This window comes from Protopterus annectens, chromosome 2.part1 (genome assembly GCF_019279795.1).
Source record: "Protopterus annectens isolate FY-2018-M chromosome 2.part1, PAN1.0, whole genome shotgun sequence".
In the NCBI taxonomy this organism is placed as follows: domain Eukaryota; kingdom Metazoa; phylum Chordata; order Ceratodontiformes; family Protopteridae; genus Protopterus; species Protopterus annectens.
The window spans coordinates 1,538,202,441-1,538,274,529 of record NC_056729.1 but is presented as its reverse complement, the minus strand read 5'-3'; positions in this window follow the sequence as shown (position 1 = coordinate 1,538,274,529).

The window sequence follows — 72,089 nt, the reverse complement described above, 5'->3', positions numbered from 1 at the left end:
AAACAAAAAAATCTTGCTTTTTTCCCAGTTTTCTGACATTTAAAAGTTCAGTTACAGGCTTGCTGTTCTTGAACTGTTTGTAAGTTTCTGTGAGGCCATTTTTGCTTGGGCTAAAGGGAAGTCTCTCTGTTGATCAGTGGCAGTGAAAACATTGAGCAGCCTGCCTGCCCCTGTGGGAGTGGTTACTGACTTGAAACTGTAGTTTTATTGGCCATTTTGGGTCAATTCCAAAACTCCTTCATCTTCCTCTCTTAAAACCTGGTTGCCTCATGGTTTTGGTCTTTTCAGGCTTGTTGGCTGTTGGTGAAGCACCCACCAAGAGGAGAAAATGCTGAGGGAAGAAAGGAGCCACTTTTGAGATTTTAAGTATTTTTCCTCTGTTTATTTGCTAAGTTTTTCTGCATAGCCACCTATTTTGAGCATTTTCTGGCTTGTTAAATTTGATTTCTGCATTAGTAACTGTATTTAGAGCACAACCTAGAGCTGTTTACTGAATTTCCGTTTGCACTTATTTTTAAAATCATTTTTCTCAAAACTTGCATTTTATCTGTCTTTGGCCTAGCACTCTTGTGTGGGGTCATTTACTGCACTGTTATAACTTGTTGATACTTGTGAACCTCTGCTATCTCTGAAAACAAAAAACAAAAAATCTTGCTTTTTTTCCCACTTTTCTGAGATTTAAAAAAGTTCAGTTACAGGCTTGCTGCTCTTGAACTGTTTGTAAGTTTCTGTGAGGCCATTTTTGCTTGGGCTAAAGGGAAGTCTCTGTTGATCAGTGGCAGTGAAAACATTGAGCAGCCTGCCTGCCCCTGTGGGAGTGGTTACTGACTTGAAACTGTAGTTTTATTGGCCATTTTGGGTCAATTCCAAAACTCCTTCATCTTCCTCTCTTAAAACCTGGTTGCCTCATGGTTTTGGCATCTTTTCAGGCTTGTTGGCTGTTGGTGAAGCACCCACCAAGAGGAGAAAACGCTGAGAGAAGAAAGGAGCCACTTTTGAGATTTTAAGTATTTTTCCTCTGTTTATTTGCTAAGTTTTTCTCCATAGCCTATTTTGAGCATTTTCTGGCTTGTTAAATTTGATTTCTGCATTAGTAACTGTATTTAGAGCACAACCTAGAGCTGTTTACTGAATTTCCTGTTTGCACTTATTTTTAAAATCATTTTTTCTCAAAACTTGCATTTTATCTGTCTTTGGCCTAGCACTCTTGTGTGGGGTCATTTACTGCACTGTTATAACTTGTTGATACTTGTGAACCTCTGCTATCTCTGAAAAACAAAAACAAAAAATCTTGCTTTTTCCCACTTTTCTGAGATTTAAAAAAGTTCAGTTACAGGCTTGCTGCTCTTGAACTGTTTGTAAGTTTCTGTGAGGCCATTTTTTGCTTGGGCTAAAGGGAAGTCTCTCTGTTGATCAGTGGCAGTGAAAAACATTGAGCAGCCTGCCTGCCCCTGTGGGAGTGGTTACTGACTTGAAACTGTAGTTTTATTGGCCATTTTGGGTCAATTCCAAAACTCCTTCATCTTCCTCTCTTAAAACCCTCTTTTGTGCGGTTTTGCGCGTTTTTGTGCATAGCGCAACAGCGGGCAGTGCTGCCTAATTGGGTTTAAACTATTGCTGTCTCCACAAAGTCTGCTCTTCACTGTTTCCCTTAGAACTGCTCTATCTCTCAATTTAAACACCATATTCTCATTATAAGGCCCTTCACTGGTCCAATTAAGTAATCCTACAAGTTAGCACTATTAAACCATAAGCACTACTTACTCTTATACTCTCTAAGATTACCCTGTCCTGTATTGGTCCATCTTAAATTCAGTTTCCCTATTACTCTAGCATGTCCAATGGTCAGTCAATGGTTTCCTCTCCAGTCCAGCTGGTGAATCTGGGAATTTTGAGGCAATGTTACAACTGTCTCATGTACACGGACAACCCTCTCCTCCTCCAAACAGGTTCAAATATATGTGAGAGATGCAACTATTTAGCCAAACTGGAGGCTGAGCTCTCTCATCTCAAAACTGGTGTAACCAATCAGGAGGAGAAGGTAACCTCACACAACACAATTCCAGTATCACATAGTCCCACCACATCAGCGAACCAAACACATAAATACACAAAAACATACTCGGAGGCTCTAAATAAAAATCTACCTAAGCAACAGAGACCTCCAAAGCAGACATCCAAGCAAACGCTACCTCAAAACAAAACACACACAACACATAACCCACAAAGTCAGTGTGCCAAGCAGCCACAGCCCTTAAGGCTGAATAACCCACCTGATACTCTTGTTATAGGTGACTCTATTGTCAGACACACTGATGTCCCGCTCACCAGGCTGAATAAAGAGAAGGTCACGGTGAGCTACCTGTCGGGTGCTGGGATCCGACACATAACGCAAGCACTCAGGTCACTCCAAAGCAAATACAAATATGACTCAGTCATTGTACATGCTGGTGTGAATGACCTGAGACGTACCTCCCTGGACTACATGAAAAGAGACATAGAGGAGCTCTCTGATCATGTAGCCCAGGCTGGTATGACCCTGACCTTGAGCAGCATCTTACCCTCACCTAGAATGATGCCACAGTACAAAGACAAAATGATCGATTTTAACAATTGGCTAAAATTTTGGTGTCATTCAAAGGGGATCCAGTGTCTGTCAGCCTGGGATGACATGCTCGACAAGCCACGTTGTTTCGCTAGGGACGGCTTGCACCTGTCACCACTGGGCTTTCGGATATTGGCAAAGGCTCTTGCCACCCCATAGTGCCTTTTTTAGGCAAGGCTCAAAAGTCAAACCCACCCCCATAGACAGCACAAGGAACAAGAAACTAAGGGTAATGCTGCTAAATGCCAGAAGTCTTAGCCTCAAGATGCATGCACTTGAAGCTCTCCTCAGTATGGAGAACATCGATATCTGTGCAGTGACAGAAACCTGGTTCAAGGCTCCAGAGAGCACCCCAGCACTACCAGGCTATACCTCATATCATGCTTTTTGGCCCCAAAACCCAGACCGAACCACAAAAGGAGGGGGAGTTTCCGTATTTATCAAGGATATCCACACCTCCAGGTTAGTGGCATTGCACGAAGTATCGGAGACCATCCATGTGCAACTAACACTGGGCAAGACTGCTTTTCAGTTTATAGCATCCTACAGACCACCCTCTCAAAGTCAGGAATCCCACTCGGCTTTCCTTAAAACATTGGAGAACATGAAGATCTCTCCGAACACCATTATATTGGGCGACTTCAACTACCCAAACATTGACTGGGAGCACTACTCAAGCCCCAGTACCTTAGCCCAAAGATTCCTGGAAATTATAAACTCAAATGCTATGGAACAACTAGTCACCACTCCCACAAGAGGGGACAACATACTAGACCTGATCATTACCAACATGGGGACTCTATGTTCCACACCAGAAGTATATCCCTCATTGGTAAGATCAGACCATAAATTAATTCCACTGGATGTCCACATCCCAACCCCACCCCCAGCCCAGAAAACCACAGTGAAAAACTTCTCAAAAGCGAAGTCTCACTTCTCAAAACCGAAGTGGAATCCTTCAAGGCCCCAGGGCCAGTGGAAACTACGGCCCAAACTGCAGAATCCTATATAAATGCATTCTACTGACATCTCCAGGAATGCATGGATCATGCTATCCCAAACAAAACCAAGACCCAATCATCCAAAGGCAAGCGTCCAGTCTGGTGGACCCCTGCCATAAATAAACTGTACAACAGAAGGAGGAAGCTACTACATGATAGAGCAAAATCCCTAATAGGGAAGGCATCTCTGATCAGTACTAGCAAAAAATTACGATCCATCATAAAATCCTCCAAGGCCAGCTTTGAGAGAAAAATTGCACAGGACACCAAAGACAATCATAAGGCTTTTTTCAGTTATGTTAGAAACCTGGGATGCAACTCCCAGACTTGTTCTGAGTTGATTCTATCTGACAAAAATACACTGAACCCACAGACATCGCCAATATCCTGGCAGACAGGTTCAGTGCAAACTTCTCCACCCCCCCCCAAAAGAGCAAGTATCTATCCCGGCAGAGGGCTGCCTCCCAAACATCTCAGATGCTCAGGTGAAGGCTGCCCTCTCCAAAGCAAAAACCACTGCTTCCATGGGACCAGATGGCGTCCCAGGTTGCGCCCTACATGAACTACAAGAGGAACTAATCCCTCAAATAAAACAGCTATACAATCTCAGCCTCACTACAGGATATGTGCCCACAGAATGGCGTACAGCAACAGTGGTCCCACTCCACAAAGGTGGAGCCCCTACGGACCCTGGAAACTATCGCCCCATAAGCCTGACTAGCTTAGTCTGCAAGGCTATGGAGAGGATCATCATGGAGCTCATAAACAAAGACATTGGGGACCTACAGACACTAGATCCTACCCAGTTCAGCTTTGTCAAGGGCAGATCCTGCCTTTTGAACCTGGTTGACTTCTTTGAAACAGTCACCAAAGCCATAGATGAAGGGAAGGTAGTCCACACAGCCTATCTGGACCTTGCAAAGGCATTTGACACAATACCCCACTTGGGCAACATAGATAAGCTATCCAGCTTAAATATAACCCCCTATGTCACAAGATGGGTCGCAAACTGGCTCAAAGACAGAACCCACAGAGTGAGAGTTGCTGGAACCATGTCAGACTCGAAACCGGTCAGAAGTGGCATCCCACAGGGTTCTGTCCTGGGACCACTCTTGTTCGGTATATACTTTTCTGAGGTACAGGCAAACGTGGGAGGACTATGGCTCACCAAATTCACAGATGACTGCAAACTGGGCGCCATAATCAACTCTCCAGCTGACACAAACATCCTTCAAAAAGGTCTCACAGAGACAGATAACTGGTGCCAGCGCCATGGTTTAAAGCTAAATGCCAAAAAATGTATAGTCATACCCTTTGTGCCCACAAATTACCACATAGGCGGAAACCCATTAAGTACAGAGAAAGTTATTAGGGACCTGGGGACCCAAGCTGATAGCAATCTCTCCTTTGAAAACCACATTGCCAAAGTGGTTAGAAAGACCTTCTACATAGCCCACCTCATCACGAAGGGTTTCACATCTAGATCAAGAGAGGTAATCGTGCCTTTATTCATCCCTCATCAGGCCCATCATAGAATACAATGCCCCTTTGGGATGTACCTTACCCGACACCTGCAGCAATTAGAAAGACCCCAAAAGTATCTCACCAAGAGGATCAAGGGTCTCAAACAGATGCCATATGCTGCTCGGTTAAAAAAACTCCAGCTCTACTCAGTTGCATACCGCCTACTTAGAGGCAATCTATGCCTGACATACAAAGCTATGTCAAATCCAGAATTAATGGACATGCTCCACCTCAGTAAATCTAAATCCCTTAGAGCCACACGAGGGACTTGAACCTCAGCACAGAAATAAATAGAACTTGCTGGAGGGACAGGTTCATAACCCAGAGGGTCCCTTCGCTCTGGAATAGAATTCCAGTTCATGTGAGGCAGAGCACCTCACTGAATCTCTTCAAGAAGAATCTCGATAAGTGAATGGGGGATCGTAGGTTTGTCTCAGGGATTACTCCCGTGTCTCTATTAGACAGAGGCACAGTAAACTAAACCTTAAAAAGGGCACAGTATACTCAAATCAAGGGTTGGCGTAAGCCATACAGAATCAGGCTAGGCTTATAATTGCCCCAGGGCAGATAGCCTAGTATGAACCTGTATACCTATGAACCTATGCGTTAGAAAAAAATCTCTGCGGGGGTGGGGATATTAAAAAAAAATTCTGCTTCGGGTATCAAATATGCTAATTACACCACTGCTAGTATGTTCTATTCCTTGGTAGTTTTTTGAAGCAATTGCTATTCCTGAACTAACATTGTAAATAATTTCCTTACTAATGCTATTGAATCAATACTAATACAGTCTGTTTCTGGTAAATTTAAGCTCCATCTTTTATTATTTTCCCTCCTGTGTTTCATGCAGAAATGTATGAATTTCTCTAGGTCATCAGTACTTGACACTGGTGGTCTGTACACTGCAACAATTGTTATATGTTCCAGGGTTGTCTTTATTGTTACAGTTGCACAATCTACAGCATTGTTATGATTGAACATGTAATAAACACAGGTCTCATAATAATCTTTAATCCCTGTCATAACTCATCCACCTAATTTTTAGTTAGAATGTCTGTAACAGTACAACATTTATACCTTGAGAGAACTGGTTTCCAGTCATTGTTCTTTAACCATGTCTCACAAACAATAACATAAATCTTATGGGATCGTAGTAAATTTTTCTATAAAAAAATACTTAATTACTCATGCACCTAGTATTAACAGCTACCACAGATACATGAAATGTTGCTATCTGTAAACTGTTAAATCTCTGACTTGGCAAAAATCCTGTCTTGTGTTTGTCAAATATTGCATTATCTGCTACAAAAGTTATTTTCCTTTGTCTTGACAAGTGCAAGCCATCCTGTCTAAATACTTGTATGTCCAAAATTAGGCTTGAGTATGCTATACATTTCCATTTTCTAAAATGGACCATTTTTTCTTATACATTTTACCTAAAAATAATTTTTTTCACACTGACCTGCCTCTCCCTTCTAGATGTGATTTGTGAAAAATATTTCCTAACACTTGTACAAGCTGTTCTATTTATGATGTCAGTTAGTTCCCTACTAACAGTCAAAGAGTCTTTGAAGATAAGATCACATGTACCAACATGAATACAAACAGATCCATACTTTGTTACATTATTTTTAAGGCCCTTCTCACATCTGTTTTTTTTTTTTTGCTACAGGCAAGCATACCACTATCCCGTGTTCTTTATTCCTTCTGCAAAGGTAAGTATCAGTTCCTTAATAACTGAACCCCTATTGTTAGTATATAATTTCTGACAAGATCTGAATAATTTCCCTCTTCAAATTCAATAATGCCAGTGTTAGAGAGGAGGATTTTCATTACAGTTAGTCTTACTTATCTCACTGGTTTCGTTACTTATTACATTTGCAAGCATACAGTACTTATCCAATTGTCTTTGTACTTCTATGTTGGCAATTTCGGTCTTTCTCTTCTTTTTTACAGAAATGCTCTTCAATGTTTCCAGGTTTGAGTTTGATTTCTTCCTTTTAACCTGCCCTTTGCCTCTTTTTTATGTCTTCTGTTTTGGAAAAAAATTATGCCATTTTCTGTAGAATGAATGTTTTCTGATTGAACAATGTTATAATTTCCTGTAATCTCTGTGTTACATAACAAATCAGTGTCATTTTTCATATAACAAACTTGTAAAAAAAAACTGCAAAAAATGCTGAAAAATGACCACAGGTGGCAAGACAAATCCAAGGAACAAAATATAATCCACAGAGACAAGTTTTAATTAATAAAAACAAGTAATGTAAGCGCTTTCGTCTTGCTTCTGTGAGCAAGACTTCATCAAACAGAACTAATGCAAAATGCAGCTATTTAAAGTGTCACATGCTGAACATCAATTAGCTTCTAAAAGCAAAAGTTACAGATATTTAAAAACATTTCAATATAAATGCAAATGCTAAATGAATAATCATGAATAAATAAGCAAGCATGAATAAAACTGAGCAAGAATGAAAATGCACACTGAGGATGACCTGATTTTAAAAATATTATAAAAAACTTTATTTAAAAACTGTACTAATTAATTGAAGTGCAAAATGAGCAATTCATTTAAAAGAAGCAATTCATTCAAAAGAAATACCCACTAGTAAAATCAACTATTACCCAGCCTGTCATAGTTCTCAGAGGCATGTGATTTTTTATACACGTCTTGTAGATGATCTGTTTTTGTTGTGGAGTGGCGATGATAACCAATTACAACATTTTTTTGGTGAAATTAATACGCTTACACATTATCTGAAATTTACTATGGAGAAGTCAGACTCCTGGATTGCATACTTGGATGTATATATGGAAAAGTTGGACAATGGGATGTTGTACTGGAGTTTTTAGAAAATCATGCCATAAGAACACCCTATTGCATAGGGAGAGTATGCATCCCAGATATGTATTCAAAAATGTTATCAGAGGACAAGCTATGAGAGCATCACGACTTAACCCCACCAATGAAGGGTTTGAGGGTGAGTTATTGAACCTGAAAGAAAGGTTGATAGCTAGATCTTATAAGATAGATGAAGTAATAGAGGGTTTTGAAGGAGTGGCCCTTATGAGGGGAGGTATTGTCTGCCTGTATTTTGCTGACAGAGGGATGGTTGACTGTGTGGGGACCAGTGGCCCTGAGAGTGTGCTTTTACGGAGAACAGATGTAAATGTAGCCTTGTACTACACACAGGACATAAACAATATCAGAGACATCATTTCTAAGAATTGGGGAGTCCTTAGAGTGGATCTCAACATCAGGGACATTGTAGGAGACCAACCACGGTTTCTTTTCAGGAATAGAATGAACTTACAAAGATTATTCTGTTATCCAAGGGATTTAGCCAATGTATCGAATGAATTATTACAATGTTGTACCTCACCATGTAACAGATGTAATTTCTGTGTGTACATGGATAGTAGTGCCACTTTCACTCACCCGATAACTAAGCAATGTTTTAAGTTCAAGGTTATGGCTGATTGTTTAACTGAACATGCTGTTTATTTGGCAAGTTGTACATCATGTTCTGCATTTTACATTGGTAAGATGAATAGGAGGTTGAGAGACAGGGTGAGAGAACATATGTTCCACATTCGCATTAAGTCCGTGTTAATGCCCTGTCGAAACATGTACTGGAGACCAATGAACAACATAGCTTCAGATTTTTGGTCATGCAAGCTAACACTCTTGGTATACGGGTGGGAGGGGGGAGATGTTAGGAACTATATTGAAAGGTGTGAGTTGAAGTGGATTATCAGGCTCAGAGCAGACAAAAAACTGGGCCTGAATGATAAGGTACCTTTAAGACCTGTGTTAAAGAATAGAAAATTGAAAGTTAAACATTGAAAGTTTTATATGCTTTATTTTTATATATAGTTTTTATATTTTGATATCATCTATTATGTATGTGATGTTTGAAATGCATTTTAACAAATGTGTATATTCCTTATTTTATTTTTATAGAGTGTTTAGAATGCAGGATATGATGTCATAACTTTAGTTAATTGATTAATTAATAGGTGTATGTATATATGTGCTTTACAAGGAGAGATGTTTTTGGTCTGAAGAAGCCCTGTTGGGTGAAAGTGCTTACCAGTTCTGTTTTTCAATAAATCGATTTGGATTTTTAACAACTACTGTTCCTGTGGATTTCATGAATTGGACTGGGTCACTTTGCTTATGTGGATCGTTTTTACAAGCCTTGGCTTGCTCCTGTGCTTATTTGTGTCTCGTTTTACTTGCTGGTCTTGGTGGAGGAGCATTTACTCCCTGGTAGTTACCATTTTCTCTTTTTTAGCATTTGTATTTATCTTAAAATGTTTTTAAATATCTGTAACTTTTGCTTTTAGAAGCTAATTGATGTTCAGCATATGACACTTTAAATAGCTGCATTTTGCATTAGTTCTGTTTGTCTGATGAAGTCTTGCTCACAGAATCAAGACGAAAGTGCTTACATTACTTGTTTTTATGAATTAAAACTTGTCTCTGTGGATTATATTTTGTTCCTTGGATTTGTCTTGCCACTTGTGGTCATTTTTCGTATCTCTCTCTCTCTCTCTCTATATATATATATATATATATATCTATATATAGATATATATATCTACACATACATATATTCTTTTGGTATTATAGATGGTAATCTGTTTATTTTTCTTGTTTGTTATTTGTTATGGACTTCTTAATTTATTTCTTTTTTTATCTTCTTCTCCATAGATTGTTGAATACTTGTATTCTGAATTCCAAAATTGTCATTGGTAATATGAATGTGTTCTATTTACACTTTGTCTAATATTATTTATCTCTTTAGCCCAATCATTAATTTATGTAACAATGGCTTTCTAAGCTTTGCCAATTGCACAAGTGCAATTATCATCAGTAAGTCTAGATTTACTACTAACAATAGTTTATATGTTCATACGTTCATAGGAGATTACTAGGCTAATGGCTTAAGGGCCTTTACAAGCCTAGGCAATATAACCCAATTTTATCCAGTATATGACCCCTAAGGGCAAAAAGATGGCATAGATTTGTGTCTGTGCATTGAGTATCTTACAGATTGCCATTGTCTAAAAGGGACATAGGCACTACCACAGGTGTGAATTTGCGATTCCCCATCCACTGATCCAAATAATATTTGAAGAGGGCCAGACAAGGGCTCTGCCTAATGTGAATAGGAAGCCTGTTCCAAAGAAAGGGCAATCTCTGAGACACAAATCTGTCTCTCCAGCATGTTTTGTTTGAGTCATTGACCATGTTTAGATCCCTAGATCGAGTGACCCTGCTGTTTGATTTGTGTAGCAGCTCCAAATCCTCCAACTTTTGACATGAGAAATACAGGTCACCGATGTTATCAGAGTTATCTGTATATATCTATATCTATATATATGTCTGTATATATATATATATATATATATATATATATATATATATATATATACGCACATATATAGCTATATATATCTATATCTATATATATATATATATACACACACACACACACACACACACACACACACACACACCCACACACACACGTATGTGTATATATATATATATATATATATATCTATACATAAATATATATATATATATATATATATATTTATATATATATATATATATATATATATATATATATATATATATATATATATATATTTAGATATGTATATATGGGTCCCCTACAGATGATCGAAATTCTAAAAGGCCGACTTTCATATGGCCAAGACCATATGATTGACTTTTGGAATTTCGACCATTCTGAATGGAGATCTCCATATAGTGTGGAATGGGAAGATTTCCCTTTTCTGCACTGTAGTGCAATCTTCCAGTTGATATATTTAAATAGCAGGGGGTGTGGGGGTACAGCCTCCCAGGAGAGCTGCAGGGCAGCTTGTCCCCTGCTAACAATGTGCTGGTAATTTTTTGTGTTGTGTTTCTGTTTGTAACAACAGGTGTTCGAAATTCCAAAAGTTGATCATATGGTCTCAGCCATATGAAAGTTGGCCTTTTGGAATTTCGATCATCTGTAGGGGACCCATACATCTATATATATATATATATATATATATATATATATATATATATATATATATATATATATATATTTACAATGTTTAGTACTTTGTGCAAGATATTTGTGCTTTAGTAAATCATTAATGACATACTAATTTAAGGAATCTATTTTTAGCTACAAACAGATAGAGTTCTGAAAGAAAACAATAATTAAAATCAGTTAATACAGAATTCAAAGAAAATAAAATAATTAGTAGTTTAAGTTAACTTATAGGAGGACACTGCACAAACCATATGCAATTAAATATCAAATTAAATATTAAATTGCTGACCTTGGACAAGGGGAAACAATTTATAAAGTCATTACATTGGCCTACAGTAACAGTTGTGCCAGTCACATTAAAATTCTGAATGTCCTTTACATTACTATCACTCACAATAGTGCCTCATTATAACAGTAAAAATTAGAGGGAAAATATAAAACAGAATAAATCTTCTCTTGCTAAGCAGTTGCAAAATAAGTCACAAACCAATACTGGATTGTTTCAGATAAGTTCTGGGTTGTCCTGAGTGTAGAATGTGTGAATTTATAGCTGACTAGGCCCTTGCGATAGCTAGAGTTTGCCTGTATGTAATCTATCCCTTTCTAACAGCAAACAGTGAAACTCAGAGATAAAACAACAAAATATAAATCAAAATAAATCTTCATGTCTACAAGTTATCCCTTTCTTCATACAGACAGTGAAAATCAGAGTCAGAAGAATAAAATATAAATCAGAATAAATCTTCTTTTACTAAGCAATTGCATAATAAAGTACAAACCAACACTGGATTGTTTCTGATAAGCTCTGGGTTCAAATACTATATCCAACTTTTGTTTTACCCTCAGAGGAGAAGTATAACATGTATGTAACTAATGGTTAATAATGTGATATGAATGATGCTGGAAATAGACTGGCATTTTAGAAGTGAAAGTGTGAATTAATTTACATACTGAGTAGTTTTGCATTGCTGGAACACAGGGGAACCTTTTGTGGAATTAAAATATATAAAATGGATGAGTATATTTAAACTGGATATTGATGGCAGAAAATGTATTAATATTTCTGGATATATTCTGTTATTACAACTGTCTGTTAATTAAAAATGCTCATTTTCTAGTAGAGCAGTTGTTCACGTGTGGAGAAATGGGTATCTCAATGCATTATCTTGGTTCTTAAATGGTTAAACATAACCGGTGTACATTAAAACTAAGCATTCTGCAGTGGAGTACATTTAATAATTTTCCAGTCTAAGTTGGTTCTGAGCTTCTCTCCTTTCCCATGTTTGCTAGCTCTACAATATCTACTGAGTAGAGAATTCTCATGTCACTAAGCCATTCACGTTGTTTTGATACTGTTATAATACTGAAATTTAGTTTTCTTACTAAAGTTGTTAAATTATTTTAAATTTGGAATTTTTATGCTGATTATATATGCATTAACTTTTTAGAAATGTGTTCTGCAAGATTTCGAGGATGTAGTATGTGGATCATCAAAAGAAAATGAAAGAAAAATAAGAACATGGTAACTGTGGGCACATTGACTATGACTGGTGTGAAAATCCAATCTTGCCAGTCTTTCTGCAAACAAATGGAATATCTTTTATTGTCAGAGATTTTACAATTGAGGGTAAAAATCAGCACACTTCTTTGTGTTTGTGTATGAAAAAGCAGTTTAATGAAGATACTTCTGAATACTACCAAACCACTGAAGACTCCCACAACTGATTACCTAATTACAAAATCATTTTAATCCTATACCTAGCGATATAGTGGAGAAATATTTATGTCAGTATTGCACTAGAAAATTTAATGACTCAGTGCCTTAGTATATGCCTGAGTTGAGATCATTAGGCTAAGAATATAGTCGTAGAAAGAAATTACAGCAGAAGCTCTGAGATAGGACTGCATTTCTAATACATTATAAACAAATACAATGATGTTTATTTTCAGATACTAACATGGGTATTTGAAGTTGTTCTAAATATTATTTTAGCTGTGAAAGATGCAAATAAATTGCCCAAGATATTGAAGTTAAATAGTTATCTTACAGGATATATTGCAAAAGTAAGGAATAGAGCAAACTATATCTTTTTTTTTTTTTTTTGCAGATGTTTTGGTAAACATCACATAAGTTTTTGTTGTATGCTTACTTAAGAAGAAGATCATATTTGTAATATGGCACATTCCAACAGCCTCTAATGTAAGAAAAAAAAGAAAAGAAAAGAAAACTTAGAACTAATTACCTACCAACTGTTGGAATAATGTCCCATTGTCTTATATTTATTTTTATTGCTTATTGATTGCATAATTATTTTTCATAGTGTTTAAATTTTAATACAGTATTTGCTTTGTCTTATAATATTTTTAATCTTTGAAGCTTTTCTCCCCAGACCTCTACTGAAAATATCAGTCCAATTGGATAATTCAATGAACAAAACATAAGCAAAATTTTACGTATTATTCACATATATCTTTCCCAACTATAATGTAACTAACTCAAAAAACTCTGCCAGAAACTCACTCTATTCTCACTGTGTCTTAGCATTGTGGAACTCCATCCCATTAGAGTTAAAGCTTACAGAAAAACAACAAATGCTTTAAAAGTCTACTAAAACAACATCTGCAAGACACCATCTTTATGCAAATATATTTTTGGTAGATACCGAGAAACAAGCGTCAGCAATTCAAAATATAATGTGTTTTTAAGGGATCATTAGAATTTTCTTTTCACAATAAACATGACTTATCCTCACCTTTTCTAGAGTCTATTCTTTGAGACCAGAGGAGTGTATGAGCATAAAACTTGGGTGTCACCAGCCTCTAGCTGTAGGCCTATTTTACTATCCACCCTCCCTAGCCCTGGCTGCCCCTAAGGTTTGTACATTTATACTTCTTTAACCCCTCCCTTTATGCTTCCATCACTCTTCCTTTCTCATCTCCAAGCCATCTCCATCTGATCTGATATATTACTATTTGAACTGCAGCATGGACCACTCTCGGACTTACATCCACCAGCAATCCTCCTTCCCAATTCCACTGCAGAACTGTTGCTAGTATCTTTCAACCTCTCAAGATATAACACTAATTACTGAAGCCTATGTAAATTTCACTATGCTGCAGTTCACTTTTACCCCTCATAACTTTTGCAAGTCATTTATATCCACATATGATGCTAAAAGCTGGAGATGACTGTGCTGCAAATCACTTTCACTAACACTTTCCACAACTCCAAGCCCTATAGCTCTATGCCAAAGAATCTCCATATAACCTGTTCCTTAATCTGGAAGACACTTCTTAATCTTTTTCCTACATAGAAAAATATAACCTATGGATTAGGTGAACATTTACATCCATCTTATTCAAATTAAAATGTTATTACTCTAGGAAACTCTATCTATGCTTGTGCAGAGCTCTATTCCTTTTTATTACAGCCATTAGTCGTAATGCAAGTGATATAAATCCAAACCAGGACAACTATCTCATCTTACTAATCATACTATATCCAATAAATCTATCCAAACCTTGCCCTCTAGCTACAGAGGAATTTGGTTCATAGGTTCATAGGTTCATAGGTTCATACTAGGCTATCTGCCCTAGGGCATTTATAAGCCTAGCCAGAGTGTGTTTGGCTTTCGCCACCCATTTTAAATGAATTTTGCTTTGCCCTTTTTCGAGGTTAGTATACTGTGCCTTTGTCTAACAGTGACACAGAAGTGATACCCGGGGTAAACCTACTAAATCCCATCCACTCATCAAGATTCCTCTTGAAGAGAGTCAATGAGGGACTCTGCCTAACCTGGACTGGGATTTTATTCCAGAGTGAAAGGAGCCTCTGGGTTATGAATCTGTCCCTCCAGCATGTCCTATTTATTTCAGTGCTGAGGTTCAAGTCTCTCGAGCGCGTAGCTCGATGGGATTTAGATTTTCTGAGGTGCAGCATGTCCATTAATTCCGGGTTGGACATGGCTTTATACGTCAGGCACAGATCGCCTCTGAGCAGGCGGTATGTCACTGAGTACAGCTGGAGTTTCTTTAACCGGGCAGCATATGGCATCTGTTTGAGCCTTTTGATCCTCTTGGTGAGGTACTTTTGGGGTCTTTCCAGGTGCTGCAGGTGTCTGGTAAGGTACCTCCCAAAAGGGGCATTGTACTCAATTATGGGCCTGAGGAGGGATGAGTAAAGAGGCACGATGACCTCCCCTGATCTAGATGTGAATCCCTTCATGATTAGGTGGGCTATATAAAATGTTTTTCTAACCACTTTGGCCACGTGGTTGTCAAATGAGAGATTGCTATCAACTTGGGTCCCCAGGTCCCTAATTACTTCTTCAGTACTTAATGGATTACCATCTATGTGGTAATTTGTGGGCACTTTGTTTTTGACAAAGGGGATGACTATACACTTTTTGGTGTTTAGCTTGAGGCCATGGCTCTGGCACCAGTTGTCTGTTTCTATGAGGCCCTTTTGTAGGATGCTTGTGTCAGCTGGAGAGTCTATTATGGCACCCAATTTGCAGTCATCTGCGAACTTGGTCAGCCACAGTCCTTCCATGTTAGCCTGTACCTCCGAGAAATATATACCGAACAAGAGAGGTCCCAGGACTGAGCCTTGTGGGACGCCACTTGTAACTGGTTTGGAGTCTGACATGGCTCCAGCAATTCTAACCATGTGGGTTCTGTCCTTGAGCCAGTTTGCAACCCATCTAGTGACATAGGGGTTTATATTTAAGCTGGTGAGCTTATCTATAATGCCCGAGTGGGGTATTGTATCAGAGGCTTTTGCAAGGTCCAGGTAGGCTGTGTGGACCACCTTCCAGTCGTCAATGGCCATGGTGACTGTTTCAAAGAAATCGACCAGGTTTAAGAGGTAGGATCTGCTCTTAACAAAGCCGAACTGGGTAGGATCCAGTGTCTGTAGGTCCCCAATATCTTTATTTATGAGGTCCATGATGATCCTTTCCATAGCTTTGCAGACCAAGCTAGTCAAGCTTATGGGGCGATAGTTTCCAGGATCCGCTGAGGCACCACCTTTGTGGAGAGGGACCACTGTTGCTGTACACCAATCTTTGGGTACATATCCTGTAGTAAGGCTGAGATTGAACAGTAGTTTTATGTTTGGGTTTAGTTCTTCTTGGAGTTCATGTAGGACGCAGCCCGGGACACCGTCTGGTCCCATTGATGCTGAGTTTTTTGCTTTGGAGAGAGCGGATCTTACCTGAGCATCTGAGATGTCAGGGGGGGCAGCACTCTGCTGGGATAGATATTTGCCCTTTTGGTGGGGAAGGGGGAGAGAAGTTTGCGCTGAACCTGTCAGCTAGGATGTTGGCAATGTCTGTGGGTTCGGTGTATTTTTTGTCATTTTGGACTAATTCTGAGCATATCTGGGAATTCCCACCCAGGTTCCTAACATAACTAAAGAAAGCCTTGTGATTATCCTTAGTGTCCTGTGCAATTTTTCTCTCGAAGCTGGCCTTAGACAATTTTATGAGCGCCCGTAGTTTTTTGCTAATACTGATCAGAGATGCCTTCCCTTTATGGGATTTTGCTCTATCATGTAGTAGTTTCCTCCTTCTATTGTGTAGTTTGTTTATGGTTGGGATCCACCAGACAGGATGCCTAACTTTGGAGGATTGGGTCTTGGTTTTATTTGGGATTGCATGATCTATGCATTCCTGAAGGTGTTCATAGAATGCGTTTATAAAGGATTCTGCGGTCTGGGCCGTATTTTCCACAGGCCCGGGGGCTTTGAAGGATTCCACCTTGGTTTTGAGGAGTGTGAAATTTGCTTTAGAGAAGTTTTTCACTGTGGTTTTCTGGGCAGGGGCTGGGGTCGGGATGTGAATATCTAGTGAGATTAGTTTATGGTCTGATCTTACCAGTGAGGGATACACTTCTGGTCTGGAGCATAGAGTCCCCATGTTGGTGATGATCAGGTCCAGTATGCTTTCCCCTCTTGTGGGAGTGGCAACAAGTTGTTCCATAGCATTTCAGTTTATAAATTCTAGGAACCTTCGGGCTAGGGTGTTGGAGCTAGAGTAATGCTCCCAGTCTATGTTAGGGTAGTTGAAGTTGCCCAATATAATGGTGTTTGGAGAGACCTTCATATTTTCCAGTGTTCTCAGGAAGGCCGAGTGGGGTTCCTGGGTTTGGGAGGGTGGTCTGTAGCAGGCTATAAACTGAAAGGCAGTTTTACCCACTGTTTGTTGCACATGGATAGTCTGTGATGCTTCGTGCTGTGCCACCAACCTGGAGGTGTGGGTATCTTTGACGAATATTGATGCTCCCCCTCCTTTTGTGGTTTGGTCCAAGTTTTGGGGCTGAAAAACATGGTATGAGGTATAACCTGGTAGTGCTGGGGTGCTCTCGGGAGCCTTGAACCAGGTTTCTGTTACTGCACAGATATCGATGTTCTCCATGCTAAGGAGAGTTTCGAGTGCGTGCATCTTGAGGTTTAGACTTCTGGCGTTGAGTAGCATTACTCTTAGTTTCTTATCCCTTGTGATACCTATGGAGGTGGGTTTGTCTTTTGAGCCTTGCCTAAAAAAGGCACTATGGGGTGGCAAGAGCCTTTGCCAATATCCGAAAGCCCAGGGGTGACAGGTGCAAGCCATCCCTAGCGAAGCATCGTGGCTTGTCGAGCATGTCATTCCAGGCAGACAGGCATTGGATCCCCTTTGAATGACACCAATACTTAAGCCAATTGTTGAAATTGATCATCTTGTCGTCATATTGTGGCATCATTCTTGGTGAGGGTAAGATGCTACTCAAGGTCAGGGTCATTCCGGCCTGGGCTACATGCTCAGAGAGCTCCTCTATGTCTCTTTTCATGTAGTTCATGGAGGTACATCTCAGGTCATTCACACCAGCATGGACAATGACTGAGTCATATTTGTACTTGCCTTGGAGTGACCTGAGTGCTTGTGTTATGTGGCGGATCCTAGCGCCCGACAGGCAGCTCACCCTGACCTTCTCCTTGTTCAGCCTGGTGAGCGGGACGTCAATGTGCCTGACGATAGAGCCACCTATTACAAGTGTATCAGGTGTGTTGTTTAGCCTTAAGGGCTGTGACTGTTCGGCACACTGGCTTTGTGAGCTATGTGTTGCACGTGTTTTGTTTTGGGGTAGCGGTTGCTTGGGTGTCTGCTTTGGAGGTCTCTGCTGCTTAGGCAGATTTTTATTTAGCGCCTCCGAGTATGTTTTTGTGTGTTTATGTGTTTCGTTTGCTGTCGTGGTAGGTCTATGTGAGACTGGAATTGTCGTGAGTGTGATTTCCTTCTCCTCCATACTGGTTATGCCAGTACTGAGTTGAGAGAGCTTAGCCTCCAGTTTGGCTGTATGGTTGCATCTCTCACATGTTCAGCCACATAAACACTCTAAGCCTGAACAGCAAATACATTCCCCTGATATTCTTTGTTTCACAGAATTTTGGTTAGAAATCAACATTGCCCATCCACTTCCATTCAAGCTAACTACTAACAATGTTGTAATAACTGAACAAGCAAGTCACATAGAAGCAGTGTCTAATTACACAACATCACAAAGATACTTCCAAACCCTCAGCTCCAACAAAGAATCACTTAACTAGCTCTTAATCAAACTACAACTATTCAAATCTGTTAAGGTAACGCAGGTACTACTATCAACCATCACATACAACTCCAAACACAATGGAAGAAATCCTACTTAGCATGCTCCCACACTCAGTCAAAAACAAATTAATCCTAACAGGAACTTTAAACTTAGACATACTAGGTCAAAACGACAAAGGTTACCAAGCTTCTAGATCATCATGGCATCTCCCATGATCACATCTCTGACCAGTTGCAAACCAGCATCAGATAAACACATGCTACTAGACCTGCTAATAGCAAATATCACTCACAAGATACGCAGCATAAATGTTCTTCCAAATTACTGGCCATTTATTGGTATATTATCATTAAGAGTGCCTGAGCCATATCACAAGATTATTGAAACCAAAGAATTCCCTGAAACTAAACAGGAACAACTACTAACTGACCAACAACCCATAGACTGGACTCATAGCCAGCCTTAGGCATAGGCCAACTAGAAGGCCGCCTAGGGCGCCGCTTTAGCAGGGGCACTTTTCCAGTATTTATTTGGTGTAGGTAGATCAGGATGGAGGCACCAGTTGGTGTGGTGGGGGGGCGCTGTGGAGCCCTTTTGCCTAGGGCACGAGTTGGTGGTAAAAGGAATGCAACCCCACTAATGCTCTCTATATAATTTTGAATATCGAAAGTCTATACTTATCAAAAATTACCCCCTCAAGAACAAAATAGTTATAGAAAATAATTGCCTCTGGATAAATGCCTAAATCAGACAAGCCTTCAATTCCTTTGGCTTAGCTTGAAAAAAGTGTTAGGCTTCAGTCCTGCTAGAAGACTACCTCCAGTATCTAACATTAAGAAATAATTGCAAACTTCAACTTAAACAATCCAAAATCTACTTCCTCCAAAACAAAATAAGTGCATGTATGTCAAATCCAATAGTAATCACCATATCTCCTCAAAAACAAACAAACATTGGATGGATAGCTGACTGTTACAGCTATTTAAAGAATACATCACAAATGTCAGCCAGTTAGCTACAAATAATCATGCCAGTCAACAACCCCATGCAAACAACTCTACAAACACCACCAATGACTTCCTGACATTTTATTTTAGACCTGTTCCAGAAAGAACAGTGGATGCTATACTTACCCTGACCTCCACTGTGGCAGCCCCAGCCCCAGCCCCAGGGGATAATATCAGTTATACTAAGAGACAACTGGTGTAATTGGGCAGCAGATGGCTAGCTGGAGGCTTGCAAATGGGAAGGGGAGGAATGAAAAAATAAGAGATTCTTTTTTTAAATCTAGAAAGCAAACGCAGTCCAAACTCCTACTTCCTAACATTAGCTGCAAGATATATCTCTAAGGCTGTAAAACATATCTGTAATGGTTTACCTTTAAAATGTCACAACACACGTGTGGGACTCATCACGTACCCAGCTCTTAAGGTCAGAAACTGCACTTTCAAATCCTGAACATTGAAAGTGCTAAATAAAGAAATTCGACATTCCGGGAATGTCGAATTTCTTTGAAACACCCGTCATTTCTGGATGTCTCCAAACACCATTATGCAGAGGAGCATGCCCCGCTGCACCCCTCTCACCCCCTGCTATTTTAATATACTAACGCTGAGAAGGCAATACATTGAGGGAAGGGGTACATAGGTTCATAGGTTCATAGGTAGATACTAGGCTATCTGCCCTAGGGCATTTATAAGCCTAGCCAGAGTGTATTTGGCTTCCGCCTCCCTATTAGATTAGCCTACTGTGCCTCTGTAAAGTAGGTCACAGAAGGTACCCTTTTAAGATTAGTTTACTGTGCCTCTGTCTAGCAGGGACACAGAAGAGATCCCAGGGGTGAATTTGCGATTTCCCATCCACGCATCCAGATTTCACTTGAAGAGGGTCAGCGAGGGGCTATGTCTAACATGAATTGGGATTCTATTCCAGAGTGAGGGGAGCCTCTGGGAAATGAATCTGTCCCTCCAGCATGTCCTATTTATTTTTGTGCTGAGGTTTAGGTCCCTGGAGCGTGTAGCTCTAAGGGACTTGGATTTTTTGAGGTGGAGTATGTCCATTAATTCTGGGTTTGACATGGCTTTGTACATCAGGCATAGATTGCCTCTGAGTAGGCAGTAAGCAACTGAGTAGAGCTGGAGTTTCTTTAGTCGAGCTGCAAAGGACATCTGTTTGTAGCCCATGATCCTCTTGGTGAGGTACTTTTGGGGTCTCTCCAGTTGCTGCAGGTGTCAGGTAAGTTACATTCCAAAAGGGGCATTGTATTCAATTATGGTTCTGATGAGTGATGAGTAGAGGGGCACAATGACCTCTCTTGATCTAGATGCAAACCCTTTTGTGATAAGGTGGGCTATTAGAAGGTCTTTCTAACCACTTTGGCAACGTGATTATCAAAGGAGAGATTACTATCTACGTTGGTCCCCAAATCTCTAATTACTTCTTCCATACTTAATGGATTACCACCTATGTGGTAATTTGTGGGCACCTTGTTTTTCCCAAAGGGGATGACTATGCACTTTTTAGCATTTAGCTTGAGGCCGTGGCTCTGGCACCAAGCATCCGTCTCTTTGAGACCCTTTTGGAGGATGCTTGTGTCAGCTGGAGATTCAATTATGGCCCCCAGCTTGCAGTCATCTGCGAACTTTGTCAGCCATAATCCCCCCGTGTTAGCCTGAACCTCAGAGAAGTATATACCGAATAAGAGAGGTCCCAGAACTGAGCCCTGTGGGACACCACTTGTAACTGGTTTGGATTCGGACATGGCACCTGCGATTCTGACCATGTGGGTTCTATCTCTGAGCCAGTTTGCAACCCATCTTGTGATATAGGGGTTGATATTTAAGCTGGTAAGCTTATTTATGATGCCCGAGTGGGGTATTGTGTCACAGGCTTTTGCGAGGTCCAGGTAGGCTGTGTGGACTACCTTGCTCTCATCTATGGCTTTGGTAACTGTTTCAAAGAAATCAACTAGGTTTAAGAGGCAAGATCTACCCTTAACAAAGCCGAATTGGGTAGGGTCCAGTGTCTGGAGGCTCCCAATGTCTTTGTTTATAAGTTCCATGATAATACTCTCCATAGCTTTACAGACCAGACTAGTCAGGCTTATGGGGCGATAGTTTCCGGGGTCCGTTGTGGCACCACCTTTGTGGAGTGGGACCACTGTAGCTGTACGCCATTCTTTGGGTACATATCCTGTAGTAAGGCTAGGTTTGAACAGTGACTTAATGTGAGGGTTCAGTTCTTCTTGGAGCTCGTGTAAGACACAGCCTGGGACACCGTCCGGTCCCATAGATGCTGTGTTTTTTGCTTTGGAGAGGGCAGCTTTCACCTGTGCATCTGTGATGTCAGGGAGGTTACATTCTGTTGGGATAGGCATTTGCTCCTTTGGGGGGGAAGGGGGGAGAAGTTTGCGCTCAATCTGTCTGCCAGGATGTTGGCTATGTCTGTAGGTTCGGTATACTTTGTACCGTTATGCAACAATTCAGAGCATATCTGGGAGTTTCCGCCCATGTTCCTGACATAACTAAAGAAGGCCTTGTGATTATCTTTAGTGTCTAGGGCAATTTTTCTTTCGAAACTGGCCTTTGATGATTTTATGAGGGATCGAAGTTTCTTGCTAATACTGATCAGAGATGCCTTCCCTTTTTGGGATTTTGCTCTGTCATGTAGTAGCTTCCTCCTTCTGTTGTATAGCTTATTTATGGCCGGGTTCCACCAGACCGGTCTCCTGTTTTTGGAGGAGTGAGTCTTGGTTTTATTTGGGATAGCATGATCCATGCATTCCTGCAGGTGCTCATATAATGCATTTGTAAAGGATTTTGCGGATTGGGCTGTATTATCCTCTGGCCCAGGGGCTTTGAAGGATTCCACCTCAGTCTTGAGAAGTGCAAAGTTGTTCCAATTCCCCCTGTAGTGCGATCCCCACTCAGATTACCAGATTCACATAAGTGAATGCACACTGACATTCACTCATTTTTGAGTTTGGCAATTCATAGTTTGTAATTATGAACTTTTGCAATCATCCTTTCTGGCCGTCATAGATGTGCACTTCAACTTTGTACAGGTAGACCTCTGTAATATGCCTCTAACTGGACATTATGTTTCCTTACAGTTCAAACATTCACTAATTGTTCCATTAGTAAAGATAGGTTCATAGGTTCATAGGTTCGTACTAGGCTATCTGCCCTAGGGCATTTATAAGCCTAGCCAGAGTGTATGTGGCTTACACCACCCCTTAGGATGAGAATACTACGCCCTTTTAGGGTTTAGTTTACTATGCCTCTGTCTAGTAGTGACAAAGAGATGACCCCCGGGGTAAACCTACGATCTCCCATCCACTTGTCGAGATTTCTCTTGAATAGAGTCAGTGAGGGGCTCTGCCTAACATGGACTGGGATTCTGTTCCAGAGTGTAGGGAGCCTCTGGGTTATGAATCTGTCCCTCCAGCACGTTCTATTTATTTCTGTGTTGAGGTTTAAGTCACTTGTTCTCGTGGCTCTGATGGATTTGGATTTTCTGAGGTGGAGCATGTCCATTAATTCAGGATTGGACATGGCCTTGTACGCCAGGCACAGATCACCTCTGAGTAGGCGGTATGCGACTGAATAGAGCTGGAGTGTTTTCAGTCGGGCAGCATATGACATATGTTTAAGACCCTTTATCCTCTTGGTGAGGAACTTTTGGGGTCTTTCCAACTGCTGCAGGTGTCGGGTGAGATACATCCCAAATGGGGCATTGTACTCAATCATTGGCCTGATAAGAGAAGAGTACAGGGGCACAATGACCTCTCTTGATCTAGATGTGAAACCCTTCATAATAAGGTGGGCAATATAGAAGGTCTTCCTAACCACTTTGGCAATGTGAGTGTCAAATGAGAGGTTACTGTCAACCTGGGTCCCTAGGTCCCTGATTACCTCTTCCGTCTTAATGGATTACCCTATGTGGTAATTTGTCGGTACCTTGTTTTTCCCAAAGGGTATGACTATACATTTTTGGCGTTTAGCTTAAGGCCATGGCTCTGGCACCAATTATCCGCTTCTATGAGGCCTCTCTGAAGGATGTTTGTGTCCGCTGGAGTATCAATTATGGCCAGTTTGCAGTCATCTGCGAACTTTGTCAGCCACAATCCTCCTATGTTTGCCTGTACCTCGAAAAATAAATGCCGAACAAGAGGGGTCCCAGGACTGAGCCCTGTGGGACACCGCTTGTGACTGGCTTAGAGTCTGACATAGCTCCAGCAACTCTGACCCTGTGGGTTCTGTCCTTGAGCCAGTTTGCAACCCATCTTGTGACATATGGGTTTACATTTAAGCTGGTGAGTTTGTCTATGATGCCCGAGTGGGGTATTGTGTCAAAGGCTTTTGCAAGGTCAAGGTAGGCTGTGTGAACTGCCTTACCCTCATCAATGGCCTTAGTGACTGTTTCAAAAAGTCGACCAAGTTCAGAAGGCAGGATCTGCCCTTGACAAAGCCAAATTGGGTAGGATCCAATGTCTGTAGGTCCCCAATGTCTTTGTTTATGAGTTCCATAATGATCCTCTCCATAGCTTTGCAGACCAGGCTCGTCAGGCTTATGGGGCGGTAATTTCCAGGGTCCGTAGAAGCACCGCCTTTGTGAAGTGGGACCACTGTTGCCGTACGCCACTCTTTGGGTACGTATCCTGTGGTAAGGCTAAGATTAAACAGCAGCCTTATGTGTGGGTTTAGTTCCTCTTGGAGTTCATGTAGCACACAGCCCGGGACACCATCCTGTCCCATTGATGCTGTGTTTTTAGCTTTAGAGAAGGCGGCTTTCACCTGGGCATCTAAGATGTTAGGGAGGCTACACTCTGCTGGGATAGTTATTTCTCCTTTGGGGAGGGGAGGTGAATTTGCACTGAACCTGTCTGCCAGAATGTTGGCAATGTCAGTGGGTTCAGTGTATTTTGTGTCATTTTGGACTAACTCTGAGCATATCTGGGAGTTTCCACCCAGGTTTCTAACATAGCTAAAGAAGGCCTTGTGATTGTCTTTTGTGTCATTTGCGATTTTTCTCTCAAAGTTGGCCTTGGATTATTTTATGAGTGATCGTAGTTTTTTGCTAGCACTGATCAGAGATGCCTTTCCTTTTAGGGATTTTGCTCTGTCATGTAGTAGCTTCCTCCTTCTGTTGTAAAGTTTGTTTATGGCTGGGGTCCACCAGACCGGTCGCCTGCCTTTGGGGGAATGGGTCTTGGTTTTATTTGGGATTGCATGATCCATGCATTCTTGAAGGTGCCCATAGAAGGCATTTGCAAGGGATTCAGCAGTGTGGGTTGTGGTTTCCACTGGCCCAGGGGCCTTGAAAGATACCACTTCAGTCTTAAGAAGTGTGAAGTTTACTTTTGAGAAGTTCTTCACTGTGGTCTTTTGTGCAGGGGGTGGGGGCGGGATGTGGATTTCCAGTGAGATTAATTTATGGTCTGATCTTACCAAAGATGCACCCTCCAAGTGGGCCCCAGGACTATCCATCTAACTCAGTCCTCTATCTAGTCACTAAAATCTTTGAAAAAAAATGTATTTACCAGGAAAGTCTGACTTGGAACAAGCCAATTTTCAGTGGAAGCCCAGGTTGAAACACTCCAGTCGCATGCCTTTGTGATGTGGGAGGAAATCAGAGTACCTGGCCTTACGAACGTGGGGAAGGACATGCAGACTCCTCACAGAAGGAACCCCAGCCAAGAAATTATCCAGAGAACCTCTTGTTGCAAGGCAAGAACACAGACTGCTGCACCACTGTGCCATCTATATTCTACTATCAAGATATGGAGCATATCAATCAATATGGATTTATCGTAGGCCATCAGCATGGTTTTAATGGTCATGATACCCTTACTATAATATATATAGCAATCAACACTATTTACCCAGGCATAGAAGAAAACCTCCTTTAATACCTAATATTTATCTGTCTTAAAAGGGCCTATATATGGTTCAACCACCCTCCCTTCCTGTAAAAACTACATAAGTTAGAATTCAGTACAGAAATTATTTCCCTGGATACATGCTTATCTTACCAACAGAACCTTCAAAACCCCAAACAGTAATCAGCTCTCCTCCATTGGTACATTCACATCAGAAGTCCAACAGGAATCTGTTCTTAGATCTATATTGTTCTCACATTTTACAAATGGCATAATTACATCTATCCTCCTAAGCTCCCTTGTTTTGTATTTTTCACTGTAACACAGCTCTTGCCCCTAAAAAAATAGAAACAAATCTACAAAAGAACTGCACAGGCATTTGTGAATATTTCATTCAAAATTAGTTTCAACTGAATGCTAAAAATCTGCATTAATGCTTTTTGGGACCCCTTCAGTAAGCATCTTGAACACAAACACAGGCAAAATACCTCAACTTACCTCATACCAATACCTGAGCTTCTTCTCATCCCCTCACTGAATTTCAGTGAGAACACTGTGAAGGCAGTACTGAATCAAGTCTAAGCCTTTTGCTTGGTTTCCAAACACCTCGCGTATGACATATTGTCAGCACTTTACAAAGGTGTACCCACCCCAAGATTGGACTATGGACTCCCACTTTTGACACTTAGCTTACAATACTAATCTATTTTAGACAAATAGTAATAACATATATTAATCAATCACCTTATGTTGAACTTCACTGCACTACTTTAAAAATGCCAACTGGCTCCCAGAAACAGCATAACATTCCTTTTATCATGTTTGACTTTTAAAATTCTCTGCTATAGCTATTGTTCTATTTTATCCATTAAACTGTCAGTAAAAAATGCTGAATATAACCCATAACATTCATTAGATGGTTGTCCCACTTTTTGCACAGATCAAGTTTCAGAAAGGTAATTGGTGAAAAGTACTGCTTGGAACGTATTCCTGCAAACTGGAATAATCTCCCTGGGGAATCTCAAAAGTGATACTGACTGCCTGGTATTTAAAGGAAAAAAGCCCCAAATACCTACAGGACATTAATCAATGTCACTGCCATGGGGATGTCAACTAAATTATCACACAGTCATCACCTGTGGTTTAAACCTTGAATGTCCTTGCATAATTCATGATTTAATGTAGTCATGTAAATAGTCTCTCCCCTCTTTCTTCCTTTTACTTACTGTGATGTCCCCACTCTGGGCCAGTAATCAAGGAGCCTGAATACTCACCACTGACACTGGAGAGGGATGTTCACCTGGAATACAAATGGATATACACTCAGTATTTCTAGATGCAGACCTCTCAGCATCAAGCACAATTTCCCTTAAGAGCACACAGGGAAAACACTCAGCCCAGGTTCTGGGTTTTTCTCTCTCTCTGTCTTCCCCACATCTCCATTAAGGCTCTCCAGTGGTACAGCTTCAGAGTTAAGTCCTCGGCCAATTGCCCATGCCAAGTCCTCCACCACTCTCTCTGTGTGAAACCAGTGCTTCATGTCCCTGCCCAAGTAGCTGACACCCACACTCTTTGAGATTTAATTTTCACACACACACACACACACACACACACACACACACACACACACACACACACACACACACACACACACACACACACACCTGGGAAAGGCTGGCACAGATTACCCACTCTACCAGCTTTGCCCAGACTCTAAGGTAGATTCACTGCCACCAGTCAGTTATTATGTCTCTTAAAAGGGTAGCCAATTATACTGAGTGAAATTAATATTAATATAAATGGTAATGTTGACCAAACAGCCAGGCTTTCAGGAGTGGCTAGAGTTATCACCAAATAAATATGTGCAAATACTCTCAAAACTTTAATATTTTTCTGAAAGGATCAGCCACAATGTAAAATTTATATATATTTAATAATAAATAATAAAAGAACATAAAAATATAAAATATCTACTTACAGTAAACACTAGAGTTTCAGTCACAGGAAATATTAAAATAACACAGATGAATAGATTCACACAGTTACAGAAAAACCTGCATTAATGCTTTTTGGGACCCCTTCAGTAAGCATCTTGAACACAAACACAGGAAAAATACCTCAACTTACCTCATATCACTATATTTTCCTGACTAAAAAAAATTACTGTTCCTACTTACTGAATAGAGCAAGGGAAGATAATGTTGGTGAGTGGCCCTTGTTGTCACATCGAAGACAAAAAGCAGAATGCTGAGAGTCATCTCCTACTAATATCTAAATATTATTTATGGCTTACAGAATGACATCACACACATCTGGTCATCTGACTCTGTTTCCCATGCTATCACTAACACTAGAAGCTGCCAGGATTTTAGCACCAACATGTCAATAATACACACTAAGAGCATTGCTCAGATGTGGTGCAGCTGCTGGAAGTTATAAAAGCATAAAACCATTTGAGTCTTCCTACAGGAGCTTCAACCTATTTTCTAGCACAGACATTGTGTATCTGGCTCCATTCAAAACTGTGGGATAACATATTTATGGCTTAACCCATAAAGTAATTTAATTTTAGATATATTTTAAAGTTTGAGATTAACCTCTTCTCTTCCAGTCCTCCGTTAAAACATATACATTTGATTCAGTTACAGTAATACATGTACATTTCTTTTTCTTCCAGCAGGGTGCACTGTTGATACATGTTAACACAAGCAAACCTCACAAATACTTTTTCAGCACAAGCATCTGTACAAATCAGTTTGCTATTCAAATAACACATCATTTTTTACTAAATTCCAGCCAGCATATGTTACACATCCACTGCCCCACTTCTCCTGGCATGGCTGGCAGCACCTCCTATTGTCACACTTACATTTCTCTCCTTCCTTTCTTTTCCCTATGTTTCTTTTTCTTCTCCTGATCTCCTACTCCTAAGTCCTTCTGTGTCCATGTGCTTCCCATTACCTTTTCTTTACTCATTATACACTTCTCCACTTCTCCTATTTCTCTTATCTTTCTCACTGCTGGTGAACTCTTCCCTTGCTATTCAAAAAGATTTTCTCTCTTCATAAAATTATGTTTATTTCTATTATAGCTTGACTTAGCATGTATATACCATTTGCTATACAACAAGGTATTTCATCATGATAATAGAGCTTATTTCTTCTGTAGTTTTGTCTATGTATATAACTTTCAGATATCTATTTATCTTTCCTTTAATGTCAGAAACTGTACTTCATATAATTATTGTTTTGCTTTATTATACAGTATGATCTTACTGGCCCAGTTTGTAGCTGAATCAGGCCGTAGAACCAGACCATCTACCTGGTTAACAAATTGAAATAAATAAATGAATAAAAATAAAAATCTAAAATCCTACGTCTGATACGTCTGCAGAAATATTTTCATTATTTGTTTACTACAGAGTTGAATTTTTCCTCTGCTGCTGCATCTTGTCATATGATCTATGCTTCCCCACAAAATGATTGATGATAGTGAAAGCCCCATTGGTTTTATAACTCTTATTCTGACCCCTGCTGAGCAGAAGTTTGCATAACTATGCAAAAAAGGCTTAATAGTAACTTTTATAATCCAAAGATTTCATAAATGGCTGCTTGATCATGTTTTTTATTTCACTACATGTGTAGATGTGTGTTTGCGTATGTGTGTATATGTATGTGGCATGCATTCATGAGTGTGTATGTGTGTGTGTGTGTGTGTGTGTGTGTGTGTGTGTGTGTGTGTGTGTATATATATATATATATATATATATATATATATATATATATATATAGATATACGTAGCATACGCATACTCCTGGTCTAACATCTGCATATGTTCTTCTGCTGATTACTTTATCCAGTAAAAGAAACCTGACTTGATCAAATTTTTTAAATAACAGACTGAAAAGTCAGGCCCGTGTTTTAGAGCATCTTTCTTTATATATATATATATATATATATATATATATATATATATATATATATATATATGGGTCTAGATCACGTTGAACTTTTAAAAGTTCGAATGTCATATGGTCGACACCATATGATCAAACTTTTAAAAGTATGAATGTTTCAACGGAGATCTCCGTACAGTTCGGAATGAGAAGATTTCCCTTTCTGCACTGTAGTGCGATCTCAGTGTTGGTATATTTAAAGAGCGGGGGGTGTAGGGGGGGCTTGCCCCCTGCTTAAACAGTTCAGGTATGTTTTTTTCCTTTGGTTTATTTTTTTATTACATTTTCGAAATTTTAAAAGTTCGATCATATGTTGTCGACCATATGACGTTCAAATTTTTAAAAGTTTGATTATGTAATATAGATGCATATATATATATATATATATATATATATATATATATATATATATATATATATATATATATATATATTTAGAGAGATAGATAAATACATTATATAGTGTGATCTTCAGCCAGGAATTTTTTAGCATTTTTCACATATGAGATACATTACTGATGTCATAATTTGCAAGAAAGCAAGACTTGAGATATAACAGAGTAATTCAGTGAGATTAATGGCAATACCTGATTAAACCAGCATGATCAGCTCTTACCAAATGTTTTTATATCCTTCTTTTTTGTGTACATATTTTTGCCTCCCAAAGCTGACCATCAATTCTTTTCTATATCTTTTTGTTATTTACTGTTTTTACTGGACCTAGCTTAGTCTTCCTGGACTAACCCTGACCCATGTCCAGGGCTGATGAAAGGAAAAAAAAACCCAGAAAGCATCACATTGCTGTCAGAGCCTAAACATTTCCCCTACCCCTGTACATGTTTGTGTCATCTTCTGGGACAGACATGCAATGGGGCATGCAAGCGTATTGATCATTCTCTGTGGTCAGTTAGTGCCTCTGTCTCCCACTGGGCATGCCCCATCTTGTGTCTCCAGCCTGTGCTGGAGATCTAGTATGAGGGACATGCCCAATTCCATGTCCTTACCTCACCAGGTTGGACATGTCTATCCTCCAGTGGCAATGCCTCAGATGTCTGAGATGCTAATCAAACAAAGTTACCTACACCATAGATAGGGCTTTATCTGTCTTTGCCACTGTAGTGGCATTCTATATCTTTCTTCATGGCTTTCAGAATGGAAGATAAAGTCTTCATAAAATGCAATGATGGAGGTTAGTATTAACTTATCTATTGCCTGTGCCATGTTGGCTTCATGCTTACAGGTGGCTTTCTGGTGTTCATATAGTCTCTGTGTCATGGAGTAGGCATAATTCCATTTGGCTAGGATTTACTGCATTGTATCATGGTCTGGGATGATAATACTCTCCATTTAAAGCTATTGCAGCAACTTTGTGGCTTTCTCTGAATAACTTAAGTAGATGCATACAGTGTGCTCATTTGCAGACGATTCTGAAACAGTTTGAGCTTCTCTTATGAAGTCTTTCATAACCTAATTAGGAGTATGGATAACATAGTAAAAGGGCATGATTCTCAGGTCTTTGTGTTTTATCAGTGCCCAAAACAATATTTGTGCAGAGCACAGGTGTATGGACTTTGCAGCTGACTGCTTTATCTATGTTTTGTTATGAGGATATTTTGCTTATCACCTTGATGAAAATGTGAAATCAAGAAGACCTGCACTTTGCTTCTGCTGCTGCTGCTGCCATCATAAGATGAAGAGGAAACAGCATATGGGAATGACTGGGGGCATGGAATTTTTTTCTCTTCAGTTACAAATACATATGCTGTTGTTTGGACTGTAGTCCACATGTCTATGGCAACAGTCTTTTTTAACTTACTAAACATTTAAAAAGTTCAGACATACTTGTACAAATAGTTCCATAGAAATCTGTGATGCATCTTTTGATAAGTATGCTTATCTGTGATCTTTTAGTTGAGCACATAACAAACAAAAACATAAATTTATCAGTGTCAGTGGCGAAACAAGTAACACATTTGTATTTGGTGGAGAAGGCCGTGGATTGCCACGCTAAGTAGAGGGACTGCTGACACTACAGTGCAGTATAAGGAGAGATGCTGCACTCCTGTCATCCTTCAGATGAGAAATTTAATCGAGGTCTCTTCTGCCTGAGCTGGTGGTAACTCAGGTGGATGTAAAAGATCACATAGCACGGATTCACTATACAATCTCGAAATACTGAAATGTCAAATTTTAGTATTTCGAGACTGAATAGTCAAAAAACCACATACATGAAAACCCACAATCACGAATACTACAATCACGACCATTCACACACACACACACACACACACACACACACACACACACACACACACACACACACACACACACAAACCAGGACATGATCACACATACCCATACACCTACCTAGCTAAACAAACATAACAACACACACAAACACACTTAACCTACCTATAAGTGGGGGGGGGCAAGCCCCAGTGCACCCCCCACACACCCCCAACTTATATATTCTAACTCCGAGGTCGCACTAAACACACTAACACACAACAAACACCACCACACACACACACACACACTAAAATCCCTACCCATTATCCTCAAACACACAACACTTACCTGAAACCCCAGATAAATCCACAAACTGCACCACACGTCACGAACGCGACACCATGATAGCGGTGGATTCGACATTTGCATATTCGGCATAGTGTAGTTTCAGTTAACTGCACTTTCCACTATTTGGTCTCGACGAACTGAATTTCGACATTTCAGTACGTCGAGATTGTCTAGTGTATCCCATAGCACCTATCGAAAAAAGAGTAAGGGGAGTTTCCCAGTGCCTTGGCCTAATTTCCCCAAGTAGTACAAATACCACCTCAGGTTTCCCTTAAAAAGAGGACATTAACCTAATGGGACTGACATGATCATAAAAAAAAAAAAAAAAAAAAAAGAAAAAGAAAATAAATCTCTGCTCACATCCTGACAGTACTTCTTCCATCTATAAACCACTTACAAGATGCCATTGTAGTAAAGACAGATTTTCAGTATTTTGACCAAAGCTCCTTCAACAACTAGCCAGAATTCAGAAAAAAATTAAAAATGTATCTACCTGAAGTAGTGAAATGCAAATGCTTCACTTCACACACACACACTGCAGTTACAATGACTTAATTACCTGGAAGCATCTTAAGTCCTATCATTATATTACATTCCATGATTAAATAGCACTGGAATTTTTACATAGCCATATATCTGTATATAGTTGTAAACATGCAATGTCTCTTTATCAGTTGTCCTTTCTCTCTCTCTCTCTCTCTCTCTCTCTCTCTATCTCTGTCCATCTGTCAGCTAGCTTTCCTGTATCTGTTGATACACCACCTAACTCCTCTTCTCAACCCTTCTGTCATCTGTACTCCTTTCTATTAGCTTTTTAACTTTTTGATCACATAAAGGACAAAGCTCTCAAGTCACCTATAATTAATACCTACATAATTGCATGTTTTATAATGTTTGCAACTATAAGCTTACTTTAACTTTGATCTTTATTTATCTTTTCAGAATAGTTGATGTTTGTACTAAAGACTAGACTGACTGAAGCACTACATATGCTTTTAACCGTTGCTTAAAACTGGTTTTAGTGCCATTGTAATTTTCGTTTATTGAAGTGTATGATTTTTATAGTAGTTAACAATTTATTATATATATATATATAGCCATACTGTGCATGTTTATTTCTCTTCAGGCTAAAAGTTAAGTGGGTCCGTATGGATCAGTGCTCTATCCTGGTCAATATATTTAAATATCCAATAAATAAGTAAGATCATCAAGATGATGGCTAATGTTTATAGACAACCAGCCTTTGTAAACTGATCTGAATTCAGCTGATTTATTTTATATTTTTTGTGATAATGTTTGTGGATATTTGAGGACTGCTCTTAAAGTCCAGAAGTGCTCTAAGGAAGTCCTTTGCATTTTGAGAACAAGAGCTCAATGTTGTGAGTGTAGATGGTACATAGGCACTATCATGTTGTTGTCTCTGATTATGTTAGTTGTTTCATGGTGGATAAAAAGTAGTAAACAGTAAACAGAACAGTAACTTTTTATTTAACTGTATGATAGGCTGTTGTTCTACTCAGCCATGCCTGGGCAGATTATATCATCACTGAGACAGTTGGCTTCGTAACTGCTCTTGCACTACTGAATGAAGACAATTCAGCAATGCAGCTATATCTGTTTGTTGATAACTTTTTTGTGCCTTATTTTAAAATTAAAATTAAAATTATGGACCTTGTTGCCATGCCCTACCAATCAGCATTTGAATTTTCACACAAATACTTTACTGTAAGTTAATTTTGTATTGCCATCTTCCTGGACCATATGATTTCAATGTGACATGTCTAATTTATATAAAAATAAACTTTGTGGATTTCATAGTTATAGATTGTTTATTGTTCCTGGTGCATTCAGAGCATGATGCTTTTGGTATAAACAGGGCTTTTCCCAGACCGCTAAATGAATGCTGCTGTTGAAGGACAATGATCATTCTTTAAGCCCCTACAGGCTCTGTTTCCACTATTCTGTGTTACCTCACATGTGCATTCTCTTCTGGTCTCTGCTAATCTGGAGGTCTGCTGAGTGTTCTTGCTTTAGTTTTGCATTGTCATCTAGGCTAATATTTGAAAGATATAAAGAGATAACTAGATTTACAAAAGGACTTGACCCTTTCCCAGCCTCTGTCCCATCTCTCCTGAATTGTCTCCCTGAGATTTTCAGTTCTAGGCTGAACCATTGCTCCCTCAAGGTATAGTTAGTAGTTACTTTTAATTTCTATGGTGGCTATGCTCTTCTTCGCTGGCATCTCTTAAGGATCACAAACCCTAATAAAGAGCACTATCCTATTTAGACCATTTCTACATGATCCTGTACCCTTTGGCATTTATACTTTATGTTACAGAGCCGGAGCTTATCCCCATTACATACCTGCAGCTTCAAATGATTTAAATGCCTATCTTAAAATATTATTTCTCATGGCTGTTATTTCTTCCGTGAGAATCTCAAAAATGTATGCACTTTCTGCTGATACAATATGCCTAGCATTTCATAAGGATGCGGTCACTCTCCACAATAATGACAGCTGGTGCAGAGGGCTAAGGCACTGAGTTGTTGGCGAATTATTTCCTGGAGTGCATGGTTTGATTCTCTCAGCCTTCATCTGCCTACAGTGTGTCTTTGAGCATGACATTTACCCAGACAGTGCTTTAGGACATCTAGAAATTTGGGCTAGACAGCCTAATGGTCTCCTAGACTGCATGCCTAGTAATTACCTGTGAACCTAATCTGTTTTATGCCTAAAGTGGCCACACAGGCAATATTCTACTGGTCAATTAATGTTCTTCTTCTTTTTCTTTTTTTCCCAAAATACTTTAATAAGGCAGACAATCTCCTTCATTATATGGCAGTTACCGTACAGGACTGAAGCTCTAAGTTGTTAATGAGCTTATTTCTTTGCCTAGGATACAGGGTTTGATTCCTTCTGCCTGCATTTGCTTACTGTATGACTCTGAGCAAGTCACTTCACAGGTCTTTGCTCCTGGGTTGCCTCTCTAAAGAGACAATTGTGTCCAGTGGTCTTACACAGTCAAAAAATAGGTTAAAAAATGTGCATCGATAGGACTAAGGCTATCATTGCATTTAGCCAGTTATTTATCTCTGTTACCAATAAAAGCTTGGGTAAAACATTTCTAATATTACTCTAGCAAGATGGGTGTCTGATGGTGTATTATTTTGCCATAGTATATAGAATAAGTCTCTCACTACAGTACCTAAGGTGCAATCATCTAGAACAATTGCTACTTCCACAGCTTTTTTTTCTGAAACAACTCTGGATGATTTGTTTATGTAAATGCTGAGTCTAATCTCAACACTTTTCCAAGACACTAAGCTGGATACAATACCCAAGTGCAGATCTTCCTTTGGGGTCATTGTTGTCAAGGGTATACTCCAGCAGGGAGGAATACACAAGAGAATTTGCCAGGGAGAAAATCCTTATGTTAGAGAAGACAGATCTTCTATTATCACATACGAAAGTTATGTTCTTATTATAATATATAAAAATAGGTCAGTCATCTGGAACATATCCATCTATCTTCCTGCACATTGAGAGTAGCTGGTCTTGAGTCTTTCTTTTTCTTCCCATCTAAATTCAGTTGGCATTTTATATAAACTAAAAATTCTGCAGAGGTTTGGCACCATGATGCATTATAGCATAGGGGAATGTGCTTAGCAACCTGGGAATGCTTTCCTTGATGAGTGGTCCTAATGCATGCCAGAATTATTCTTGCTGTTATGGAGGATGCACTCACCTTTACAGATCCATCTTTTATGATACATTTACCTTCTTTTTTATTTTTAACAGAAGAAGAGAACTAGTGAAAATCCAACACAGAGGTAGCAGAGAAGCTACATGGTGTGTGTGTGTGTGTGTGTGTGTGTGTGTGTGTGGGGGGGGGGCATAAATAATAAAGAGGATGTATTTCTGTAAGATTTTTACTTACCTAAATTTACTTAGATGCTGTGTTATGCCTTCCAGAGGAATCAGAAGTTACTATTATTAGTTTATTATTGTTTTAGGTTTTACACTGACTTAGAATTCAGTGAAACAGATTTCATACATTAAGAAGGGGGTGCATTTATGAATGAGGGATGCAGTATTACTCTTGAGAGTTTTGTTTCTGAGAAGTTTATAAGTGGTAATAGGGAGATATGGATTACAGGGAGATTAGGAATAATTGGTATAAGTTGGGCACAGTTATGAGTATAGTGACATGTATGGTGGGAAACTGTGAGCTTACTGAAAAAAAAGTAGAAAAGATACCACATAACTGGGCATATAAAGGTGCAAGAGAATGAGATGTATAAGACCACATGAGGATAAATACAGAAAATGAATAATATAGTGGAAAAAGAAATGCCAGTGATAGGTTAGTTACTAAGTAATGATAAGATACCAGTGGGCATGTGGATTATGAAGTGGTTATTCTATATGGGTGTGTATGTGTGTAAAAGGACAGAAATGAGTACAACTCTTTTTGTAGTGTGGAGTTCCCTTCAGCATCTTCTGGCATTGGTTAGTGACATAGGTGTTCATTTACATACCAATAGCTGGGGGCAGAACTGCATCGTCATTAAGCAGTAAATATTATCTACTAGATAAAACACTTCTCTAGATCTGATTCTCCTAAATGTAAGGCACTAATGTATTTGGTCATCATTAACAACATCTTTGTGATAGCATCTGTGTCTTTTTTTTGAGTTATATGTAGGAAAAGGAAAGCAGTGTACAAATAATACAAAAAATTGCTAAAGTAGTCAGAGAGATGCAAAGTAACTTAGGTTGAGACAGAGATGGGTGCCTTCGTCTGATGCATCAGGATGAAGGTGAGAAACACCAATGTGGTTGTAAGATTAAAAGCAAAGGAGACTTTGGATGATGCACAGATGGCTTTTTTAATGATTATTTCTGCATGGTGATCATTGGAGGAGGATGCAGTGCTACTAGTTGTCCGAAGCAAGCTAGGCCCTTTTAAAGAGAGATACAGATGGCGTATTTGATTCATACTCAATAAAGTGTCCCTCATTAGTCAGAATAAAAACATTACATTAATTTCCAAGTGTGGTAAAGAAGCTAGTTTCCAAGTCCAGTCACAAAGTGGGTCTATATTAAATCATCGAACGCTTAAAAAAACGAATGCTGATTTATCGACCTCATGTAAGTGAAAGCTTACAATCCCGAACACTTAGAACAGTGATTTTTTTTTTTTCCCAGGGAAAAAAAATTGCTGTTCCAAAAAAGAAAAAAAAACCAAACTTTAAAATATTACATAAAGTGGGGGGCTGGGCCCCCCACACACCCCCTACTTAAATATACCAACTCTGAGATAGCACTGCAGAGACAAAAATGGCAAAATAATCAAGGCAGCTAAGTGATTTCTTTCCCAGGGAAGGAATTTGCTTATATGCCATTTTGGTATTTTGCCGTTTCATGCTTTCAAGTTCGATCAAGATGCATTCGAAAGAAGGCATCTTCGATCATATAATAGGGAACTTCACAAAGTACATTACCCACTTTACAAATAAGTAAATATTAGTGCACTGAGGGTCTCACATATATTCATAAGTGTTTACTAGGCTAATGACCACAAGGGCCTTTTTAAGCCTAGCCATGCATCTCAAATCTCTGATGAGTTCTGGTACCCTTGATAAGTGTAAGCAGGGGCTTGAGAGATTAAGTATTTACTGTACAAGCAGGGGCATGGGAGGTGAACAATTTACATGTTGCATGTGTCCACTAGAGACATAGGTGCTAAACCAGGGATGAATTTTTCCTGTTCTCCATCAAATTTTCCAGGTTAAACTTGAATTGGATTAGGGAAGAATTCTGCTTCACATGGATGGGGAGCCTGTTCCAGAGAAGGGGTAGTCTCTTGGATAAATACCTGTCTCTCCAGCAGGTCCTATTTATATCACAGGCAAGCTTTAAGTTTTTAGAACAGGTAATTCTGGGCTGTTTGTTTTGCTGATATGCAGGAGGTCCAGCAGAGTGGGGTCTGATAATGCCTTATATACCAGTCATAGATCTTTCTTCAGCAGTCTGTAGGAGACAGAATACAGGGATATGGCCTTGAGGCAGCCTGCAGAGGGCATGTTACTTACGCCCTGTATTGTTTTAGTGAGGAACCTTTGTGAACATTCCAATTGTTGGATATGCCTGGTTAAGTACATACTGAAGGGGCATTGTACTTAATGATAGGTCTGATGAAGTCAATTAAAAAAATGCTGCTCCTCCAGCCTTCAAAAACTGTAAGTATGTTACAGCAGCAATTATCAAACTATTTATTTAACATTTGTTGACTAAGAAAATCTGACTAGGACAGAATCTATTTTCAGTTGACACCTGGGAAGAAATACTCCAGTTGCATGTCTTTGGAATGTGGGAGGAAAATGGAGCACCAGGAGGAAACCCGTGCAAATGCAAGAAGGACATGCAGACTTCAAGGCATCCCAGCCAAGAATCGAACCAGAGAATCTCTTGCTGTGCTATGCTATGCTAGCACCATAACATTCTGAAAGCTAAGCAAATGCACTGGCGAGTTCCAGAGTTCTCCATTTTCATCATTCAGAAAATACTGTATGTATTGATGCAACACCTGCTACTTATTATTTTTTTAAGTGAATTAGAGTAAATATTTAAATGTTGTCCCTGATTTTGGGCCTTTGTTCTCCCACATACCTCTTAAAGTCCCTGATTTTGGCTCAAAATATTTTGTCCCTCCTAATCACTCCTAAAACTGTCAGTTTTGGGAGGAAAGATGGTGGATTACACTTAATTACAATAATTAGAGCTACACATTTGCTTTATTTCATGAAGTGCACATTAGTTTGCAATCTTATTCTATAAATGTCTCAGGTTAATAATACTAATATTTTAACATATATCCCTGATTTTTTCTGGTTATTTCTGGATTTGTCCCAGATTCTGGAGATGAGAGTGAGAGCTATTATTTTTGGCTCTGTCCCTGATTCTTAATTCTTAACCAAAGAAGATTAAGAAGTAATGTGTGTGTGTGTGTGTGTGTGTGTGTGTGTGTGTGTGTGTGTGTGTGTGTGTGTGTGTGTGTGTGTGTGTGTGTATCAAGACTGAACTCCATTTCACGGCCTATTTTGATGTGTACTTACGAGTTAGCATTAGCTTAGCAGCTTATTACAAGCCTACATACAGCAATCCAGCACCTGGTCTCTTTTTTTTTAATAACATTTTTATGTCTGTGCCTGCCAATCATCAAGCCTTCCCTCAGTCAGACATTACACTGTCCAAGGGAAGGTGCTGTCAACTATGCAGCTATAAGAGTGCTTTTTGCACTAGCCAGTATCTCCACTATGAGTGCATTACTTTTTCTTTTTGGCTTAACTGCACCTCTGGTGGTGACATGTGAACTTTTAGCACTGCAAGGAACACCTATGCTCATCTCTCCACATGTGCATGCTCCCCTATTTGTGCCAACAGGAGCAAGATCACTTATCACATGACTGGGTGGCCATGTGCACATCTTCCTGACACTAGCTGTCTGCACCATGACACACCTCTACTCTTTAAGAAACACTCTGTCATTAGAATAGCTGTGGAATGGCATGTGGAAACCACCATTCCTCCCCAGGTTGGGTGTGCTCATCCATCTTAGACATTAGTAATTAGCCATTTACTCATGTTTCATCCCTGTCTACATTAGTGAATTATAGTGCTGGTGGCTCAAGTGGCCTTTAACACATGAAATGTTCTAAAGTGTGTAATCAATGGTTAGTAAATTTAATTTCTTGCTAGAAAAATGTTAAAGACAACTCATATTTAAAGCAAACAAGCAAATATGCTTTATAAAACAATAAATGTAATTTAAAATAATCAAACCATAATTTAAACCAATCAGGGAAACAGGTATATTTAAAATGGGAATCCAAAGCAACCTATGCATTTATGTGTAGACCCAAAAAATATAAGTGTGTGCGGGTCCCATGAAATGGGAATAGCTGAGGACCTAAGGTACATGTAATCTGCCAATGGTCCTAGTATGGGCAACCTCACACTATTTATCAGTCACACATGTAGCATAATGTGTACAAAAAAGGAGATAATGTCAAAGAAAAAATGCAGGTGTTGTCACTTGTACGAATTTTAGATATTTTTTACTCAGTTCAGTGCTGAGATCTCAACAAGACTAGTGCATTGATTTCCGGAAATCATACAGTAGGAAGTACATAGACATGCTTGACATTGTTCAGAGCAGGGAGGGAGATGATCTGTGGGGTACATCTGACTTTCTTCAAGGAAAGCCTGAATTCCTTGAATATACACTGAAGGTTAAACAGGAAAGATATGATTTCCCATAAATACAAGCATACCCAGTCTGGTGTTCACTAAATGTAGACATTCTGCCATCTTTGTTAAGGTGTGTAGGAAGGTACATGATAGTTGCATTATTTTTTTTTACTTTTTCCTATATTTTATATGTTCTCATTCATATTTTTTTCTCATGTCTATAGAACCAGGTTGATGGAAAATGGACTCTTATACTCTGTATGGTGCTATATATCTTCTTTCTTATGGTGTTATATTCCTTGAGGGAAATTCACAGACTAAAGTGGCAGATCTTTAGCTGGCTTATTCATTTTGCTAATGCTTATTCTCATTGTACTAGGTAACTGACCACTTTTTGTATCTCTTATTATATACACTGATTACTTCTCCCCCACACTGCACTGCTTCAGGCCCTCTTTCCCCATTACCATCGTTACCCTGCCCTCCTTCTCTCCCTCCCTCCCTACCACACATCTACCCAGTCAGACTGTACACCCAGATTGCAATGACATGATATCAGAAGCTCCCCTGTAGGTACATGTGTAAATAACTGTTGTCTCTATGTATCTCTTGTCATATACACTGATTACTTCTCCCCCACATTGCACTGCTTCAGGCCCTCTTTCCCCATTATCACCATTACCCATCCATCCCTGTCTCCCTCCCTAACACCCACCCAGCCAGACTGCACACCCAGATTGCAATGACATGATATCAGAAGTCCCCCTGTGGGTACATCTGTAAATAACTGTTGTCTCTATGGAAGGGTGACCTTCTAACTATCACTTTTCTTTAGGAGTACGTAACAGGCATGGATCTCTGTGAATGGGTGCCACACTGATGAGTACTGTTAGCTTATGATTGTGTATGGGATGAATAACTGGAAAGAAACCACACTGCAGCACATGCTCTGCTCTTCCTTTGATATGTTAATGATCACAGTACTCTGGGAATAGCCAACCTCATTGACAGAATGACTGCAAAACTTTGATATGGGCCCCACTAGTTTACCCCCATACTGCATTTTATTGATCTCTTATTGGTTCCTAAACTGAAGAAGAAACTACCCCTGGTTTTTGTAATTATCTTGTCACAAAGGAGGAAGTAGGTACTACTAAGTATGCAGCAGACACTGGGGTACCCTAACCAGATGCAAATGTCACAGGTCTTAGCCATGCTGGTGTGAATCCAATAGTGCTTGTTAGGTGTAGCAGTCCCAACCTCACTACAACACATTCAGATAGTTCTTGGTTGTAGTACTGACCTCATGTGCTCCAACCCAAAGATTCACTGTTTTTTTTATATTCTGTAGCCAACCCTGGCTCTGGTTCATACACTTGGTGCTGAATGCCTTGAACTTAACCTTCCTATTCTTCTAGGCAGTCTATCATGTTCCCTTGTGATGACTGACTTAGGGTATTTGCAAGAACCCTAAGCTGATACACAACAAAAGTTAAGACTATGGATATATCCTGGACAATTTTAACCATGGAACACTGTACCTGGTTTATTAGAAACTCTGTACTTTTTTCAAACACCTTTATTAACTTCTCATAGTACACAGCAACATGGATATACATACAGTTATAAAAAATACATTACATAGATTGTTTCCCTTTCAAACATTATACATTGTTTCCTTATCAAGCATTATACATATATGGTTTGTTTCTTAACAATTATTATTCAATTTAATATTACTTAGATTGTTCAAGTCCTGCCTTCCTTGAAATTTCACTCCTCCTCCTTCTGAACATTATTATAGTTCCAAGTGCTCCATTTATCTCTATGTAGTTTGCTCCCTTCTTTGTCTAAATACTCCACCTACTGTTCTACTGTCTAATTTACAACATTAAATGATTTTGTTATGGTTCATTTAGCTTTAAATTTCCATTTTCTAGTATTTTCTTTTTGGCAGCCAACTGCATTAAACTTAGTAGGGTCTTACTATGTGTCAGCAATACAATCTCTATAACCCAACTCAAAATAATCATTTCCTTAGTTACAAAATGTTGATCCCCCCTCCCACATTTCTGACAAAGTACCCTGTGGGAATTTTTTTAAATCTACTAACTCTTTATATTTGCAAAAAAGCATGTTCCCACATACCCCTCTCTTTCCCATCACACCTCCAACAATTGCTGCTTATGTTTGGAAACATTCTGTAAAGGCGACTTAGTGTATACTGAAAACCAAATGCACGTAGAGTCATATTCAGAACAAAACTACAATAAGCTCATTTAGTGCTTTTGTCTATATACATCCATAGACGTCTTTAGAACAAGGTACACACCTACATGATTAGCATTTAAAATCATTATAAACAAACGTAACGTCCTCATCAGACATTACCACATCAATAGCTCATATTCATTCACAGTCAAATTACACATACCACCCATATGGGTATTCCAAACTGCAGACCATGAGCGGAGAGCTAGTTCACACAATTTATCAAAAGTGGTTAACATAGAGTGAAGGGGTGCATTAAACATCTCCTTTCTTCTAAGGGTATCACTGTGAGCCACATCACCAGCAGGTGCGAACACTAGGTCCAAATTATTTTTCCAAACCAAAAACTGTATTTCTTTGAGCAAATCAACAAGATCAGCTTTGCCTGCAGTTGCAAAAGTAAATACCTTATAGAACAAATAGAAGTGGACTGAAGAAATATCAAAATTACTATAATTGTAACTAACAAAGCTGTCACACTCAATAATCTGTGTAACATTTGTGTCATATTTTATATTCATCTGTATCCTTGCCTACTTCTCCCTCTCCTCCCTGGGCCTTGTCTCACATATCTCACATGTGTTTGGGTTTCTGTTGTGGGGCTGAAAGTCCGTTTCTGATAAGATATTCGCTCAACCAATCCAGATAGTCTAAAAGTCATCCAGCTGATTGTTAATTATATTTCCAGATGGACTAATAATGGGCACCACATTCCCATCAATATTAGAGAGTATATTGGTATATAAAGGAGACTTCCTCACCCTACTTAATTTCTTTGGCTTCCTCAAAATATAAAACTTGGTCTTGTGTTCCAGTCTCTTAAAAACGGCTTTATAATTCAATTTCTTAATGTAATATAACAAGTCTATTTACAAATCATTTTCAAGTTTTTTGAAGTCAACCATAAGAATTTCTATTTCTCGATCATAACGCATCATTAAAATAGCCATTAATTCCATCCCTTGAAATCAAGCAAAGCTACCAAATCTTTATGTAAACTAGAAGTTAAGACTACTTGGGGTATAAAAATGCCTATGCAAAAACTTCTGGATTTTGTTACATACTTTGGAGCCATATAAATATCTTCCCATTGTTTCTTTGTATATTGCCTATTCATTCTCCTTTACCAGTCTTTTATCATCTCTTCTGATTAAATCTAATAGTTATCACACATGATTTTATATGCCCCTTTTTTTAACCATAGCTTCTGCTCTATACTCAACTATAAAGTTAACTAGAGCTGATCTTTACTTAGCACTCCTGTATCCTTTTTCTCTTTGCCTTTACCTTTTTACCTATCCCTGGTAGGGAGGGCATTTTCCAACCCAAACCTTCTTAATGGGTGTACTCATTCACTCCCCTACAATGCCCTACAGCCTAACCATTTGAAATGTTAGGACCCACAAAACTGAGTGAGAAACACAGAGACTGAAGAGTAAAAAAAATGGACTTGTATATTAAGTCAAAGATGGCCATTTCTTTTAACATTCCCTTTTCTCCAAGGTATGGTGAATCTGGAGTTAGCATATATAAGTTTGGAGTGTGTGGGGGTCTTGCTCCCTGCAAAAAAGAAATTTAAAGGAGAAGAACAATGTTCAATATTTGATCTTCTCCTGCCTTTCTGATCTTTCTTTTTTCAACATGTCAGTACTCAGAATTTCTAGTGCCAACATTTAGCAGTGAGACACTTGACACATATCCTGGCTAGCTCATTTGTTAATTATTCTACATTTATCACATGCTGGACTTTCTAAACACCCAGACAATATGCCCTCCCCCATCAGATAAGGAAATGCACTAATATCAACACTGTAGAATATTGACTGGACACCCCTTTTACTTGCATAGCAGTTCTAACAATGCTTTGGATCCTTTTTGCTTATTGCTGTCACCATATCATGATAAGCTTTATCCACGTGAAAAATATTGTCTTTGGGTTACCCCTGTCCTTGGCTTACACCTGAGCTAAAAAAGAAAATTCACATTGCAAACAATATTTTGACTCTTTGAAAATCATTTACTAACCCTGATCACCACATACATAACCATTCACTTAGAAGGCAAACACAAACTGATATTAAAGAAGCACAATATACTTACTCTAGAAAGCTATGACAAATCTGCCTTTGTAATCCTACTTGCCCAAAGTTAAAAAATATACAGTTTAAAGACTTCTTATAAAGAACAAGTTATTCTAAATACTTATAACCTACACCTTCCCTGACTATAACCAACACCCTTCCTGACTCTGAGCTACTTTACCTTCCTTTTGAGTTCAGACTTGCCTCATTTAATACAGATTATGAACTTCTAATAAAAATACACAACAACTCAATGTCTTATTTTGTTCCTGTCTCTCCTAATTTCCACTCTAAATCTCTAGCCTTCATCTTCAGTTTCTGTATAACTAGTGTAATTGTGCCAACTGAATGGGAAAATATCACTATTTTCCCTCTCCCATAATTCTTTTATCCCTCTGTGAATGACAATTATCATCCCATTGCATACCTCTCAACCTCCAAGCATCACAATCGTAGCTCTTGCCTTTAAAAAAATCATAGCAGAGGGTCAGAAAGAGAAGCACTTTTTTATTTTTACAATAGAAGGTCTATATATACTAGAACCTATCTAGATAATAGTAATGAATCTTTGCATAGGCTTAGTTTATGTATTTAATAAAGTATATTCCCATGAACAGGTATGACATTATATGGGACATCCTAAATTTAGGAGGAGCAAAGCGAAATCTAAGGATCAACATTATAGAGCTATGCCTAAAGTATAACAGTTGAGAGGTATGCCCAATTAATATACTCTCTCTCTATCCAGTATGTAAAAAACGTAATTAAATTTATTTGGGATAGAATTATCCTGTCCCCTAGACAATATAGTTTTTGGCCAGGTTGCAATACCACAACAGCTCTCCTCTTAGTCAGTAGTGCAATCTACTTTACTTGTGACTAGGGACACCTAAAGGGCACTGTCTTTGCTGATGCTAAAAAAGCATATGATCTTATAGTTGTTGCGCTTCTCATAAACCAGCAGGCTTCTCCTAGTTTTGGATCCATCTGTTTGAAATGCCTGACCAACTATCTGCACATCAGGATATCTCAGGTCAAGATAAAGACCTCATTATCATTTATAGCATGACGCTCCTTTGGTGTTCCTCAAGGTTCTGTCCTTGAGCCAATCCATACCTCTGTGTTTATCAAGAAACTCTCTCAAGAGCTCCTCAATGCAAACATGCTTTTCTGTGCTGAAGCCTGATGCTCTCCTCATACTTGATTCATCCTATGGTTTCTCTGACCTCTAAATGCAACTACAGGCTAACTTTAACAAACTATACCACTGATATTCCATTCATCTTCTTGTAGTTAACTCTTAGAACACGTTTAGACCCATTGTAGCTGAAAGTGGGTCCAAAACACATCCGCTTGCTGTTTTAGTGGATGGATGGGTTAAGCCTTTACTGGAAAATGTTCCCCATATTGTGAAAGACTCTTGGGAACTTCCTTGGTAAGTTAAAAAAGGAATTTTGGAAACAAGGTTTATCTTTCCTGACTGTGACTATCAAGGACCTTTTTTTCAGTGATACCCGAGGAGGAGGGGTTAGAGTTATTTGAAGAAACCTTGTTTTTGACCTCCTCATTTTCGCATGATAGGATCATGCTTTTATGTGAGATTATGTCCTTAATTTTGGAAAACAATTTTGTGCAGTTTGAAGGGGAATATTTCCAACAGATTAAGGGGGTAGCTATGGGGGCAGTGTGTGCTCCCATATATGTGAATTTGGATCTGTTGGGATGGGAAAATACATTTTTGTTCAGCTGTCCCTACTAGAAGAATGTTGTGTTATACACTAGATTCCTGGATGATTTGTTTTTCTTGTGGAATGACCCTAGTGATGATATTCCATTAGGTTTGGATGATTTAAATAATACCACACATTATTTGGAATTTACACATACATACAACACACAATACATTAACTACCTGGACATTACCATTTCACATGATGAGAATGGATTTAGGTCTAATGTGTACCGTAAAGAGACTTTTTGCAATTCTTATTTACATTTTTTAAGTAACCACCCTTTAATGCAGAAGAAGAGCCTGGTTAAAGGTCAGGCTATCCGGGTGGTGAGGATAACCTCCCATTTCCAGGATGTGAAGGGAGAACTGGATAAGGTGGGGGAAATGTTTAAGCAGAGAGGTTATCCTAGGGGACCATTTGATGGAATTCTCCAGGAAGATTATAACAATTGGGACCATAAATATAAACCACTGTTAGGTGTGGGGTTGAACACTGACAGATCTGAAATGAATGGTGGTAGTCAGAAATTTGAGAAAGCTTGTATATTACAGTATAATTACTTGTCTGGCAACATTAAAAACATTATCAGAAGGAACTGGAATATGTTCAGGGTAAACCACAAAGTCTTGGTGTATTGGGCAGTGAGCTGGCGTTTATTCATAAAATGGGTGCCAGTGTTAAACAGTTGTTAGGACATAAAGCTAGGAATAAAGAGGAAGATGTTAGGGGACTAACCCCTGTGGGCACTGTAGATAGTGCACATATATCAATAAGGTGGCACATTTGATGTTAGGGAGCGTTATGAAAACCAATATTAGGTTTAAACCTGAAAATTGTGCCACTAAATGAGTGATATACCCTGCTATATGTGATAAGTGTGCAAGTTATCATAGATATTCTTTATAATCCCAACAAGTTTTATTGTTTCACAAACAGTTGTTTGTGAGTTTATATCCATAGACTGTAAATATCTTCTCCTCCCTGCTAAACCATTTCTATTTAATGGAGCCTATAAAGGCATCCTTCATTTTCTGGCTGGAAATATTTAGCTCATACCTTCCAACTACAGCCTTTAAACTGCTCTTTGCTGATACTTTTTCTGCCATATTCACCTCTATTAAGCCCACCCCCTCCTGGAACTGTTCTTCCTACCAACTTTCCACCCCTTTAGTCCCTCCTACCTTCTACCCCTCTAGTCCAACCACCTTCCCTCCACGTGTCCCCTCCCCCGTAGCTAGTTTCCTCCTGGAGTTTACTTATATCTCCCACAGACTGTGGTGCCATTTTTAAATCCTGTCCTGAGCATCCACAGCTCCTCTGTGCTGGTCCTGCAGTTTAGGCTGCTTGTTTTCACCTCCCGGTAGGTCTTTTCAGCATATCTGTCTATCATTTGCAAGTCTCTAAGCAACTATTGTGCTAAACTCTGCGTTTTTACTTGTAACTGTGTTTTAGGGTTATAGATGGCCTTGTGCTGATGACTATCACTCCAATGCAATGTTTGTAATTGTGTTGTAAGGTTATTGTTGGCCTCGTGCTGACAGCTTCATTTATCTGTGGCCTACATGTGTTTTTGACCTCTGCAAGCTGCTTTTGGGATGAGTGGGGCTCTTTTCTACACTGACTAATGCTGCATTAATTTAGTATGGGTACAAGGGGCTTGACTGAATACTGCTGGCTTGTCACGACCAGAAACCTGGTGTAATTATGTCCTGTTAAAAGGACGCCAATCAAAGTACATCGCTGAATGCCGGATAGCCTCTTAAGGTGGAACAACAATCTCCCTTCTAGCCTTCCACTTAAAATCAGGTTTAGCAGCCATTTTGCTTTCCATTTGTAACTATAAGGGCTCCGCACAACTTCTACATGGCTTTTGGAGACTGTTTTGCCCAATATACTGTGCTGTTTGACTGCTTGCTTTGTACTGTGTCATTTGCCCTTTGGTTAGGTTAATTACTGGCTTAGCAGCTGTAAGTTGCTTTTTGGGATGAGTGGGTCTCTTTTTATGTTGTCGCCAGCTGCATTACTTTAGTCTGAGTATACAGGGCTCAACTGTTGCACTTTGCTGGCCTAGTCTGCTCTCCAGATGTCCTCTTAAAAGGACGCCAATGAACATATATCATTGAAGGCCTTTATTTCTCTTTTAGGGTGGATCAATGGTCCTACTAGAGCCTTTAGTTTAATTACTGGCTTAGCAGCTATTTTTCTTTTCTGCTTGTCTCTATAAGGGCACCACATGGCATTTATATTGTCCTGAAAAATGTTTTGAAAACTGTTCAGCACAAGTTATTGCACAGCATGAATATATTGTAGTTTACTGTGTTAGTCTGTTGAGCACTATATATTGCACTGTTTAGAGATTTTATAGTATTACTTTATCATTTACTCCTTGCTTTCTGCTGCTTATATTTGGCTCTACTGCTGTATAACCCTGTCCTCTCAAATGGACTAGGGTCACTGATAGCATGCTGAACTGATGAATGAATATTTTGTTCTATTTAATGGAGCCTATATTGCCTAACTTGTATTATTCATAGCATAATGTCTGCTGCTTTCCATTGTTAATCCTCTAAACCTTATCTTCCTATACATACTTGCTCCAGCCTCATCTAACCATAGCCTCTCTACTGCTCTGCTTTGTTACACCCTCCCTTCTTCTCTAAACATCCCTTACCTGCTACCTTTCCCCTCTACATCTGCAATATTAACTAACTCAGTGTTGTCTCCCTCTCCTCTACAATAATCCATCCCGGGTGCTCCCTCCCTGCTTTAAACGCAAAAGGAATATCTCCGGCCATCACCTGAAGACACCCTGAATTGGACAGCTTGCCTGGTACTTCGAAAAATACTACTGAGAAGACCCCCCCCCCAACAAAATTGTGTAAATGTATGTTGCTTAACACTAATTAAATGTAGACTTGATGTATTATCTATAGAGTTAGTCTGCTCTCCCGTGTGTGCATTCTAGCAGCCTACCGCAGACCGTTTGCCCTCTCCCCCTTTTGTTATCACTACTCTAGAATATATTTAAACCTCAGACTGGTCCAACTATCCCTGCTGTTTGCTATCTCCTTCTACCATTAGGTGACAACATCTACTAATATAAATCCTAGATATTCTTTATAAACCCAACAAGTTTTATTTTTTCACAAACAGTTGGTTGTGAGTTAATATCCTTAGACTATAAATATCTTCTCCCCCCTGCTAAACCACCCTCTGTAAAGGCAGCCTTCATTTTCTGGCTGGAAATATTTAGATTATACCTTCCAACTACAGCCTTTAAACTGCTCTTTGCTGATATTTTTTCTGCCATACTCACCTCTAGTGTTCTTTTCTGCTCTGTTCAACCTATGGGCTCACTCCGTTCCCCTACCCTATCCCCAATTACCACCTGCCCCCAGTACTCCTAGCTTTATTCCTGTCTTACCCCACACTCTCAGCCTAATTACCCAATACCAGCCCCCCCTTATTACTCCTCCCACCTATAGCCATCCTTCTTAAACTCTGTAATCTGTACTCCACCTAATAATTATAGTCCCCTCCTCTTTCCTTACATTTCTAGAAACCCCCCATCGCTTTTTAACCCCTACCTTTTTCATAGCATTCTCTATTTTCCTAGCCACTCATACCACTCTCTCTTTGCTCCAACATGCTCTCCTCAAGTTATCACACCCTCCACTCCCCCAGTCTTCTCTTTCTGTTCCTACTTCCCTTATACTATGCTACCTCATATATTACCTATGCTTGTCCAATACCACATACAAAGACAACTACCATACAAACCCACCTTCTCCCTCACTCTTACTCCCATTTCTATCTCCTCTTCTCTCATTCAGCCCAACCCTCTGCACCTGTTCCACCCTAAACTCTTCTCCTCTAAAGTCAAGACACTGTCACCTGCTCCAGTCTACAATCTACCAAAACTCATGCCTGGCAGACCAATATGGCTAAAGGATATCTCCTTCAACAACCTAGTCCAAGCTGGTGATATCCATCCTAACCCTGGTCCTACATCCTTTATTATCAATACTCATCCCTTACCCTCTTCCTCCTATCTCAACACCCTAAAGATTTTTACAATTAATGCACAAAGTCTAAACAACAAAGTACACCAATTTCAAGCTTGGTCAAGCCATAACCAACTAGATATCTTAGCCATCTCTGAAACCTGGCTCAATCCCTTTATCTCTGATTCTGAGGTTCTGCTCCCAGGATTTCATTGTCTCAGAAATGACCGACTAAATAAAAAAGGTGGGGACACTGCCCTAGTCTACTCCAACCTTCTTACCTTAATTCCCCTCCAAATTCCAATTCCTCAATTCCAGAACACGGAACTAACTGCTGGAATTCTAAAACTAAATAAACACAAAAATATCTGCATCATTGCCCTATATATCTCACCTGGTAACAATATCTCTACACTCAAAAATATTCTCCTATGGGCCTCTACTAAAATTAACTATGAAACTTATATCCTTTGGTGATGTGAATATTGATTAGAATAAAATCAATTGCCCTCTCCCTCCCTATCCATTAACCTCTATAACTTCACTCAAATAATTCTCTCCATCACTCGACCTAACAAAATAAACCCTTCTGGATCCACTATAGATTGGATCCTAGTCTCAGATCCAAATAAAATAACCAATTCTGGCACAATTCCTGATACCTTTAGTGACCACTTCCCAGCCTTCATGCATCGCTCAACTAGTTCCTCCCCACACCAGCATCAATACATTCAAACTTGTAACCTCAGTAGCTTCAACCCAACTATTTTCTCAAATACTTTCAAACAAATGAACTGTCAAATTCTAAATATCCTTCCTCTTGACAAGGCTATAGAATACTTCAACTCTGTCTAGCCCCACTAATAAACAAAAGGATAAAAACTAAAACTGCTTCTTGGCTATTCAAAGAGACAAAACAGATTATGCACCACAGAGACAAACTATGGAAGCTTTACCAAAACAATAAACTGGCCAATACCTTGCTCCAATATAAACAGCTTTGCAGCCGTGCAAAACAACTAATCACCAAAGACAAAAAACCCTACTATATCAAACTTCAGTCCAATAACAATAAAAACCCCAAAAATTCTGGAACTCAATAAACTCACTCCTTAATCCAGGCTCCAAAAATAATCCCTGTTCTGACCCAGGTAAATCTGACCTTGAACTAGGCTCTGAATTTAACTAATTTTTCATAGACACTATTACTACCCTCACCAAGACATTTCCCAATAATAACCCAACTGCTCTACACTCTCCCCCTTCTAACTCACCTCATCTGTTTGAACTCAAACCCATCTCCACTAACTTTATAAAAAAACTTTTGTCCAAACTTAAACCTTGCTCTAACGCTCTCGACAATATTCCCACTTCCTTCCTAAAATGTGCTGCTGATGGCATTGCTCTTCCAAACAGCATCATTATCAACCGATCCATAAAATAATCATACATCCCCAAACTCTGGAGCTCAGCTTAGATTCTTCCTCTTCATAAAGGAGGCAAAAATACCAGCATCTCAAACTTTTGCCCCATTGCTTTGCTCTCACCAATCTCCAAAATCCTAGAAAAATGCATCCACTTCCAACGTATGCCTTTCCTGACCCAAAACAATCTTCTCACTCCTACCCAGCACGGCTTCCATCCAGGCCATAGCACAATAACCGCTCTACTTTCTTTCCTAAAAACTGTCAATCAAGCCCGAGATTCAGGACACTTAGTTTCTACTGTTTTACTTGATATGTCTAAAGCCTTTGATACTGTTCCCCACGAGCACCTTCTCTGTCATCTCTCAAACCTTAATCTCTCACATAATGCTTTACCCTGGTTCTCCAGCTATCTGTCAGACAGATCACCGGCAGTCAAATGGAAGAACTCGATCTCTTCCTTCCTACCTACCCCAACTGGCGTACCACAGGGATTCATCCTTGGCCCAATACTTTTTAACATCTTCATCAATAACTTTCATACTGCTATTCCTGACGCTAAAATCATTCAATATGCAAACGATTCAACCTTAGTCTGCTCTGGCTCAAACCTCCCTGAATTGCTGACTAAAACCCAAACTGCCTTCTCAACAACTAAAAACTGGATGTGCCAAAACCACCCCTCTCTCAATGCAAATAAATAAAAAATTCTGCTATTCCCTCCCACAAAGGCCCTCTCCTATGATAAAAACAACTTCAAAGTCTATAGTCAAACCAACTCACCTATAGAAGTAGTCCCCTCTGCCAAACTACTTGGCATTACTGTAGATGAACACCTCAAGTTTGATATTCATATTCAACAAAATATTAAGAAAACCCACCAAAAACTGGGTATGCTGTATAGGAATAATCGCTTTCTCTCCAACTCTACCAGGCAAACCCTGGCATCAACTTATCTTTTTCCTTCCTTATTATATGGACCCCCTCTCCTAACCAACCTGTCCTCCTCTATCACCTCTAAACTAGAAAACTGCTACAACAAAATCTCTAAATTTGTCTCTAAATACCATCCATCACTGCCTAACCCTACAGTCCCTGAATTGGCTTGAACGCCCAAACTACCTAGACTATCTCCAACTCACTACTGCACGTAGACTCATATTTCACCCAACAAAATGTCCCACTCTAACTAACATCATTCCCCCTTATACACCCAACAGAGCTCTCATATCTGACAATCAGAACTTAATTACTATCCATAAACCTAAACGTCCTGCTGGCCAACTTCTCCTATCTTTCTCACTAGGCAAAAAAAAATGGAATTCATACCAAGAACCATACCAAACTCAGAAAACTTCAAAACCCAACTATTCAAACACCTGTCCACTAAATGGAAATGTACCTGCCTTCACCCATCCTAATCTAAGGGGGTTCTCGCTCTGGTTCCCTAGCTCTACAACTGTCATAGTTATCTTCCTATGAGCCTATCTAAGCTCTCAACAATTTCTATAGCTTCTCTCTAAGCTCTCAACAAGTCCTACAGCTACCCTCACACAGCCCAACCGTGTAAATATTGTAAATAGCATTCTACTGTTGATGTGTGTATGCAAAGCGTATTTACATTTTCTTAAAAGGTTTGTATATAAACTGTTTCCACACCTAACACATATCTGTTTTCCTCAAATGAAACTGTATGATCCCTACCTGCAAGCTTAATGAATTTGTTAACTATGTATGATACTGAATGCATTTATGAGTAACTATTCTACATAATATTATCTTTAATATTAACTATCAGTTGTATCAAAATTGTATAATGCATCTTGGAGCTTTTCTCCCCGGGCCTCCTCTGAAAATGGGTCAATACAGTCCAGTGGACTTCCCCAGTAATCAAACTGCAAATTAATAAATAAATAAAATAAAATATTATGTGGGCAAGATGAAACGAGCAATGAGGAGTAGAATTTGTGAATATGTATACTACATAAATAACAAAAAGGAGAGCAGTGCCCTATAAAAACATTCCTTAGTGTGTGAGGGTTTGGTCAATTTGTTTTCAGCATTTTGGATTTTGCTGCTATTGACCAGAAAGTGGGCAATTGGAAGAATGCCTTGATGATGAAAGAGATGCAGTGGCAATTAAGTCTGGCTACTAACTTTCCCTTAGGTCTGAATGAAGTTATTTCTATATCTCCTGTATTGCAAGATTATACTAAATGTAAATGAGAAAGCTAAGAAATGTTAGAAACCTAATTAAAAAAACATTGTAAATGTTTTGCAAGCATATTTCATATATATAGCTTATTTTGTGAATTTTAATGTGTGTATGAGATTTTTTATTTCATGTTTATTCCCTTTAAGGAATTTTTTATGTCATTAATATTAAGTGAAAAGTGGGCAGGTGATTTGTATTGCTAACCAATTGCATTGTTTGGCAAGATATTTAAACAAGGTCAATGAGTCTAACTATTCTGATGAAGTCTCGCTTATGTGGAGATGAAAGTGCTGAATTCTTGTGTGTTTTTATTACAATTATTTCCCTCTGGTACCCTGCTCCAGTACGTTTTATTGGATTAACTCTTAGAGCATCTCAGAGACATTAACTGTCTTCCTTCAGCTGTTAGTTACCCACTAAACGTCATAAAACAAGTGCGTTTCTACAAATACAATGGAGTTCTACTTCTCTCTGATCTAACATTCAGTAAACATAATGATTGAACCTCCTTGAAAGTACTCCAATAAATAAAGTAAATAAGACACATACAAAATGATCCATCTCTTCACACCATAAACAATATATTATTTTGCTAAAAATATAGTACCTACATTGGAATACTGTCTTCTGATTGCCCTAGATAATTCCAGAAATAACAACCTGCTTCAGAAAACACTATTATCAGCTTCACTCAGCCAGTACTCTATAATTCTAAGAGCCCATCAGTTATTTGTTTCCACCATCTACAAACTACTACATATAAATGTGTGCTCCCCTTTGTTCAGTGCCTCACTAGTCAATAATCAATGCCTCCAACATAAGTTGGATAGTGTAGATGGTGCAGTGGTGAAGTAGTTAAAGTTGTTGCCTCAAAGCAAGAGGTTTTGCGGTTCAGTTTTTGGCTGGGGTGCCTTCTGTGTGAAGTCTGCATATCCTATCTGCTTTCGTGTGGGTTTGCTCAGGTTTCTTCCCATGTTACAAAGATGTGTCTGGAGCATTTTTCCCTGGGCCTCTGCTGAAAATTGGCTCATTCCAAGTTGGGCTTTCCTGGTAAACAAATGTTAAATAAAATAAATAATACTGTCTCCCTTCAGAGCCCATTATTTTCATTAGATTGCACAGAAAGGGCTTTTCATAAATTCACTCCAGCTGCATGAAACTCTACCTTTAACATGCGTGACAGTCCTAGTTTTTCCTATTTAAAACTAAACCTAGAAGCATTTAATTAGTACTGGGGTTGACACACTAATACGATTGTGGCCGGTTGACCACTGATGCAGTGTGGCTTCTTTCTATGACCAACCTCTTCCAAATATAAATTTCAACAACTGTTTTTACTTCAAGTGTTATTCAGAAGGGATACAGTATATATATCAGCCTGGAAAGAGATGGTAGACAGTCTCAAATGCTTTGCCAAAACCCCCCCAAGGCTTTCATATATTAGCTAAATCATCATCCACCACCATACTGCCTTTTATAGTCAATGTCAGTCTTCTAAAGCATTCAACATAATTAAACAGAATCCAGATAACATTAAGGTTTTCCTATCAATGCTAGGAGCCTTAGCAAAACAACTACACTCCCTACAAGCACTCCTTGCTCTGGAAAACATTTATGCGTGCGTCATCACATGACCTGGTTTAAGATCATTGAAAATATTCTGTCATTGCAGGGTTACAATTCCTATTATAAATTTGGGCCCAGCAGATTATATGAAGGCACTAAAGGTGGTGGTGTCCTCATATTTAAAAAATAAACACTTTCCCCAGGATTCAGCAAGTCGACACAGTGCGATCCAGGAATAAGCTGCTGGGACGTGCATGAGTGCTCCTGCACTATTCCTGCACAGACACAGCTCCTGTATGCAAATTACCCCATTTGCAGATGAAAACCATGCAAATGAGGTGAATTTGCAATTCAGGAATCAGGCAGCAGGCCGTGCAGGACTAGTGTAGTCTGCAGAAATGTAATCGGTTAGTAACCAAGTACATTTCTGCAAACTGCAAAACGGAGCCATGACAGCGCCAAATAAAAGGTGTATATAATGTGGAAAGCATGGCAATGGCCAAATTGGCATGGAAAACAGTTGCAAAATAAAAAAAATAACTTTTTTTTTTTTAGCTGATTTCGGCTGTTTAAGCATAGGGCAGCGGCATGCAAACGGGATCAGGCCAGAAAAAAAAATAGCATTCTATCCAAAATCTCAATTTTGCCATTATACTCAATGGCAGGCAGAAGACAACATGGCCAGTGAATAGTGGTTGCTAAGGGGAAGGCTCAGTGTCAGATTTGCAACTAGGCATTAGCAGGCAATCCTATGCAAATGAGGGAAATGATACTGAATCCTAGATCCCTCTCTCATGGCTAGCCTGCACCCAACCGTGTCAGTGCAGGAAGACTATGGTGCAAGCCTAAGAGCTAGCTAACATCATAGAGGGGTGTGTCAGGCATACTGTACGCTTATTGGAGCCCTGTGGCTCGGGTTTGCCCTTAGCTTAGCAGAACTAAACAAGGGGGTGAGTCTGAGGCTGCCTAGCACTCTTTACATTGCTTAAATGGGTGTGCGCGCTGTGCACCATGTTTTAAAGGAAAAAAAAAAGGTAAACCAGGAAATAGCAGCTTCGTGCACATCTGAGCACTGTGTTTGCACGGCTTGCTCCTGGGCTTAAACAGGAAGGCAATGGGAATGGAAAACTGCAGTAGGAAGGTAATCAAGGAGAGCTGGCATAGCTGGCAGATAAAATGGATCAGAATCAGCCAATTACACAGGCAGCAGCCCAGCCCAGCACACCACTATAAACTATGCAAACACCTTTCCCTCTGTTTTTCCCACAAACTGTACACCACCGGTGTACACAAGCAGGGAAATTTTACCAAATAAAAGCAACAAAATCATAGGGGCTGCAGCAGCTGTCATAAATCAACATGTGGGAGAGGCTGAGGGTGGTGAGGATGAGAATGATGACGACAAACCCACAGTGAGGAGTAGAAGAAGAGTTTACAAACCCAGGGTAACCTACCAGGGGCTACATGAGCTGGAGATAGTGGAGTGCTATAGGGTGGACAGGGACCTCCTACAGCAAATTGTTGAGCTGTGCCAGCCACACCTCACACACAGAACCAACAGAGGGAAACCCATCCCAGTGGATACCAAGGTACGTGTAGGCCTAAGAATACTAGCCGCAGGTACCTTCCAAAGGCCAAATGGGGGTATCATGGGGATCTCACAGGCATCAGCATCCAGGGTACTCCACCAGTTCCTGGATGCCATGTCAGTACATGCCAGTGAGCACATATATTTCCACAACAGCTGTGTGGCATTGACCAGCAATATGCATCTCTTCCACCAAGTAGCAGAATACCCTGAGGTAGTGGGTGCTATAGTTTACATGGACATATGCATCAAAGCACCGCCCAGTGAGTGGGGTAGGGTCTACATCAACTGCTTCCCCTCCATCAACTGCCAGGTTGAGTGTGATGCCCAGGGCATTATAATGAATGTGTGTGCTGGCTGCCCTGGAAGCTATCACAGCTCCCACATCTGGCATATGACGCAGCTGTACCATAGGTTCATATGTTGGTACTAGGCTATAGGCCCTAAGGCCTATACAAGCCTAGCCATAACAGTTCTCCCCAGAGATTTGCCAATGGGGACATCCCTTATGGCCACGTAGTGGGGGATGCTGGTTACGCACTGGAGCCATGGCTAATGACACCCATCAGAAATGCACACACACCCAAACAAGAACTCCATAATGAGGCACACTCACAGACCAGAATTATAATAGAGCCTGTGTTTGGGATGCTCAAGTCATGGTTTTGGTGCCTGGACACATCCGGTGGAGCCTTGCAGTACTCACCAGCTACATGTACCCAAATTGTCATCGTATGTGCCATGCTACACAATATGATCCTGCAGAAACAGCTGCAGCGGAAACAGCACGGGGCTGGGCCACACAGCCCCCCACCATTGCCAAGGCCTGCACAGGCACAGAGTGACTCAGAGGAGGAACAACCTGAGCCTGCCCCAGTAGGCAGAAGGAGGCATGCCCAGTATGCCCAGGCTGTGGCAAAGAGGCAACACATAGCATATACACTGACACAGTAGGAACACAGGGAATTACACCTCTCTCTGACTTGCACATGCAGTAAAAGGGATACTAAACATGACACTACCTGTGCTTAACCATGTATAGGGAATGTACTATGTGCATCTGACATAGTCAGTCCTCCAGCACCATCCTCAATACTGGCACAGCCACAAGGTAAGTCACTCTCCCTATCAATTGCTGAATGGAGTAGTATCTTTTGTTAGTTGTATCTATGGTATGGATGTGAGCATGCAAGGGAATTGGGTGGCTGAATGGGATGCCAGGACATAGTAGACACCTATAGTGGCAGCATGAGATCTGTAACAAATACTGGTGTCACCACAATAGCCAGTAGTAGACAAGGTGACAAAACTCACTGCAGGAAATGTGGTGGGCCACATGTGTGTCCATAGGACACACACATGCCAGTCAGGGAGGCTCACATACCCAACAACAGTCTCAGCCAGCAGCACAGGCATATACAAACACAAACAAAGGCTGTGCTAAGGCCTCTGATTGATGGCTATGGAGAACCCCCCCCCTTCCAGACCTACACAGGCAGACTACAACAGGTCAGGCAGTGGGATGTTAGTTCTGAAGGGAAAGAAGTCAGAAACTGAAATGTAGGTCAATCAAACCTAAGACGTGTAGTACACCGATATGCATCTAGTCAGCATGATAGGTCAGAATACAGAATGAAATGGAGTACCTGAAATACCAGTACAGTTATAGTAAATGTGTACAAGTGTCAGGTGTGCCCCCCCCCAATCCTATGTAGAAATGTAGTAACATTATTACTGCTTGGTAGTAACTTGATTAAAGTGTAGCTATCATTCTACGTCTTTTGGATTAAGCACTTGGGCTTCAGACCAGTTGTTTTACACTAGGAAGGTTTGTGGCATGCACTGTGGTGGCAGGACAGGTAGCTTTCATCCTTCTAAGTTGGGAACTGCTGATTGAGAGCCCAGTGTCTGTTATTCTTAAAATGTATTAGTTCTGGTTTAAGCACTTGGGCTTCAGGCCAGTTATTTTATATTAAGAAGGTTTGTGGTCTGCACTCTTGTGGGAGAAGAGGCTGGACTCTGCCTTTCTGAGCTGGGAATTTCTGGTTAAAGGTTTATAGTGCCTGAATATTTGAACTGTATCTTACTGAAATTGCTACACCTTGTTTGCTGTAGCATAGACTAGATCCAGGCCTGCTGAATCTAGCTTTGTTTATATGCTTGTTGTTTGTTTGCTTGTTATTTCCCTGGAACGCTAATTCCACCTAATACGCGGCTTCTCAGCAGTTCTGTGGATCACTAGTGATATCTGCATTGCTTACTGTACTTATTTCCTTGTTTCATTTGAAAGAAAGTTACAGTTTGTTGTTTTTGCATTTAAGTTACCTGTAACACATTGCACTTAAGTTACCTGGCACTTGCTCACTAAAGCAATTATATAAGTCAGCACTAAAAATGAAAAGCTCTACCCCCTCACTCCCCATTGGCCCTTGTTTTCAATTATAAAGGAATTCCCAATATTATTCTAGCATGTCCAAAGGTGAGTTGTCAATCTCCTCTCCGGTCCAGCTGGTGAATCTGGGAATCTTGAGGCAATGTTACAACTGCCTCATGTACACAGACAACCCTCTCCTCCTCCCAACAAATTCCAACACATGTGAGAGATGCAACCATATAGCCAAACTGGAGGCTAAGCTCTCTCAACTCAGTACTGGCATAACCAGTCAGGAGGAGAAGGAAACCACACTCACTACAATTCGAGTCTCACATAGACCTACCACGACAGCAAACCAAACACATAATCACACAAAAACATACTTGGAGGCTCTAAATAAAGATCTGCCGAAGCAGCAGAGACCTCCAAAGCAGACACCCAAGCAGCTGCTACCCCAAAACAAAACACGTGCAACACATATCTCACAAAGCCAGTGTGCCGAACAGTTACAGCCCTTAAGACTAAACAACACACCTGATACACTTGTAATAGGTGACTCTATTATCAGGCACACTGACGTCCCGCTCACCAGGCTGAACAAGGAGAGGGTCATGGTGAGCAGCCTGTCGGGCGCTAGGATCTGCCACATAACACAAGCACTCAGGTCACTCCAAGGCAAGTACAAATATGACTCAGTCATTGTCCATGCTGGTGTGAATGACCTGAGACGTACCTCCCTGGACTACATGAAAAGAGACATAAAGGAGCTCTCTGAGCATGTAGACCAGGCCGGTATGACCCTGACCTTGAGTAGCATCTTACCCTCACCAAGAATGATGCCACAATATGAAGACAAGATGATCAATTTCAACAATTGGCTTAAGTACTGGTGTCATTCAAAGGGGATCCAATGCCTGTCAGCTTGGGATGATATGCTCGACAAGCCACGATGCTTCGCTAGGGACGGCTTGCACCTGTCACCCCTGGGCTTTCGGATATTGGCAAAGGCTCTTGCTACCCCCATAGTGCCTTTTTCAGGCAAGGCTCAAAAGACAAACCCACCTCCATAGGTATCACAAGGGATAAGAAACTAAGAGTAATGCTACTCAACGCCAGAAGTCTAAACCTCAAGATGCATGCACTCGAAACTCTCCTTAGCATGGAGAACATCGATATCTGTGCAGTAACGGAAACCTGGTTCAGGGCTCCCGAGAGCACCCCAGCACTACCAGGTTATACCTCATACCATGCTTTTCGGCCCCAAAACTTGGACCGAACCACCAAAGGAGGGGGAGTATTGATATTCATCAAAGATACCCACACCTCCAGGTTGGTGGCAAAGCACGAAGCATCAGAGACTAGCCGTGTGCAACTAACAGTGGGTAAAACTGCCTTCCAGTTTATAGCCTGCTACAGACCACCCTCCCAAACCCAGGAACCCCACTCGGCCTTCCTGAGAACACTGGAAAATATGAAGGTCTCTCCAAACACCATTATATTGGGCGACTTCAACTACCCAAACATAGACTGGGAGCATTACTCTAGCTCCAACACCCTAGCCCAAAGGTTCCTAGAATTGATAAACTGAAATGCTATGGAACAACTTGTTACCACTCCCACAAGAGGGGAAAACATACTGGACCTGATCATCACCAACATGGGGACTCTATGCTCCAGACCAGAAGTGTATCCCTCACTGGTAAGATCAGACCATAAACTAATCTCACTGGATATTCACATCCCGACCCCACCCCCTGCCCAGAAAACCACAGTGAAAAACTTCTCTAAAGCAAATTTCACACTCCTCAAAACTGTGGTAAAATCCTTCAAAGCCCCCGGGCCTGTGGAAAATACGGCCCAGACCACAGAATCCTTTATAAACGCATTCTATGAACACCTTCAGGAATGCATGGATCATGCGATCCCAAATAAAACCAAGACCCAATCCTCCAAAGGCAGATGTCCTGTCTGGTGGACCCCAGCCATAAACAAACTATACAATAGAAGGAGGAAGCTACTAAATGATAGAGCAAAATCCCAAAAAGGGAAGGCATCACTGATCAGTATTAGCAAAAAACTATGGGCACACATAAAATTGTCTAAGGCCAGCTTCGAGAGAAAAATTGCACAGGACACTAAGGATAATCACAAGGCTTTCTTTAGTTATGTTAGGAACCTGGGTAGCAATTCCCGGATATGCTCAGAATTAGTCCAAAATGACAAAAAATACACTGAACCCACAGACATTGCCAACATCCTAGCTGACAGGTTCAGCGCAAACTTCTCCCCCCCCTCCCCACCAAAAGGGCAAATATCTATCCCAGCAGAGTGCTGTCCCCCTGACATCTCAGATGCTCAGGTAAGAGCCGCCCTCTCCAAAGCAAAAAACACAGCATCAATGGGACCAGACGGTGTCCTGGGCTGCGTTCTACATGAACTCCCAGAAGAGCTAAACCCAAACATAAAACTATTGTTCCTTCTCAACCTTACTACAGGATATGTGCCCAAAGAGTGGCATACAGCAACAGTGGTCCCTCTCCATAAAGGTGGTGCCTCAACGGATCCTGGAAACTATCGCCCCATAAGCCTGACTAGCTTGATCTACAAAGCTATGGAAAGGATCATCATGGACCTCGTAAATAAAGATATTGGGGACCTACAGACACTGGATCCTACCCAGTTCAGCTTTGTTAAGGGCAGATCCTGCCTCTTAAACCTGGTTGATTTCTTTGAAACAGTCACCAAGGCCATTGACGAGGGGAAGGTGGTCCACACAGCCTACCTGGACCTCGCAAAAGCCTTCGATACAATACCTCACTCGGGCATTATAGTGAAGCTCACCAGCTTAAATATAAACCCCTATGTCACTAGATGGATTGCAAACTGGCTCAATGACAGAACCCACATGGTTAGAATTGCTGGAGCCATGTCAGACTCCAAACCAGTTACAAGTGGTGTCCCACAAGGCTCAGTCCTGGGACCTCTCTTGTTCGGTATATATTTCTCGGAGGTACAGGCCAACATGGAAGGACTGTGGCTGACCAAGTTCGCAGATGACTGCAAACTGGGAGCCATAATCGACTCTCCAGCCGACACAAGCATCCTCCAAAAGGGCCTCATAGAAACAGACAACTGGTGCCAGAGCCATGGCCTCAAGCTAAATGCCAAAAGTGTGTAGTCATCCCTTTGGCAAAACAAAGTGCCCACAAATTACCACATAGGTGGTAATCCATTAAGTACAGAAGAAGTAATTAGGGACCTGGGGACCCAAGTTGATAGCAATCTCTCATTTGACAACCACGTGGCCAAAGTGGTTAGAAAAACATTTTATATAGCCCACCTAATCATGAAGGGATTCACATCTAGATCAGGGGACGCCATCGTGCCTCTTTACTCATCCCTCATCAGGCCCATAATTGAGTACAATGCCCCTTTTGGGATGTACCTTACCAGACACCTGCAGCAACTGGAAAGACCCCAAAAGTACCTCACCAAGAGGATCAAAGGGCTCAAACAGATGCCATATGCTGCCCGGTTAAAGAAACCCCAGCTCTACTCAGTGGCATACCGCCTGTTCAGAGGCAATCTGTGCCTGACGTATAAAGCCATGTCCAGCCCGGAATTAATGGACATGCTGCACCTCAGAAAATCCAAATCCCATCGAGCTACGCTCGAGACTTGAACCTCAGCACTGAAATAAATAGGACATGCTGGAGGGACAGATTCATAACCCAGAGGCTCCCTTCACTCTGGAATAAAATCCCAGTCCAGGTTAGGCAGAGTCCCTCATTGACTCTCTTCAAGAGGAATCTTGATGAGTGGATGGGAGATCATAGGTTTACCCCGGGTATCACTTCTGTGTCACTGTTAGACAGAGGCACAGTATACCAACCTCGAAAAAGGGCATAGCAAAATAAATTTAAAATGGGTGGCGAAAGCCAAACACATTCTGGCTAGGCTTATAAATGCCCTAGGGCAGATAGCCTAGTATGAACCTATGAACCTATGTATGTGTAGGTATAATAACAGTGGAGCACAGATTACCTGAGCTGGCCAAGGTAGCATGATAGATTGTAGCATGTGTATAATATGCAGAGCTGTGTGTGTTAGGTTGGTGTGTGTTGTATATTGTGTGAGAGTGGTCAGTATGTATGCATGGTGAGGTTTGTCCTGGTGGCCATTGGTCAGTACTGCCGATGACAGGGCCAAGTTCTCACACCTGCAGTGCCAAAAACAATGCTTCCCATCACAGCACATTCCAGCAGTAAGCCATAGTAAATGTTTGGAAGTAATATGTCACCATCTGAAAGATGGACATGGCATGAATGTAGGCCCAGACATAAAATCAGTACACAGGGGGAAGTACCCCAGACAGTGTATGATATGTAACTGTCAAATGGACACACCATTAGAATTGTACATACTGGTTAGCAGCAGATTAGTTGGGCTTGTAGTAGGGAATACCAATGTTGTCTGGCCAAACACTGGCAGACCACAAAGGTCACAGGTATGAAGTATTGAGAAACAGCTGGTGTCCCTGCACAAGCCAGCATAAGTGGAATGCCCCATGCATATCTGTGAGTCAGATGCAAGTAGTGTCCGTAGCACATATGCACCCAGCTCACCCCACCATCACCCACAGGTACCTCTCTGGTCTTATCCCTGCTGTTGGGAATGAGTACAATATGACCCCCACCTCTGTATGGCAATATCCACAGAATGCAGCATGCAGAACAGGTGTCCCATGCAGGTGTGTCCCTAGCTGTAAGCAACACCCTGCCAGCATCCACAACACTGGATCAATAATGACAAAAGTATTGGCATTAACACCTTGCACACCTACCCTGTCACCCCAGGGGAATATAGTGTTTTGCAGTCTGGGACTGTAGGAGTGACACAATGCAACAGCCTGCTAAAGCTGGCCTGCATCACTACCAAATGGCCTACAGTCCTCTGTCAAAGGCCTGTGTCTCACTCGTACTGCTAATGTATGTTATGTCATGGACTCCTAAATAACAACATATACATTCCACATAACCCAAATGCAAGGCCATGTCGACAAATCCCCGAAACATGGCCACCATGTCCTTCTGCATGAACTGTGAACCAAAACTGAATTACTGCTGGGATGAGGTGATAACTATAGGGAACTTATCAGATAATGTTTTCATAATGTTTGGAAGAGGATAGAATAATAGAGGGTGGGTAGGAGCATGGGCGGCATGGAGTGTGTGAAGTCTGAAACTCAGCCATGCGCACATACTATCCCTGCCTGCAAACACAGGAATGGGTGGCTACAAATCTGCTTGTAAACCACAATGTAAAGGGGTAATGTCCAGAATTATGACCCCTACCTCTGGGTAACCTGTATGAATCTGTGCAGCTGTGAGGTATGGCCAAAGCAGGATATGGCCATACTGTCATGCTGATGGAGCTACAAACATGGGATCTTCAGCCACCACTATACTAATGTGCTGAGCCATTTACACAGACCCAGCAGCAAGTGTAAATGGTTCAGCACCTTGGTACAGGCTCAGCACCTTGGTACAGTGGTGCTGTACCAAGGTGCTGAACCATTTACACAGACCCAGCAGCAAGTGTCTGCAGCTTCCCCTCCAGAATGGCATGATTGTGCAAGAATATGTAGGCTGCAGACCACAATACTGGACACAGCTTCATTCACTCTGTGTTACCCAGGACATCACTGCAAGCAAAAATGTATACCTGACAGTACTTGATGACATAAAATATCACAGTGTAAAACAGTACATATGTCTGAATATCTCTGCTAACAGCAAGACCATGTAGCAGAAGCAGCACAGACACAATTACCTGCAGTAATCCACTATCCTTTGCCCATTTTAACCCCATATTGTCAACTGTTCTACAGATATCCCACAGAAACAGGTTGCTAGCTGTAGGTGTAGAACACAAAAAACTGCATTGGAGTACAAACTACCTGGAATGGATTCACACATTCAATACAGAAGGTCATACTGGGTATGCTCCCACACTTAGAGAAATAAAGGCCATGTCTGATGTTTGACAACAAAATACTGAAAGGTCATACTGGGCATGCTCACACACTTACAGATATGAAGCCCATGTCTGGCAACAACAGTGGACTCTACATATCTGACAGTCACAGATGTTAGTGCACACACTCCTCAGTGCACACCGGTCATGCTTTGCATACACATTGGATAGGAATACACACATATAGCCAAGGGCAACACACTATAATAGGCCAAAATTACACATACATAGATGTGTGGAAGAGAGTGACAGTCAGTGACAAAGAGCCTCCTATCATGAGGCCTGCCCCACCCAGTACACATCCAATTGGCTAAAACCACATGATGTGCAAATGTCAATCACCGTAGACATTTGCCTCTGGTATCCCTCAGCTCTATAGTGTGCTTGTGCTAACTGTGTAACCTGACTGTACAAGTCAGTAGTCATCTAGCAGTTGTATACATGTACCTGTGGAATATAAACCTGTGTATGCCTGAGTGTTGTGTGTCTGCCTCTAGATGAATGGGTTATGGCCCATGCACACACACTGCACTCCCCATTGCCCTACTGTGGCAAGCCTGCTGATGTCTTCACCTTGTAATACACCTTTGGGGAAGGAGTAGCCCAGTAATATATGTGCTGGATCCTATACATTTGTAATGCTGTAGTGTGATATACTTGTCAGGTAGGAGTTCTAATCCCAGACATGGCAACTGTGTGCATGTTTGTGTGTGTGTGTTTGTCTGTGTACGGATCAATGCATTTGAGGCCATTCACACTCACTACAATTTCAAATGCCCTACTTTGGCAGGGCTGCTGATGTCATTCCCTTTGAAATACATCTTTGGGGAAGGAGTCAGACTGCAATCCAATTGCCTCATGTACACAGGCAGCCCTCTCCTCCTACCACCCAACACTACAACCTGTGAGAGATGCACTTATATTGCTAAACTGGAAGCAATGCTCTCTTCACCCAAGACTGGACTAGACAGTCAAGAGGAGAAGGTAAACACTTGCATAACACCACACTCATCACATAGTCCCTCAAAACCTACACCACCAAAACACACACATAGCAACACAAAACACACCTACATTCATGGAGGCTCTCAATAAAAATCTGCTCAAGCAAGAGAGACCTCCAAAGTAGAAATGCATGCAACCTCCACACCCTAACACAACCCAAATGACACATAGCCACCAAACTCAGTGTACCACTCAACCACAGCCCATAAGGCATAACCACGTACCCACCACTCTATTCATAGGTGACTCCATAGTCAGGCACACTGATGTTCCACTCACCAGGCTAAAGAAGGAGAAAGTTGCTGTCAGCTACCTGTCGTGTGCCAGGATCTGCCACATAACGCAGGCACTCAGGTCAGTCCACAACAAGTACAAATATGACTCTGTCATTGTCCATGTTGGTGTGAATGACCTGAAATGTACATCCCTGGACTACATGAAAAGAGACATGGAGGAGCTCTCCGATCTTTTAGCCCAGGCAGATATGACCCTAGCCCAGTGTAGCATCCTGCCATCACCCAGAATTATATCACAGTACAAGGACAAAATGATTGACTTCAACAATTGGCTAAGCTTCTGGTGTCATTCTAAGGGGATCCAGTATCTGTCTGCCTGGGATGCTATGATCAACAGACCACGATACTTTGCCAGAGATGGCCTGCACCTGTCTCCCTTGGGATTCTGGATACTGGTTAAGGCTCTTGCCACCCCTATAGTGTCTTTTTTAGGCAAGGTTCAAATGATAAATTCACCACTGTAGCAGGTACAAGCAAGCAAAATCTGAGGGTAATGCTACTTAATGGTAGAAGTCTAAACCTCAAAATGCATTCACTCAAGGCATTCCTTAAAATGGTGAACATCGACATCTGTACAGTGACAGAGACCTGGTTCAAGACTCCAGAGAGCACCCCTGCATTACCAGGCTATAATTCATACCACACCTTTCGGCCACCTAACCTGGACCGAAACACTAAAGGTAGAGGCATGTCAATATTCATTAAGGATATCCATACCTCCAGGCTAGTTGCTCAGCATAAAGCATCCGAGATTATCCAAGTGCAACTTACTCTGGGCAAGACTGAATCCAAATTGTAACTTGCTACAGATCCCCCACCATACCCCAGGATTCCCACTCCTCATTTCTTGATACACTGGAAAATATTAGGGTACAGCCCAACACCCTAATTATGTCTGATTTCAACTACCCCACCATTAACGGGGAAAACTACTCATGTACCAACTCTTTTGTTTGTTTTCTGGAATTCATAAATTCCATCGCCTTGAATCAACGTATCCACACCCCCACCAGGGGCAGCATCATCCTTGACCTGGTCATTACCAACTAAGGGCAACTGGTGTTCCACACCAGAGGTCAATTCCTTGTTGGTCAGATCCGACCACAAGCTAATCAACCTAGACATCCACATCTAGGCCCCACCCCCCCATTAGTGAAACCACCGTAAAAAATTTCTCCAAAGCCAACTTCACGCTTCTTAAGACAGAAGTGGCAAACTTCACAACACCCATGCAGATGGACAATAGTGGTACGACTGCTGAATCCTACACAAATGCACTTTATAAGCACTTACACGAGTGCATGCATCATGCTATCCCTAACAGAACCAAGATGCTATCCTCCAAAAAATGGAAGCCAATCTGGTGGTCATCTGCCATAAACAAACTCTACAACAGAAGAAAGAAACTGTTGCAAAAAAAGAGTAAAATCCCATGACTGGAAGAACTCTCTGGTCAGCCTCAGTAAGAAGCTGAGGTCCCTCATAAAATCCTCCAAAGCTAGTTATGAAAACAAAATCCCACTGATTCTAAAGACAACCACAAACATTCTATAGCTATGTGAAGAATCTCAATGGCAACACTCAGATCTGCTCTGAGTTACAGCCCAATGGCACTAAATATACAGAGCCAACTGATATTGCCAACATCCTGGCAGATAGGTTCAGTGCTAAATTTACTCCCCCCTCACCCCCTAAAGGGCCATCTCTATACGAGAAGAATGCAAAGTTCCTGTGATCATGGCTGCACAGGTAAAAACCACACTCTTCAAAGCCAAGAACACAGCATCCATGGGATATGACAACATCCCAGGCTGCATTCTACATGAACTACAGAATGAACTGCCACCCCACCTAAGCACCATGTTCAATCATAGCCTCACCTCAGGCTTTGTGCCCACTGAATGGCGCACAGCGACAGTTATCCCACTCCACAAAGGGGGAGCCACCACAGACCCCAGGAACTACTGCCCCATTAGCCTAACGATCCTGGTCTGCAAGGCCATGGAACGTATCATCATGGAACTTATAAACAAAGACACTGGTAATCTCCAAACTCTGGACCCCACCCAGTCCGGGTTTGTAAAAGGCAGATCATGTCTCCTAAACCTGATTGACTTCTTTGAAGCAGTCACCAAAGCCGTAGACCAGGGTACGGTTGTTCACACAGCCTATCTAGATCTCACCAAGGCTTTTGACACCATCCCCACTCGGAATTATAGATAAACTCACTAAACTTGGTATAAATCCCTATGTCACAAGATGGGTTGCCAACTGACTCACTGACAGAACCCACACTGTGAAAGTAGCAGACTCCAAATCCGACTTCAGACCAGTGACAAGTGGAGTACCACTGAGTTTAGTCCGGGGTCCTCTCTTGTTTTGTATCTACTTTTCTGAAGTACAGGCTAACACAGGAGGTCTTTGGCTAATGCAGTTCACAAATGACTGCAAACTAGGAGCCATAATTGAAACTCCTAATGATGTGGACATTCTACAAAAGGGCCACACTGAGACAGATGCCTGGTGTCAAAGCCATGGTCTCAAACTCAATGCCAAAAAAGTGCATTGTCATCCCCTTTGGTAAAACCTCTGTACCCATGAGCTACCACATAGGTGGTAGTCTACTTAACACCAAAAGTGTGATAAGAGACCTTGGGACACAGGTGGATAGTAGTCTCTCCTTTGATAATCACATCGCCACAGTAGTCAGGAAATCCTACTACATGACACACCTCATCACAAAAAGTTTCTCATCTAGGAAAAAAGAGGTAATTGTTCCCCTCTACTCATCACTCATTAGACCCATTATAGAGTACAACGCCCCTTTTGGTATGTACCTCACAAGACATCTACAACAACTGGAAAGGCCACAGAAATACCTCACAAAGAGGATTACTGGCCTCAAACAGATGCCCTATGCAGACCGTTTCAAAAAACTCCAGCTTTACTCCATCACATATCGCCTACTCAGAGGCGATCTCTGCCTAACATACAAAGCTATGTCAAACCCAGAGCTGTTGGACATGCTCCACTTAAAGAAATCCTAATCCCTCCGAGCTACATGCTCTAGGGACCTAAACCTTCTCACCACAATAAACAGAACATGCTGGAGGGATAGATTGCTGTCCCATTGACTTCCCATACTCTGGAACAAACTACCTGTCTATATCAAACAAATCTCCTCAGTTGCAGTCTTCAAGACAAATCTTGATGATTGGATGGGTAATAGGAAATTCACCCCGGGGATCACCTTTGTGCCTCTGCTTGACAGTGGCACAGGAAAATTATTTTTGGGGTAGCAAAAGCCAGGGTACCTTTTTTCTAGGCTTGTATAGGTGCTAGGGCCAATAGCCTAGTACCTACCTATGAAGCTATGAACCTGTGAGAAACCCAGTAATCTCCGTGGTGCATCCTATAACTGCATAATGCTGTAGTGTGAGGTACTAGTTAGGTAGGAGTTCTAATCCCAGACATGGCAAATGTGTGTGCGTGTGTGTGCGTGTGTTTGTCTATGTAGGGAGCAATGCTTTTGAGGCCATTCACACTCACTACAATTTCAAATGCCCTACTTTGGCAGGGCTGCTGATGTCATTCTCTTTGAAATACACTTTTGGGGAAGGAGTAGCCCAGTAATCTCCATGGCACGAGCTATAACTGGGTAATGCTGTAGTATAATATACCAGTTAGGTAGTTGTTCTATTCCCAGACATGGCAACTGTGTGTGTGTACGTGTAGGGATCAATGTTTTTGTGGTCATTCACAGTCACTAGGCACCCCTAAAAATGGAGAACATCGATAAATGTGCAATAACAGAGACCTTATCCAAGATCATCATGTAGTGTGGATCTTTCAGGTCTATTCTATTGTAGCACTACAAGTTTAAAGGTATATTTCCTTACCGCTTGTTTGAGCGTAACCTAAAGTTAGTGTTGTCTTTATTACAATACTAAACTGAATGTTGACCTTAAGACACATACTGTTTCCCTGAGTGCATTGTCATCTAGTACTATAGTGTGATTTTGTTGTACTATGCACGTTCAGTTAAATCATGTGTTTGTTTTATAATACTATGTTATGCAGTTTGTGTTATTGTAAGATCGATCCTACTGCCCTAGACATACTCTATATGGGACAAGAATGTTATATTAAAATTTTAGAAAATTTTATAAGAGTTTGAAGGAATATTTAAGGACTTTTAAGAACTGGTGGTATGGTTTTTACCATACTGAACATTTTTAAATACTTTTTATGTATGTACAGTATATATTTATTAACATTAACAAACTGTAGATGTTTAATACCATGTTGACTGTATATTATTTACTTATTTAAGACATGTTTAAGACATAGAGTACTTCATTTATGTATTCACCTATATGTTACACCAGTTATAGGAGAGGTAGACTGGTTGCCGAGTCAAAGTCTGTATAGCCGTATAGAGTATGTCTAGGGCAGTAGGATAGATCTTACAATAACACAAACTGCATAACATAGTATTATAAAACAAACTCAGGATTTAACTGAACAGGCATAGTACAACAAAATCACACTATAGTACTAGATGACAAATAATGCACTCAGTGAAACAGTATGTGTCTTAAGGTCGACATTCAGTTTAGTATTGTAATAAAGACAACGCTAACTTTAGGTTATGCTCAAATGAGCGGTAAGGAAATATACCTTTAAACTTGTAGTGCTACAATAGAATAGACCTGATAGGTGCACACTACATGATGAAGGTATTTAAGTTACAATTTGAACGTATTTTGATTGTCTTTAGAAGTCTGGATAAAATCTGGACAAAAAGCGCTTTACACAACATACAAGCATCATTTATTTGCCTGTATTCGTGTTTTAAAGTACTTTTCAGTACTACTTATGTGTGGAACTTGATAATAAAGGATCGTTTTACTGTTGCTGGAGCGTGGTGACTGGTGCTTATATTTTAACTTACTTCGTTTGCATTTGGCACTTTGGTTCTTGTTCGATGTGGAGAAGTACAGCTGCTTTGTTTAGGCAGCAGCTTGTGTTTTGTAAGTGATGCTCA